At 38.2% G+C, this 72,089-nt stretch overlaps 3 protein-coding genes across 3 annotated transcripts; 1 reads left to right on the top strand and 2 right to left on the bottom strand.

The window, feature by feature from the left end:
- The first annotated feature begins 4,294 nt into the window (after nucleotides 1-4,294).
- Nucleotides 4,295-12,673, top strand: LOC149015416 (DNA-directed RNA polymerases II, IV and V subunit 8B-like). The gene is made up of 5 exons (XM_089155818.1): nucleotides 4,295-4,382; nucleotides 6,708-6,809; nucleotides 8,463-8,620; nucleotides 11,838-11,962; nucleotides 12,106-12,673. Exons 2-5 carry the CDS (start codon nucleotides 6,737-6,739, stop codon nucleotides 12,215-12,217), a joined length of 468 nt encoding a protein of 155 aa, XP_089011944.1. The 5' UTR covers nucleotides 4,295-4,382; nucleotides 6,708-6,736; the 3' UTR covers nucleotides 12,218-12,673.
- A 10,742-nt stretch (nucleotides 12,674-23,415) lies between these two features.
- Nucleotides 23,416-34,830, bottom strand: LOC149015415 (mechanosensitive ion channel protein 6-like). The gene is made up of 5 exons (XM_089155591.1): nucleotides 32,777-34,830; nucleotides 31,670-31,793; nucleotides 24,904-25,197; nucleotides 24,618-24,820; nucleotides 23,416-24,238 (listed from the first exon to the last, which is right to left on the bottom strand). Exons 1-5 carry the CDS (start codon nucleotides 34,642-34,644, stop codon nucleotides 23,950-23,952), a joined length of 2,778 nt encoding a protein of 925 aa, XP_089011717.1. The 5' UTR covers nucleotides 34,645-34,830; the 3' UTR covers nucleotides 23,416-23,949.
- Nucleotides 34,831-43,031: 8,201 nt separating this feature from the next.
- Nucleotides 43,032-52,618, bottom strand: LOC149015414 (mechanosensitive ion channel protein 6-like). Its single transcript, XM_089155803.1, is given in 6 exon segments — nucleotides 43,032-43,590; nucleotides 43,887-44,089; nucleotides 44,182-44,475; nucleotides 49,766-49,889; nucleotides 50,520-52,345; nucleotides 52,348-52,618. Coding segments are annotated over 6 exon segments (2,826 nt in total). The 5' UTR covers nucleotides 52,438-52,618; the 3' UTR covers nucleotides 43,032-43,301.
- Between the last annotated feature and the right edge of the window lie 19,471 nt (nucleotides 52,619-72,089).

The raw sequence follows: 72,089 nt of genomic DNA, 5'->3' as shown, positions 1-72,089 counted from the left end.
TTAACACCTCTATTTTGAGAGAAATTAATTATGTATATAAAATAATAGGTTAAAACACTACTTAAAAAAACCTAGAATTCCATAATGCCCAAAACAGCAAAACGTGACAAACAATTTGAAAATTCACAACCAATCATTTTGAAGAATTTGAAATATTGAACAAGACATTGTAATGTTTTTCATAACTCTAGCGGTGGTTTCGAAAAGGTGAAGAAAGAAGATTTTGGGTTCTCTCCATTGTAATGTTTTCCAACTAATATTAGTAACATAGAATTATATATACTTGGGTTTGAATAATTATTTAACCAAGTATTTAACAAAGGATCTCAATGGATTAGGGTAAATAGTAACACATCATAACTAAGAGTTGAAGAGTTTTAATATATATATCATTGGTGCTATTAAACCATACATTTTATTTTGTTAAACAAGGTTAAAATCAGGTGGATTGGGCTAGGAACAAGCCTAACAGGGTAGGATTTGGGTTTTGGGCTGCTGAAAAATATAGCTCCTAAGCTCTCAATTCTGTTGGGTGGGTCTCAGAGAAGATGAAGGGATAGAAAGAAAGATTTGTAGGTCTCACCTCAGCTTGGTGACAATTCACTTGACGCCAGTATTCTTGGAAGCTCCTCAAACTAAAAGATCACCCGATCCCCAGTACATTTGCAGTTTCATGACTATAATGTTGGGTTTAGTGATAAAAATCACTTTATCTTTTGTTTGAATTTAAAATTGAGTTTCTAGAGGAGTTCTAAAATGGGTTTTGTGCAAAAACGGAATTGAACTTCTAGCTTCTTCTTTTTCTTGTGGTTTTACAAGAAAATGGTTTCTTTTCTTTTGTATTTTTCTCCATTGCAACTCCATTGAAGCTTGAGCTTGGATTGAAAGGTTTTCTTCAAAAGCTTGAGGTGAAAGTGTATTTTCAAGGAGGTTTGAATGATGGTGTGACCGGTTGAGGTAACATTATATTATTCTTAAATCTTGTACTATTTTGAAGATTAAAATAGTGAAATCCTTCCCCGTGGATGTAGGTAATCTCGATTATTCCGGGTTAGTGAACCACATAAAATTCTTGTGTGTTGTTTGCATTTGTTTTTCATTCTTGTGGTATTTGCATAAGATCCTTGGTTTATTTTGTTCATTTGGGTGATTTGTTTAATCATCCGGTTCCTTGGATTGGGTCTTGTCTTCTACATATAAAATCCTGAAACTGTCTGGTTTGAACAAGAACAGCCTCTGCACCCACAGTTTTAGGTTTTGACTATGACCTTAATCTGCATTTCCTGAACTGATGAGCCAACTCCTGGCTTGAACTTGGTGCAGACTTCTCCGGTCATCAGTTACTTCTGGAGGCCACAAAACTACCATGATGTAACCTAGTTATGAGTACCCACTGCTGCTGTTAATAACCAGTACGAGGTGGGAAATTTCATCTCCAACGGTAGCTGTGTGAATTTCACTCAATCTGCCTGAAACATCAAACTATCAAGTCATCATCCATTTCACAAAACCTGAACCCACTGTCCAACTTAACAAAACTATCAGGTCATCGTTTTAATTTCTTTTGTAAAACTGCAATGGGCATCATAAATATAAGAGGCCGAGCTGCCGAGCTGAACGTGCTAAGCCCAATAATTAGAATCCAACCGTTTCTACGAGGCTTCAAACCAATTTCTTTTGGTATACAACTTCATGATCTTCTTTTAAATGTATCTTTTAAGGCTTTGTTTTGCTTTGTGTGTTCTGAAATGGATTCCAACGCATTCAAAATGCTCTCAAATCTGAAGAACGAAGTATGAACAGAGAACAAAACCTCCAAATTGATTACGATTACAGAGAAAGGAATCGTCAAGAGTTAAAAGTTGAGCTTCATTAAATCTCACTAAGATCAAAAGGGTATTCCACTCTATGGCTTCAAAATCTCTGTGATGAGGATGTTATTGCTAGTAATGCCTTTGTTAGACAATAAATTTTTTTTTTCCTACCCAAAAAAAGAAAAGTCGTGTTAGCTTCACATTTCTTTGTTTGAGAAATGCTGATGGTATGAAGGAGGAGGCATCCACCATTAAGAATTTGAACTTTTTCCGGGGAAGGAGATTGGCCACCATACTATCCTTTGAAAGGGGTGACAAGAACACCTGTCTTGCCATTAGAAAGGCTTCCTCTTTGCAAGCTAGTTCTCTGAGTTGGGTTTGACATGAAGCAAGTGCAGGACTGAAATTGTCCAGACCGACCCCAAATGTTTCAGAAGATCCTGCAGTTCTGGAATTTACCCTGTTGGATTAAGGGTTCAATCGAAAATGATGGAAATTACTGATAATTTAATGTCTGCTGTCTGAAACTTTGTTTTTTGTATATTTTTCTTGTTGGATGAATTACCTTTTTTTTTTTTTGGAGGGGGGGGGGGGTAGAAATTTAGATGATTAGAATGAACATATTCTTTGATTATGTAGAACATCCTAATGATTATGAATCTGGTTACCAAATTTAGATTCAGTTTAGCAAGTTTAAGAAAGTAGTCCTATTTGTTGTGGAAAATTGTAAATTTTTAATCGGTTGTGTTTGACTACTCTTCTTGGAGGGAATATCCCAGTGAGTACTGAGAGAGTTATATGATTTAGTTACATGTAATATTCTAATCGAATAGTATTCAATGGATTTATTCTAGTTTGTGGATTTAAATTTAACTAAGCGTGGATCTCCCAGCAACTGAAAAGAGTTAAGAACCTGTTGGTGGAATTGGACTGCCGAGAGTTGATCAATCAAATTGTTCTTATGATTTTGAGGTTCAGCCTGTTGTCTCGGATATTTGTAGGCTTAGAGCCTCTTTCTAATGTTCTGAGTTTTCTTTATCCTAAGGTCTGCAAATTCAGTAGTGAAGCTGCTCTCGGTGTAATCAAGCAGTCACATACATGTTTGAGCCCTAGAAACAACTTTTCTAAAGTTAGGTTTGTCAATATAGATAAAATATGTCAATATGATCTTCCTTCAACACGAGTTGGATCATCTACATTGATGGGCAGAGGTTTGTACTCCTTTCACAGTCTACCTCTGAATTGTGATAAGAATAATCACAGGTGGGCCCCTCAGTGAATTCTATTTCTAATGTATGATAGAAAAGTATGAGAGGAACATAAATCTCTACCCATTACGGTGGAGGATCCGAACCCTTAAATACATGCAACAATGTGGAAAAACTAATCAAAAGTGAGTCCCTTAGTGGGTATTGTTTCTAATGTATTGTAAAGAAGTGTAAGAGGAGTATACACCTATATTGGTACAGGATATAGACTTCGTTAACTATTTGCAATGTGGAAAAGCCTCGTACAATAAAAAAAAAATCCTATTGAAATTGCTAGCTTTTTATATAAAGGACGGAGGACTACTACATTATTTTCACAAGGGAAGTTTGTATAGTAATTTTTTTTTATTTGGGAAAGGTAGCTTGTTAATATGAAGTGGGAATTAAATTACTAATATAGCTGTGCCGAGTGGGTGCGACTCAGGACCTCCCCGTGGGAGAGCGGGTCTTTTAACCGCTTGACTAACCCATCATTAGGGCAATTTTGAGATTTAACAATTGTAATATCTCCCATTCTTTACTCAGTCCGTCAGTCGTGATCATAGTTCATTGTGTCGGCGACATATCGCCGCACGGCGAATGTCGCCAGCGGGGGCACGACATAACCAAATGCGGCGCTCGTCGGCGAAGTCGATAATCGCCGAAAATCGGCGTATTCGCCATTATAACGCCCGTTTGTTTTCGCCGATTTTCGTTCGCTTTTGCCAAAGTGTGTAGGGCCTCTAAAGCACCCCGTATCCGTCGGCACAATTGGGCTGGCCTACTCCTGTTGTTATGTTGTACTTTGTCTCTCTTTCTCTTGTGTTTTGTGTTCTCTTTGCTTTTACTTGTTTTATGATTTTCCAAACTTCCGCTTTTGCCCGCTATAGTTGGCTGTGCCTTATAACTTTGGTTGGTGGTGTTTGGTCAAAATAATCCCCCTGTGTTTTTGGCCTCTTGGTTCCGTCTTTCTGTCTGCCACATACCCTTCGGGGGTTCGTTTCGCCCTTGCCGTCGCGCTTTTGGCGCTGTCGCCCGTGTCGCCGTGTCGCCGTGTCGCCGGTCCGCCGGCGCCGGCGCTGTCGCCTGGTCGGATACGAAAAATTCGAGAGCTATGCCGGAGATATCTGCAGCGCAGTCATTGGCTACCGGATTTGTTTTCTGATTTATTAATTCTTAAATATAAAATATTTTTAATCAAAGAAATCTTATATAAATAGAGACGTAGCAATAATCCTCTCTCGGCTGGTTTAACCTTCTACGTAGCAGAGATCGAGGGTACTCTGATTGGCAGAGTTGGAATACCCAAAAACCTGCCCTGGTTTGTACTCTCTTCGCTCTCCTTTTCTTTCAAACACTTTATTTTGATATCTCTGTATCTATACTTCAAATTCTGTTATTCTTTAAGTAAATGCTTCGTGTATCACCAATGATGTTAAGATGGGAATCCTTAGATATAGTTTTGGAACCGAAGTTTTCTGAAATTCTTGTTTAAAATCCATTCGTCAACCATCGTCTTCGGTGAATAGCTCATCCAGTAGCAACAATACTACGGAAATTTAAGATACAATTTTCCACTCAGAACTTCCTGCAAGTTTTCAATTCAGTCTTGCTGCACAGATTGTAGAGTGGACCTCACTGAATTGTTCTTTCCATATAATAGCACTGAGCTTTCTCTTGTGGCACTTGTCAACTTGAATTACTTCTATTTTCAATCCGTGAGAGAGAATTTTGGGATCCCATACAGAGCCACATATTTTGTTGATTTCGTCAGGAATTTATTGACGTGGAGGAATGCAGAGATCGGAATTGGAGGCTTCTATGGCTTTCGGATATTTTGCAAACGATGTTCAGACGAGGACTCATCTTGACAAACAGAAACTCTTTCAAGGGTTTTGAATTCTTTCTGCGGAGTGGGGGTGGAATCTTTACAGTAGTTGGATTTTTTAATTACTTTGATATATTTGTTTATGTGATTGCTTGGATTACATTAATCAATGGACTCTGCAGGCTGGTAGCCTTGATAGAATAGGTCATTTATTACAGAAAATTATTGCGATTGGGTTTGCTCTCCTGTTATGGCCTACACTTCTTTGTTTAAATTTATACATTTCGAATTTTGGTGGGATTTCAATTCCTGAATTTAAAATGTTCTGCAACATGGTTAAAAGTCACTTCAGTGTCCAAATCCTTGAATTTCCCCCTGAAACTTAATGAGAGTGAATATTTAGTGTTTACACATCTTTGATTCATAGAGCCATTGGGTTGTCCAGTAAAGAAATTGCCTGAGAAGTGCCCTTTTGACACTGTATTGTGCATGGATTCTGTTTGTGGACTTCTCCAGGGTGATAGAAGTGGGCACCAACATTGTATAGACAAGTGAAGGAAATTGTTGCATTTCTTAATAGATATACATGTGCTCTGTGGCTTTTGTAAGATTAAAGGATATGAAATCAACTGAGTGGCTCTAAGAGACATATGGCTGATCCTGGGATTGATAATTATTGCATTGTCCTCGTATGATCATCTTTCCTGTTCAAGTCCAAGTGTCCAACCATTTTGAGCCAACTCTTTACCTGTTAGTCAAAGGTAATCTAGAACTTATTATCATTTTGAAAAAGTGATCGATTGAAATGAACGTGGAATAATTGTTGTTAGAACTGAAGTTGCTACATTCAGTCCTTCTGTTCTTGCTGGATTGTGGAACCATTAGTTCCAGAGGCACATACAAGTACTATATTTAAGTTCCAGTTGCTAATTTGACAACCCAAAGCTCTTGAGCTACATAGACTAACACATTTACATTGGATATGTGATATATTATGTGATTGATTAATATTTAATGTCTTTTATGTTAATAAGTTATTACTTACCTGTCCTGTATACTAGTTATTGTTAGTTGAGTTTTCTCTGGACTGTCTGCATTCTCTTAATTCCAAATTTTAAGTATAAAGTTCAGCACCTTATTTCATATAAAATGGGATATTTTCCCTCTAGGTTTCAGTCAGGCCAAAGTTCTTTTTGTTGTGAGGGACCATCATCAATACCTTCACTACAATTTGTTTCTATGACTCCAATCTTGTGTTTCTTTACATTCTGTTTAGGTTCATATCTCCTGGGTAGAAAACAAAAGAGTTCATAATCATATAACTTCACTGGACAAAATCAACCTTAATTTTTGACTTGTACCATTGGTGTGGAGCATATCTGCTTGTATTAGAGCACAAACTGATGTCAGGCTGTTGTTGGAAAGAGATGATGATGGATGAGCATAAGCTGTATTCTGTTCATGATTTCCACAAGAGAATATGCATAGCTTTTTCTTCACTCTTTTTATTTATTTATCCTTTTTCCTTTTTTTTATTAATTTTTTTTTTGTGGGGTTGGGGGGTGGGGTGGGGGGAAGGGGTGGATTTGCAGTGTTGTTAGCAGTCAGAAGTTTTTGTTATATTTACCTACATGTCTTTGCTATGTATGATATTTCAAACAGATAGTAAAAATGATTGTCATGATAATATCATGATCCCTTGTGCTACAACATTTATTTTTATTTTTAATTTGTAACTTTTTTTCTAATGCTGCTAGGATTAAGGCCTCTGTTATATGCTGCACTTGGCTTATTATTCTTTGCATTGACTTTTTGTAGGTGATTATTGTTTTTAACTTCCCAGAGACATGGTTGAGCTTCTTTTCGAGGATGTTTTTACTGTGACTCGGTTGAATCCGGAGGGTAAAAAGTTTGATAAAGGTATTGCTACCTTCTAGAAACATCTATTGTTTTTTTGTTATTGGTTTACAGTTTTTTTTTTATATATTTATTATTATTATTATCTTTTATTTCTTAAATACAACCCATCCTGGTGGGTTATGGGTCCTAATAAAATCTATAAACCATTAGAGTATCTATCAAGGATTCATTAATACTCTTAGATATCATTAGGGCACAATATAGTTTGTAGGGTTAGGGAAAGAGAGACCTGAAAGAGAAAATTTGAAAATAGAAGTCCAAGGGAGAAAGTTAAGGAATTGAGATTAATGATAACTTAGAAATAAGTTTTTCAATCAAATGTATCTGAATTTTAATTGATAGAAGGATGAATGAAGTTGGGAGGAGGCCAATGTGTTTGAATACGGCAAGGGAGATTGAGATGGTACATTTTACTGTGGAAGAAACTAAAATATTTGTATTACATTGTGTTTGTTTGCTTTGAAAGCATAAGGCCTCTATTGATGGGACTTGATAGAGATTGATAAGTTTGGTTAATCGAGAGCCAGGAAAGATTGTATAAATAATTAAAGAATTAAATGGAAGTGTGAAAATTTACGACTAGGAACGAAGGGATCTAGTGTAGTAAATGGTTAAATGTAATTAGTTGCAGCTTAGAAGAACAGGCATGCCACAGAATTCAAATCTGAAACCTTATCTAACCAAAATCTCTCTTTACAAATCCCTTTGTATACCTTAATTCATAGTCCTACTGCTACATTAATGCATGAGATTAACCTCTAAGCAAAGATTACTAAGTATTTTGGAAATTCTCAACTGTAGTATTGAAACAAAGTGTATGCAACTCTTTGATAAGCCTAATTTTAAACTTACAAAATGTGGCATCCATTCCCCATTCCTAGAACCACTAGTGCTTGATCCAAGTGACCTTTGTTTTTTCAAAATAAACTACTTCTGACCAAACATGATCATGCAATTAGTTGAAGTGAGGAAATTGTCTGACCCTAATTAACTCAGTAATTCATAATAATGATTTTGGACAACAGAATTTGCAAAGCAGTAATCTCATGAAGCCATGAACTTAACAGCATTTCTGGAAGTCTTGTTTCCTATCTGCAGTTTGAAATTGAATCCAGTGAATACTTTTGAATTAGCAGATGTAGCTTTGAATGGATTATAATAATGCAGAGTTATCATGGTGGTTAGGCAACCCAAGGCATTGGAAGGGGTGTGGGTGAAGGAGACACCAACAAAGTGACCAAGGATCCAAGCCAACCAAGGGTCTAGATGTCTAGGTGATCTTAACAACTATATTCCATGTTTCCTCAACCCAAATAAATGGGACAAAATTTGAAGATTAGGTTGGGTTGTGGGCTCCTATGGTGAATATGAGCTTCTAACTCCCTTTTTAAAGGGACTTCTAAGTCTTCAAGCAGGCTATCTAATTCACTTTTACTCATTTTGGAGGTGCTAGGAGATTCTTCATTGTTGTTCTTTACTTCTTTATGGGGTCCATGGGTGCTGCCTTGCATGCTAGGATATTTGAATACAAATTCCCACTCAGTTTTATGCACTGAAGTGCTCCATCCATTATGGGCCTAATTTTTATGTTTCAAGACTGCACTGGTTTATTATACTTCTTAATGCTGAACCTTTGGAATATATTTTTTGTAGTTTCTCGCGTTGAAGCTCGGAGTGAGCAGTTCGATATGTACATGGAGTTAGATGTGAACACAGAAATATATCCTCTTAACGTTGGGGAAAATTTTATAATGGTATTAGCTGAAACTTTAAGCTTGGATGGAACTCCTAACACTGGCTCTTCTGCTCAGGTAATGTATCACCTATACTGTTTGAGATATTCATGTTGAAGAAATATTTTGCTAATGCTTTCATCCTTAAAGAATTAGTTTAGTGTGGTGATGTAGTCTTCCCAGACCACCGAGATTGATCAGTCTGGATTCTTAAAAGCTAAATGATAATTTGAGTGTTGAGCAGCTCTTTTCTATTCTTCCAACTGAAACAGTTGAAGCTCTAGTGGTAGTCTGTGCCTAGTCATTTAGTTCATGCTGAAAGACTGCAAAAGTTTGTTCAGGCTTGAGTTTTCTGGGCCTTGAATTCATTTTGTGTTTGGGAATTCTATAATCTGTGGGTTCAGGTCATAAATGGATTCAATCAAGCAGAGCCTGTAAAGAATCTCCAGGCTTTGCTTGATTAAATCCATTTATGACCTGAACTTCACATTACCTAGCTAAATAGCACTAGATAATAAAATGATATCATCCTTAAGTGTGTGATTATAATGAGTTCTTGAACCCAACATGACTGCTCTGTTTGGTTGGAAAATTAACTTCTTACAGGGTTTCCTACAATAGTTCTCTGAGCAAGACTTTGGTTCTGTGCAAATATTTCATTACTATATGTTTCAATGCAACGTATATGGATCTGCTGGTCTCAGGGTACAAGTGCCCCTCCCCCTCCACCAAAGCAATAAGATAAAATAAAAATGATGGTGAGTATTTTTCATTGACGCTTCAAAATGTGACACATTCTAACGGGATGGTGGCAAACAGTTACCTATGTCGATTGCCTTCACAGGAGTGAGGGTTTAGGAAGATGGTGGATTAAAATACTGGCAATCAAGGTTCAAGTCTTTTTGTTTCAAGCAAACTTTAAAATGAAGACTTTTGGGTTTTAATTGAAATTCAACCAAAACTATGTATGTTTTGGTTGGCCATTTCGAGTGTCCATTTCAGTGGTCAAAACATATTTTGGCCCAATGGACCATGCCTGGTGTACTTGGTTTGTATCAGAACACATAAAATTCGATGAGAACAACTAAAATATGCATCAGAAATGGAAAAGAAAAAAGAATCATATTTTGCATGTTGTCAAATAATCACAAGTAGCCTAGTACATGGCACAATTAAGGCTATAACACCACTACAAAACTGTTCCTTGCAGATGTATTGCAGTGGTCTCAAATGCTTTCTTCCCCTAAGAAATATAGGTGATTTACTAAAAGATACAAAGTATGGGTTTCTGGTTATGTAGTTTTTCCCTTTCAAAGATGAAACCACTAGAAACTGATTGAAATAGTGTTTGGGCTGTTATTTGCACCAAGATGAAAACCTTACATTCCTTCTGAATCATACCCAATTTCATTTTGGTCTTCACAAAATCAAAATATTTCAAGAAATTTTGATAGTTTCAACTGAGATCTTGAACTATGCTGATAGTGTCATGGATCTGTATTCTGATTATAGGGTGAGCCTAACCTTGGGCTATAACATATGGCAACATTTCAACTTCAAATTAGTATTTCTGAGGCTGGGGAACTTTTTGTGTTTCTGTTAATTTGAAATACTCATGAGCATGGGGGAGCAAAGAGCTAGAAACCAAGAGATCAAACAATGGAGGAAGAACAAGTCTGAAATAAGTTAGAGAGGATGAAGAAAGATGGAAGAAGAAGAAGAGGAGATGACAAGAGATGGGTTAGGAGGAAAAAGAATCGTCGGCAAGAGTGTATTATTACCTGTAACATTACATAAATTACTTCTATCTCCAGAGGGGGTTCAAGCCTTCAAGGTAAAGTAATCAAAATAAACATATGACTAAGCCACCCCTATTCTTTGACTTGAGTTTTATTGAATAAAAGATGGATTTTTCTTATGTTGACAGAAATATACTAGGAAGTCAACAAATATACTAGGAATCTCCTCGTGAAGTAGATGAGTGATGCCAGCTGGTCAATATACCATTAGAGGTCGTTATTAAACTAAGTGCTGATGACAGAGATGATTTGGAAGACTAAGTCATGTACAGGCAACTCATAGGTAGCCGAATTTTTCCGAGTATGACTCAGCCTAACATTGTGTATGTGTAGTGAATAAATTAGTAGAGTAGCAAAAGAAGCCTCATTTAGAATCAATGGTTTATAGTTTATGCTATGTGATGTGAAAGGAATTCCTGATACTTGTATCCTATACAGTAAAGGAGAAATAAGCAAGCTATTTGGCTATTGTCATGCTAGTGCCTGCTAATGCGGATGACTCAAGCACAAGAGGATGCAAATCAATAGCTATGGTGGAACAGGAAAAGACATGGTTAATGCAGTTGATGAAACATCTATACCAGCTAGTGAACTATTCAGTATTACCATAGTTTATCAATCCTTCTTCCGTACAATTGTTAGAAGATCCTAGAAACAAACATGTGGAAGTACACCACCATTTTCATTTGAGAAAAGGTCTTGAATGTTAAAGTACCTTGTAGCCAGTGAAAAAGGAAAGCAACTCAACAACTTATGTACCGAAGCATTTTTCTTTACGAGCTTTTCAAATACATAGACGAACTAGGTATTACAAGCAGGCCTGGAAGGAGTTGATATTGATGGTAGAAGGTCACCAATGGTGGTCATGTAGTTCGGCCACCATTGAAGATTTCCAACCATGAGTACCAACTGCCTACAAGGTGGGCACTGTTATTGAAAATGCTCATTGAGAATATCATGTTGAAAAACCCTATAGAAGGGGATCCTCTTTAGTGTAAATCCTATTTCCCATGCATGTCATTCTGTTTTTCATCAGTTTGAGATTCATTACAATGTTTAGAGATTTTACACCCATTCTTTTGTAGGACATGCAAAAAATGGTAAAATTTCACCTGAACTTTGTGTTGAATCATAATGTTTGGTACCTCAACCCTAAGACCGCAGTGGAGCCAACCTCTTTCTTCTTCTTCTTCTTCTTCTTTTTTCTATTAACTGAGAAAACAGGGGCAAGGCAGGGGGTGGGTTGTTGGGCTGGGGGCATGTTTTGGTGAACTCATCATTTTACCCACCCCAATTTGTGGTAAATTTTCCTAGCTGAGATGTGTATAATCAAAATTTTATTGATTGGATCCAGAGATGGGATTGTTCCAGCTGACCCTGATCTGTTTGGTGTGAGGTAGCCAATTCTGTCTGATGATTTGATGTGTATTCCTTCAGGATTGGTTTTTCCTTGAAACCAGAAGCACTCACTGTGTTCTGAACCATGGTTTGTGCAGGGAAATAGAAAGTCGCTGGCAGACAAATTTGAATATGTCATGCATGGGAGGTTGTACAACATCTCAGAGAATGGCCCTAAGCCTGGCAATAAGGAATGCTCTCGAGATTTTGCTAATATTAAAGTGTATGTAGCATATTTCCTCATGCATTTATTTGTTTTTGTTTTTTTTTTTTTTTTCATATTCTCTTAGACCTATCTATGGTTATTGATTCTTTGTCAAGTAAATCTTAAAGATTTGTCTTCTCACCGACTTATTTTGGTTTCAGTGAGATTTATGTTTCATATGGTGGCCTTCAGATGATGCTAAAGGGCGATGCTTCCAACTTTGCTAAATTTAAGATGGACCAAAGGGTGTTTCTCCTTATTAGAAAAGTTTGAAATTCTCAATGTATTTGCTGCTTTGAATCTATAACATAGCCACAGACACATTTGCTTATCATATATGACACTAGAAACTTAATACATGCCATTTCTGTTATTTAGGAGAGCTAGCTGTCACGGCCTTAGTTATTGACTAAGCCAACCGTGCCGGCACTTAGCACTTTCTTGCACTAAGTCAGCCTAAAACCCAGCTAGAGAGAGTAGAAGAAAGCTTAGAGCTCAAAGAGAACCTTGAGAGAACTTGTATTGCTCACTTGTTTGATGCTTTGTACAAATGAGTCCCTCCCCTATTTATAGGTGAGGTAGGATGCAATGAATGGTTGTGATTTGTACAAGTGTCTAGAATCTAATGGTTAGGAATATTCTAGTGGGTCTAGATATTTCTAGGGATATTTCTAGAGACAAGATACTTTATGGATGTAGATTCCTCTAGAATCTCCCTCCCTTCTAGAATGTGGGCTAGTGTGCCCATTAGTGTTATTTCTAAGTTGGGCTGCCCATGTGTGGCTCATGAATATTATACCATTGGGCCTATGATAAATTGGATCTTGTCATTCTAATTGGGCCGTGTCATTCTCCCCCACCTATTCCGTCGACGTCCTCGTCGTGTTTTCATCGTGGAACCTCCTTATATGTTCTTGGAGCTCACAATGCGTATTCTGTTCCCAACTTGCTTCACTCTCGGGCAATCCCTTCCACTTCACCAAATACTCTCGACTCGGAGGCACCCCGCGTTTGCGTATTACTCGGTCCGCCATTATATCTCGCCTCCTTGTCATGGGATGTCGTTACACTCGTAGATGCCCTTGTAGAGTCCCACGACTAGGATCCTCCGCATCTTCTTGGTAAGGCTTCAACATACTTGCATGGAAGGCGGGATGGATCTTGAGCTTTGGTGGGAGGTCTAGTTGGTAAGAAACCTTACCCGCCTTCTTCATGATCTTGAACGGGCCTTCATACCGCGAATGGTTTGCACCTTTCGGGACTTGAATTGTTGGGGTAGTAACTTCACCATGACCATATCCCCGGTTTCGAAGTTTGCGGGTCGTCTATCCTTGTCGGCCCACTTCTTCATCTTCTTTGTGGCTTTGTCTAAGTATGACTTAGCCACGTCCAACCTTTTTCGCCTTGGCTGTAGGCTTCGGGCAACTCTGGGGGCATCACGTCCTTGAACTCCTCTAGAGTTCTCTTGACCTCCTTCGGTCCGGCTGCCTTGGGGACATCCTCCTTGTCTTCCAAGAGTGCTGCCAAATGTGTGACTTGCCCTCTTCGGCTCCCTTCTTCAATTGCATGGCCGAAAGAAGCTTCGGCCCCTCCTTGTCCCGTGTATCGTTGGGACCATCAGGTGCTCCTTCCTCCATAATGCACACCTTGTTTAAGAATGGCATGGGTACGACCTTGACCCGTGTCAAGAATTCCATGCCAAGCACCAAGTCAAAGTCGTCCATTGTCACGACCGACAAGTCCACGGTGCCTTTCCAAGCCCCAATCGTCATCTCGACTCCCTTGGCAACTCCCTCAATAGGGCGTGCCTTCGAGTTGACTGCTTTAAGGCTCCCTCTTTCCTTGCTCATCTTGAGCCCCAACGCTTTGCCTCCTCCGTCGAGACAAAGTTGTGTGTTGCTCCGTATCAACCATGGCCCTTACCACCTTGCGGTTGATCGCGCCTCCACGTACATCAACCCCTTTGGCAATGTAGGAGCTTTGTCCTTGGCCTTAATGGCACCAGCTGCTGCACGATCCCACGTGCGCCTCCTCTTCACCATTATCTTCGAGTAGTGCACTTAGGGCCTTCCGTTTTGGGCAATCCCTAGCCCAATGTGGTCCATCACAAAGGAAGCACTTGTCTTTGGGCTGGAATTTCTTCTTCTTTTCTTGCTTGCCACCCTCCTTGTTTGAAGAGAACTTGTTTATGCCTTCCTTGTGTGGTCGGTCTTCGACCCCTTCTCTCCCCCACCTTTGCCATTATTGCTCTTCTTGGCCTTAGACTCGTCCCTTCGAAACTCTATTAAGGACTCCGCCGCCGCTATAGCCGTAGCAAGATCTTGTACACCTCGACGTTGTAGCTCTTGAGGCCCAATTTTGGAGCCCATCCATGAAGTCGAAGAGAGTTCCTCTTCGGTCATACTCGGGACCTCCAACATGAGTGTTGAGAACTCCTTCACGTAGTCTCGAATCGACCCGTGTGCTTTGCCTCTTGATGTTCTTTCGGGCCAAGAATGCAACATTCTCCGGATAAAATTGTTTCTTAAGCTCTTTCTTGAAGTCTTCCCATGTGTCTATGGTGCACGTACCTTTTTGCATGTCATTGTACCTTCGTCTCCACCATAGAGCTGCGGTCTCGGTGAGGTAGGTTGCCGGTCTTGATCTTGGTAGACTCGTCCTCCATCGACGTAGCTTCAAAATACCGCTCCATGTGCCATGGGAAGTTGTCAACCTCCCGGCATCTCTCGTTCCCTCGAATGCCTTAGGCTTTGGCACCTCCACCCTTGGTGCTTCCGCCCACCTCCCACCGGTCGTGGTTCTCCCGCCGTTGCTACCTCTCTCTCAATTCCCGCACCGAGCTTCCACCGTGGCGATCCTTTCCACTACTTGGGTGCGAAGGGCCTCAAGCTGTTGTTGTTGTTTGTGCTCCATGGTGTTGAGAGCACCCAATAGGAACTCCTTGAGCTCGTCCATCCGGCCATCGAGCTCATCGGTCCTTTGCTCCCCAACGTCAGGCGTTCCCTTGCCTCGGCCATCGCCAACTCCACCCGCGTTAGACGTGGCTCCATAGTTGCACTAACTTCCGAACTTCTCCTTGCCCTTGCGCCTATCCTTGGTGGTGTGGGTCTCCCTCCCACGGTTTAGCTCCTCTTGTGCACCATTGAACGTCTCGGACTCGCTTGTCATCGTGTTTTCCCACACGCTTGACCACCCAACCGAGCTTTGATACCACAAATGTCACGGCCCACTTTCTTGCACTAAGTCGGCCTAAACCCGGAGAGAGTAGAAGAGCTTAGAGCTCAAAGAGAACCTTGAGAGAACTTGTATTGCTCACTTGTTTGATGCTTTGTACAATGAGTCCCTCCCTATTTATGGTGGGTGGATGCAATGATGGTTGTGATTTGTACAAGTGTCTAGAATCTAATGATTAGGAATATTCTAGTGGGTCTAGATATTTCTAGGGATATTTCTAGAGACAAGTACTTCATGGTGTAGATTCCTCTATTTTCTCCTTCTTTTTTGTGGGGGGGGGGGGGGGGGGTGTTGGTGTTTTTTTTTTGTTGGGGGGTGGGTGTGGGGGGCCGTGGATTTTTTACCTTGGGGGCTGTGGAAAATTGGTTTTTGGTTTTTTTATTGGGGGGGGTTATGGCACTCGTAGATGATTGTATTAATGGATAAAACTTATGGGCAAATTATCTATTTTGTCTTTTAGAATCTTGTTAAATATTTAATGATGGGTCTTGCAGAAATGTCTTTGGATGGATTCTATTTATAGACTTCCTTCTTCAGGAAAACCAAAGTTCTCTGGACTCAAAACTTGTTTCATTTTCCTTGATTACGGTGTGGGGTATTATCATCAGGATAATGGATAGCCTTGTGATATTTTATGATGGAAGCCAGCATCTTGATTTTGCACATAGTCCAATACTGGCCATGAATTGTTTTTTTCTTCCTTCTTTTGGTAATAAACTAGCCATGAAATGTAGACACCAGAAACAATGAATTCTTTGGAGTGCAAGTGAAGGAAGAGTGAGATGGTGAGGAATGTCTTTAGATGTTAAATTTGAACAAGTGAGGGATGTCCAAATCTTATGCAAACCAACAAATGTTGAAGTAGAAGCTCCGAGCTGTCCACAGAAACTTGATCCATGAAAAGATTCTCAAATGACCAAAAATTGACGATTTTGGGAAGTTCCTAATAAAGCTTTCAGTTGTGTTAATCCAGTTTTCTAATCCAGTTTGCGCGTGCCTTCTGCTTTTCTCCTGGGAAAATTGAAAGGTCGGCTCATAAGGCTTGTCATCAGCACGTCTGTCAAGGACTCAAGATGGTAAACGACGAGTTTCTTGACCAACCAGAAGCATTCAAAGGGCTCGCTGGGGAAGAATTCAAATATCTAAGCATGATAAGACATCCTTGTTTTAGTTCTAAGCCTTGCTTGTGTTTCTTTCAAATTTGTGCACAAATTAAGTAATAGAGATGTTCACCTTTTAGCAAAGGGAGCTTAAACCCCTTTCTGTTCTACATACTCTTATCCAACAAATATTTAATCACCTACTATTGTTAACAAAATCTTAGTCTTCCGTTGCAACCCCCCACCCTCCAAAAGAAAAAAAAGAAAAAAGAAAAAAAATAGCATTTTAGTTTGTATTTGTTTAAATGGATCAAACTAGGAGAATTTGAATCAAACCTTGTTGGTCCGGTTAGTGAAACCTAACTGAAGCTTGTATAAGTTTATTTAAGGTGTCGGGTCTACTTCTTAGTAGACTTGTAAATGGATAACTGAAATCTGCCTCCGAATTCGCATTCGTATTCATCTAAGGTTGTCTGTATCTGAAAATTTTCTTACCGAAAAATATTTGCGTTCGTTGTTAAGCAACCGATTTAAATTCGGATAATTGTTTATCGGATCGCATAATATCCGGATAAAAATTTATCCGAATGGAGTAAAGTATTCAACTCTTTTTTTTTTCCTCTAAAAGAGATGATAATTAGATTCAGAAACCAGTAATCGGTAACTGGATAATCGAAAGTTGAAAATTTTCCAGTTAGAGTAAAATATTAAACACTTTTCTCTACAAAAGGGTTGATAATCGGATATGGAAATTGGTAATCGGCAACCGGAAAATGTGATATTGAAAATGAAAAAAAAATAACAATCACCAATTAATATCGGATAGTTTATCGGATATCCGATAAAGTTTCTAATTCAAGTTCGGATGCCTTCTCTAAATTTCTGCCAGATTTGAATTAGCATAGAGGTTTTGCAAATTGGATTCAGATTTGGATACTGGTATATCCAAGCCGAATCCAGTATCCGAATCTGAACCGATCCCGTTTACTTCTTAGGGTTGAAACCAGATTGAAGAAGCATGGGCTGAACCAGACCGTTGAAATTGGATTAAACCCAAAAAAATAAAATAAGTGAGTTGTTATCGGGTGGCTCAGCGATGGCCTTTACACCTTCTGATCTCCCTAAGCCCCTTCACGATTTAGTGCAACCGCTTAAGGTTTCACTTATTATCGTATGTAAGACCTATTATTTTTATTTACCAGTAATATAATATATCATCTCTCTTTGAGCTAAAAAAAAAAATCACACATGATAATTTTATGAGTATGACACTAATAACAAACTTTTCTGACTTCTGCTTTTGGTCTATTTTGATCTAGTTTTTCTATTATCCATTTAAAATTTAGGATACTATAGTGTTTAGTCTAAGTCACTTTTGGGTTTTCATGTAAATGTAAGGACATTGACTGAAATTCAATATGTTTTTTATGTTACAATTAGCCTAATCTTAAGAATACATAAGTGTCCAAAATTAAAATTTATTTCCTGTATATATACATATTTATATTAACATTTATGCCCCCAAAATAGTGGTTTCTATTTGGAAACGCCACTAAATTATTAAATATCAATTAATTTACCCCAAATGGTAGTCGCTATCATAGGTCATTTTAAAAAACAAACCCCTATCTAATAATTAGTTTAGTGAGAGCATTGCTCTATCATGGAAATTTAGGAGATGACCAATCGAATATAGCATTGAGGTCAAAAAGACTTTTCTTTTTTCTATTTCTTTTTCTTTCTCTTTCTTTCTTTTTGTTGTTTTCAAGTCGATTGACAAAGAAAAAGTGCCTAGGGAAAAACAAAACAAGAAAAGATCAACTTCACTTGTTTCCTATGCTCATTCTTTTTTTTTTTTTTGGTAATTAAACTTCTATTGAGAAAGACGGGAACAACACACTGGGCTTAACTCCGTCGAGTCAAGGAACCAGGGATTGGAAAGTGGCCAAAACGTCCTCCCCGAAACAGACGTGGCCTTCCTAGCCAGGCGGTCAGCCGCACTGTTACCTAACCTGGGAACATAAGAAAACTTACAATCCACAATGGACAAACCCAACTGGATAATGTCCGATACAACCTCTCTTGCTACTACGGCTGTTGGCATACCTCCATTAATGGAATTTATGAGTTCCAAGCTATCAGACTCAGCAATAATGTAGTCAATTCCTTCACCAATGGCCAATATAAGACCTTCTCTCATTGCTAAGGCCTCCCCCAGCAAAACGTCACCAAATCGGACTGGGTCAGAAACTGCAATGCGAACCTCTCCCGTATGGGTTCTAATGACAAATCCAATGCCTGAACCATTAGAGTTAAGACTCGCATCTGAATTTAGCTTGAAGTAAGGTTCCATGGGTGTCCTCCATTTGGGTCTCTGATCCACTTTCCGCTTCTGGACCACTTCACTCGGGCTTGAGGTGAGGATGAGTTGTTTGGCCTCGAAGGAAAGTCTCCCATTCCTTCACCGCTCTACATGCCGTCACATCGGGCTGCATTGATGACCCATCAAACATAAACCTGTTTCGATCCTTCCAGATATTCCAGCACAAATATGATGCCAAGCCCGCTAACTCCTTGGAGCTCTTTTTCTCCTTGCTAAGAAATTTCCAGCTTTCAATAAATCGATGGAGCTTTGGTTCATTTGGGGGATGGTAACCAAGCGGGGAGGCGTGCCACGCTGCTCTAGCAAAATCACATTCAAACAAAATGTGATCAATAGATTCAAGGGCTCCACCACAACGCTGGCAACTGGGGTCAATGTTGATCTGTCTACGAACCAAATTTTCAGTAGATGAGACACCGCCCGCACATGCTCTCCACATAAAACTTCTCACCTTTGGTTCTGAGTCACAACTCCAGATGTTTCTCCAAGTTTCTTTGCATACCTCGTCTGTCCTGCTCACAAGAGTGCTATCCATCCGATTCTTAAGCATATGGTATGCTGATTTCGAAGTAAACACCCCATTTCTTGTCTCTCCCCAAATCTGACTATCCTCTTTAGGAAACACACTTAATGGTATACTTAAGATAGCATCCACATCTTCTTGATGAAACATGGACCTGATCAAGTCCTCCTTCCAACATCTTGTGTTAGCATCTATTAAATCAGCCACCCAAGTATATGAATCCGATTGATATTCTAAATGCTTTATCCGCTTCTCAGAGTGCGATGGTATCCATTTATCCCTCCAAATATGAATTTTATCTCCTTTCCCGACCACCCATACCAAACCTTCCATCAGATATTTCCTTCCTTCCAATATCCCTTTCCATGCCCAAGAAGCATTGGCATTCTTCTTTGCTTCCAGAAAGGAGCTATTTGGGAAATAAAGACTCTTAAAGAATTCAGCCCAAAAAGAGGTGGGGTTGCTCCACAGTCTCCAAGCAAGCTTGGTTAGAAGAGCTTTATTCTGTATAGTTGGGTCTCTGAAACCGAGGCCACCTTTTTCCTTAGATCTGCAGAGTTTATCCCAAGCTATCCAACACATTTTGTTCTTCTCTCCTTCCCCATTCCAAAAGAAGTGTGTGACTGCTTGTTTAATCTTCTCATGGTGAGAGCTTGGTAGTTTGAAATGTGAAGCTGCATATGAATTTAAGGAGAGGGCCACAGACTTTATCAATACTTCTTTCCCAGCATGTGATAGTAGCTTACCCTTCCACCCTTGGATTGCCTTGCATGTTTTCTCCCTTAGTTCTTTAAAAAGATCAGCCTTTGAAGTCCCGAACTGAACTGGCAAACCAAGATATTTCTTCGGTCCATCGCCATATTTTATCTTTAGTATCCGGGAGAACCATCTTTTTATTTTTGAAGGCGTATTTGGACTAAATGTAAGGCAAGACTTCTCCAAGTTGATACTTTGCCCACTTGCTTTAAGAGAGAAGTCCGGACAAGCTTTGAGGTTGTAGATCTCCTCCACTTTCACTTGGGCGAAAGATAAGTTGGTATTCATCTGCAAATAGAAGATGAGAGAGAGGTTTTGACCTGTTTCTAACCTTCATTCCTTTCACTAACCCAGCTTGTTCAGCTTCGAGAAGTATAGCTGAAAGTGCTTGAGAACAGAGGACAAAAATTGCTGGAGATAACGGGTCTCCTTGTCTGATGCCTCTAGATGGGATAATTCTTTCCTGGGGAGATCCATTAATCAACACCTGATAAGAAACTGACGTAACAAGACCCATAGTCAACATGACCCATTTCTCACAAAAACCCAAGGCTTGCATTAACTTTTGAATGAATGGCCACTCCATTCTATCATATGCTTTTCGCATGTCCAACTTTATTGCCATAAACCTCTTCCTCCCTTTTTTTTGTGCTTGATGTAGTGGAATGCCTCATGAGCTATTAGAACGTTGTCTGAAATTAGGCGGTTGGGGATGAAGGCTGATTGAGGATAAGAAATGATAGAGTCCAGGTACACCTTAAGCCTCGATGCCATTACTTTGCTAATAACCTTTGTGACAACATTACAAAGTGAGATTGGCCTAAAGTGGTCCACTTGTTCAGGTTGGTCCACTTTAGGGATTAAACAAACAAAAGTAACATTTGCAACAATAGGTAAACTAGCAGTACTAAAATATTCAGCAACAAAATGGCAAAGGTCAGATTTCACCAGTTTCCATAGCCTCTGGAAGAACCCTGGAGGTAGACCATCTGGACCGGGACTCTTTAGTGGAGCCATCCCCCATAAAGCTTCCTTGATCTCGGCCTCATCAGGACTCTTACATAAGTGGTCATTCATCACTTCATCAACACGACTTGTAATTGCTGTCATGACCAAATTCAAAGCTTCCTCGTCCACCTGTTCAGATTTGAAAATATCACCATATCTTCTTTGCACTTCCTCCCTAATTTCCTTTGAAGACTGTAACCACTCCCCAGACTCCAATTTGAGCTTAACAATCTTATTAGATTTACGTCTCTGAATAGTAGAAGAGTGAAAGAAACGTGTATTCCTATCCCCTTCCTATGCTCATTCCAATCTAAAGCTTTTTGGTTCTCTGAACCATGACAAGGATGTATTGGTTTCCCTCTTATATTTTATACACCTTTCTCCATAATTTGTAAAGGGAATCGAAATGTCCAAACTCATTTTTTTCCTCCGTCAAGTGAGTGATACCATTTCCTGCGTTGAGTGAGTGTTTAATATCCTAGTTTCACCTATCTCCATCTCCTCTCTGATTTTCTTTCAGTCCACCATGCAAAGGTCCTCTCCTTTTGCCTGCTAGTAGTTTTGATCCAGGAGAACCCTCCAAACCCCCAGAAGAGGAAGATGATGGTTATGTCTCGTACGATGACACTTCGAAGGAACAAATAATAGAGGTGGACCCCTTCTTAAGCTGGTGGAAACATAAACATATGTCTCATGGAAAGAGAAACAAGGAGGCTCGACTAAAGGTAGATATGATATGGAGGACTTCAAAGATGATGGATGAATGTGGTTTCCTAGACTTGGGATCTCAAGGTCCTAGCTTTACTTGGAACAACAAAAGAAGGGGAGAGGAGATAACATTTGAATTAGATTGGATAGGGCCTTAGCTAGTGTATGATGGAGAACTCAATTTGGAGAGGAAATAGTAGTTGTGCATCCCATGATAGGATCTAATCACCTTCTTTTGGTGGTGGACACTATGGGTGGGAGAAGCTCACGCACAGGCCCTTTAGATTCTAATCAATGTGGTTCCTACACAAAAAATGTAGAAGTAAAGCAGCTCAAGCATGAGAAATCGAAGGAAGTAGTTGTTTTTCTCATACATTACTTATCAAAAGCCAACAAGTTAGGATGATGTTCACTGAATGGAACAAATCCACATTCGGCCATGTGCAAACTACAATTGCTAATCTGCTCAAAGAGTTAGGTGTAGGCATGAAAACCCAACTCAAGAGACTGAAGAGAAGGAAAAGAGATTATGGGAACTACTCAAGGTGGAATTAAGGAATGTGGAGGATAAATGGGCACAAAAAGCCCATGAACTTTGGCTAAATTCAGGATATAAGAACACAAAGTTCTTTCAGGAGTCATAGCAAGGTCTCAAAACTGAAGTTAAGTTCTGAGGAGTGTTCTCAGATAGATGAAGAAATCTATAAGGAGGTGTTGAATAGGTATAGAAACATATACAGAATTGAAGGTATTGATGAAGCTACTCTTAATGTAGTCCCTTCCACAATTCAGCCCAAAGTGATAGAGGAAGACAATATTATGCTGATGAAGTTGCCAAGTTAGGAAGAAATCAAAGAGGCTATATCTTCTATGTTTCCCCTCAAATCTCCTGGATCGGATGGGCTTCCCCCATTTTGTCACCATTATTGGGACCTGGTAGAGGAAGATGTTTTTAAGTTTGTGACTGATTTATTTATTACTGGTAGCATGCCTAGAGAAATTAATTCCACTTTTGTTTGTGTATTCCTAGATATAACCAACCTGAATCTATTGATCAATTTAGGCTGACTTGTTTATGTAATGTAACACTAAAAATAGGCACAAAACTTATTGCCACCAGACTGAAAGGTATTCTTGATAAGGTGGTTAGTCAGTCCCAATTAGGCTTTGTCCTAAATAGAAGCATTTCAGACAATGTTCTACTGGCTCGTGAGTTCTTCCATTAAATTAAGAGAAGAAAAAAAAGGTGAAAAATAAACTAATGGCTTTAAAATTATATATGAACAGGGCAATATGATCATTTAGAGTGGAGTTTTGTGGAGGGTACTCTGTTAAAGTTGGACTTTTGTGAACAATGGATGGGGTTAGTCATGTCATGTTTGAAGTTAGTTTCATGCCAAATTCAGGTTAACAGTTCAGCTAGAGGGTCTATTCAACCTTCCAGGGCATCAGGTAGCAGGATCCTATCTCCATTGCCATCTTTGTTCTCTATGCCAAAGCTTTTAGCTCAGTTCTCTCAGCTACTCAATAAGAAAATCTAATTTTAGGGATCAGAATTAGAAGCAAGAGTGATCCTATATCCCACTTATTTTTTGTTGATGACACTATTCTTTTCTCTGAGGTATGTTTACAGGAGTTCCATAATATTAAATCCTGCTAGATCTATTGTACAACAAGTGGACTGCAAATTAACTAGTATAAGTCATCTTTCTATTTCAACTCCAATATAGCTCCCAGATTTAAAAGATGGTTGTCTAAGGTTCTAAGAATTCCATGGTGGCCCTCCGAAGTACTTGGGGTTGCCTTCATAATTTAAAGCCTTCAAGAGAGAAGTCTTCAGGAAAATTCTTTTTGTTGCTTCCCCGATCCTCATTTTTTTAAGCTTTTCTAAAATAATTAACTCCTACAATGCAAGGCTATAGTTCCATATAGCATTTGATCCTTTAATCACCTGCATAGACAAAATAATGAATGGTAATAAAATCCACCACTACATTTTGAAAAAGTTCTCTACAGGATGATATCAAAGAGTCCAAAGCAGGGGACCATGGTATTGGGAATACACAAGTATCAACTCATCTGAAATAAATGGGAGGGATGTCGGATATATTAGAAAGAAAGAAAAAAAAAACCCTTCAGAAGGCAAGGCAAGCAGATATCCGAATACCCTCTGATCCTCATCACTGACCCAAAAGTGCTTTCAGCCTAATCTCTCGTCGTCGTTGGATATCACAGACATGGCATCTCAAGAGGATCAACATTAGCTAAGCTGTTTCTTCAAGATTAGTTTGCTTCAGTGAGAACAAGCAGTCCAGTTAGATGGAAGGCGTGTTGAAGTTACAGCAGGCATATTCCGGAGATTGATATCAAGAGGAAGCATGCGGTATTCGATCTCAAGCTCCTTGAGAATCTTCATAATCTCCTCTACCAAGCGATCCCTCCTTACAAATCTTTCCCCCATGTCCTGAAAATTCATTCGTTGGGATAACCAAACTGATATCTTCAGTCTATTCATGTCTTCGACATCCCTTAACACAACCAATGCACCAGGAGCCCAATGGTCCTCCTTAATCTCAGTATACCTGAAAGGATAGGCAGACAACACAAATAGTATCAGGATCAGGAATTACCTCCATACAATGATTCCTATCCTAGGAGGCAAAAATACATTTGGTCTACAAGCAAACTAAGGTATCTCACCATTTCCACTCCTAGATGATTCCTACAATTTGACGTATGCAACTTTTGAGGTCATATTTGCAAAAGAAACCAATCAAAACTAGGAGACTAACATACAATCTTATGGAATCAAAACTCTACCACCGCAACTAATGCTTTGTTGCGTTGGTCAAGTACTCGCTTGCATTACCTTCAAAATGACAATCAATCTGAAGTGGAGAAATTGCAAAGACAAGAAGCACACACTAAGGGAGAAAGAGAGGAAACAGTTTTTGGACATGCCTTATTATTCTTTGTTTCATTGTAGCGACCTTCTCAAGTGGCGTGGAGACATGGATGCAGAAATCAATGGAATCTCCCATGTCCGGACTACGGTAGTAGTTACTGATGGGCAAGGTAGCAAGAACATTGTTCGGGTATGTGATCTTCAGGTTGTCAAACCTTAAAAATACCGTGGACAGGATGTTCATCTCCTCTACTATCATCTGTAAGCCACAAAGTTAGAAGTTAGGGTCCTAATATCTCTACACACATGCATACACAATCATAGGTAAGTTTAGTATGCTACCTGAACTCCCTCTATTTCGCAACGATCACCAACATCAAATGGATGTATTGCAAATAAGAAAATGATTGCTTCAAATGTAGTCTTGCAAGTGTTCCCAAAGATGAATACCACAAGTAAGAGTTGCGAGCTAATTAAGACAAGGAAATGAGTTGTGGCAATTCCCAATATAAGTAGCCAGGCAATGATAATGATTATTCCCACTACGGCATTTAATATATGATGAAGCTTGTTTACAGCTGTTTTTGTATCGTCCAAGGTCAAAGCAAGGGCTCTTCTTTCTCTGAATGCATTAACCTGAAGTTCCAAGGATGTAACACATTACCAAACTTATCATAAACAAAGCAAAAAAGTAGGAAACAAATCCTCCACACACAAACACAAAAAGTGGAGATGTATCAAAGTTCTAAACTCTGTATTTATCACTTGCCTCCACATACACACCAGGAGACAAGAAAGTGTTGTAACTTCCAACAGGACAGAGCTCTAACAAGCTAGTGGGAGCTGAGACAGTGATAAGGGAACAAAGTGACTAAATATCTAACTCTTTGAGTTGAGATTTTAACAATTCTAGATGAGATGGATAGATCTGAAATGCATTGCTTCACCTTTGAAGCAAAAAACCGGCTTCTTGTATATGTCCAAAGAAAATGTTGAAACCTGCAGGCTATGTTTAAAGACTGCTACAAATTTGGTCAGGCATTAGTTATGAATGATTATACCTCTAATATTAATCCCTTGATGCTTAGAGCAAGATGATAGGATCATTGGCATATGAGGACAACAGGGAAGAGGATGCAATTCACACATTCCTTATAAAGTGAAGTTTAGTAGGGAAGAGAATACCAGTAACATCCAAAGTGGAAAATTGAGGATCTGCAAGAGGCACAAAGTTTTGAAACCTGAATCTTGATGGAGACAGAATTATGACAATTTAACTGCCAAGGAAGCTATTAGAAAGCTGAAACTGCATACTGAAAAGCCTTTCAGACTGTACGTTGCTGCCTGGTCCAACGGCATAATAACATCCTACTCCAATTGTAGCCCTAGATTGAAAGCGATCAACTTAGAAGCCAACAAACAAGGACCTTGTATCAACCAGCAAAGTTCAGGTAGGTTAGAATAGGGTTGTGGGGTCCACTTAAAGGTTAGGATTTGATAACGGTAGGGTTTGGTTTGTACTATCCTTAAGAGTTATGACCAGTAGCTAATGGGGAGCCTACCAGTGAAGGCTTGGGGGTACAAGGATAAGGTTCGAATGACAAATTTGGGAGTCTCAACAAAATTAAGATTTTCCTGGGCTTTGAACCTGTAAAAAAGCAACATTCTGGGGGTTTGGCTGGTCATTGCAACCAAATTTGATACTTTTGTCCTGAGTGTGAGGATTAGGTGATCAAACAATGTGAAATTGGATGGTTGAATCTAAAGTAACTTCGGTTTTTATGGAATCAGCAGGTTAGGGATGGATTTCTGTTTGGGATGGTTAGATGAAATGTAAAACAGGTTTTTTGGAATAAACAGGCTAGGGATGTATTTGGTGTCAATAGTTTCTGCTGGTCAGACATGGAACAGCTTTGAAGAAGGTCAAGGGGCTGGAACAGGTTTATCCTAGATGAAAATTGATGGTGAAATTGGGCTGTGTGTAGGTTTTATTGAGCTACTGTATCCACAAATAAAAATAAGGAAGGAGAAGCTTAGGGTTTGGGATTAGAAGGTTTAGTAGTAGAAACTGGGGGAAGGGGGCATGCAAATAATGCTGGTTAGTCAATTGAAGCAGGACCACAGCAATTGGATGTTTCATGAAGATTAAATCCAATATGATCCTTGAACATGTTCATCAAATTAATGAAGAGGAAGTTGAATAACGAAATGTAGGGCTTCACACCATCAAGGAATCAACTGGTCTCACCAATCCCACCTGAGTTTAGGTCACACACTACACTGAGAGCTCACAAAGGACAAAAACAAGACAGCAATAGCTTGCACAAAATAAATTTTAAGTTTCTGAGTTGCAGTACTTGGCCTATTACAACTGACATAAAGGCTCAAACATAGATTCTTAAATTAAAAGGAAAGGCTTAAATCCTTGACCTAATTGTTAATTCATACTGACCAGGAAACTGAAGTAACTTAAAAAGAAGTCCTAATCCAGCCCCACCAAAAAGCAGTTAAAAAGAAGCTACTTAAAAAAGGATTTTCTCTAAGCCAAAAAGAGAATATCTTAACACAATTTACATTGAACCACCAGTTCAAACCAATGCAACTGATTGATTTCAGAACACCTAATTTCTTATCCAACCTATAGTTTAGTCCCATATAAATGGCAAACCATAGGATAAAAGGCCTAAGATGAATATAACCCAGCTCTACACTTAAACCAAATAAAACAACCAGTTTAGGTGATGGGTCCACATCACCTGTTCATTGCAATGTACGGTTTGCATTGGGACACCATAAAGATAATTCTTAGTGTGATATAACGAGGGTGATATAACTCTCTTTAACGTACGCCATTCCTATATTTTGGAGATTTGCGTGACTAAAGACAAAGAAGCTTACTACAGATAACCATACATAGATGATTACCATAAAAACTTTACAAGTGATGCAGATTCAAACACCTACATCTGCAAGTCCAAGAAGCAGCGTATATAACTTGGTCAGTGTCTTCGGTTGTGTCATGATTTAACCTAATTCAATTGGTTTGATTAAGGCATGTTTAAGTTCTCATGACATCAGTAATAAATTTAAATTTTAAGCAATCCTTTTTAACACCTCAATGCACAGGATAGCTATGAGCTGTTTCAAAGTGTTAGTCCAGGTAGCTAAGAGTTGTTTTAAAGTTGTCGGTCAAGTTAGCCAGGTAATTCTGTTCTAAGTTAGGTAGTGTTTGATATAATTTTCATTTTTTATTTTTACCCAAATAAATATTTATGGTAATATGGTACAATTTAAATAGCTTATTTCTATTTCAGAAGGGTTGAAAAATACAAAAACCAAAAACAGGTTGAGACCTGTTTTTCATTTTTCTATGAAAATCAATTTCAACTGTCTTTTGCGGGGGATTTTAAAAGACATGTGCTTATAATGAATATAAGGGAGGCTAAAATGGTAAATTTGTACTCTTTTATAATCTTCTCTTAAAACCCTAAAAAATATTTCCTCTTTGTTTCTCCATAAAAACCTTTGATGAGTGCATTGTTCCAATTCCTTGTTTCTTTTAAGTTTAATCGTTCTCAAAAGTGAGAAATAGGTAAAGAAGAGGAAGAACAGAACTACTCCCCAAAAGCTCCACAAGTTCAACTACGCCATCAATGTTTAGCATCATCAAAGAATAATTGGTATACATATAAACCATGCTATCTCAGGCCAGTGATCGTCACACTATAGTAGGTGAAACAGCAAAAACCCATTAGCAGCAGCCGAGGGAAGAACCAGTTGACACCTGTGAGCAGTGGAGGAAAAGTGGCATATCGACAAGGATGACAAGGTAGACGTGGTCTTCGGATTATGCATTTCTTCACGATTAGGGTCTTTTTTTCATTTTTTCTTTCTCCCTATGATCATTATGGCTGGCGTTCTATAACTCTCCCATTAGGACAATTCAAGGCACCTTGCCGTGTTTCTCCCTCACACCGAATTGTGTGAAATGAGGATTTCCCTCTAGTGAGGGGGTTTGGATATTTCCCAGCAAATATGCACATTTCATCTCAATTTCTAGTGCTTCCTAGTAGGCTCCTCAGGCTCTATTCTCTGAAGCATGGTGTTGAGTGCTGGACTATTAAAAAGAACTATATAGATAAACTTAATGTAGCAAAATGAGGATGCTAAGATGGATGAGTAACAAAACTAGGAAGGCAAAGATAAGGAATTATCATATTAGAGTTGGTCTAGGAGTAGATCCGATAAGTGCTAAGCTACGAGAAAGTCATTTGAGGTGGCACGACCATGCTTAAGGAAGGCTAGTAAATGCCCCTGTATGGAGAAGTGATATAATCCATATTGAAGGAATTAAAAGAGCTAGGGGCAGACCTAAGGTAACCTTAAAAAAAGTGGTGAGAAAGGATATACATAACTTAGGCCTTGTAACCAGCATTGACTCAAACAGAGGTGATTGGAAGGCAAGAATCCATGTAGCCGACCCCATTTAGTTGGGACATGGCTTTTTGTTGTTGTTGTTGTTGTTGTTTCCATGTCTTCGATGGGGGTGACTGAGGTTTCTAATTATGAAATCCTAGAACTCTGATTAGGTTTGAGTTGAAGTTCGTGTTCTTTAACAAAAGAGCAAATAACTCAGCTATATGCTCAATTGTCGAGAGGCTCAGTTGTTTTTTCATAGGGATTCACAGCTGAAAGCTATTCTGAATTCCGCCCTAGAATATTGTCAATTCAACTATACAACCTCTAAAATAGATTTTTTTTTCTAGTTAAATTTTACAAACATGATTCCTATTCCTATAGGAACATATTTTTGACAAACCAAGACCATTTGTTGGGGTTTTACCTACTGCATTTGCAGACAATTTGCAGAAAACTATGGAGCAAGAGCAGCGGGACCAGTTGTACCAATGCCCATCTAGAAGAGTTATCTACCCTCTCAAGTTTCAGATGGTTTTGTTCATTTCCTACTCCCATGTTTAGTCTTGGTATTTTCGATTGTTGGTCAAGCATTTTAGTTGCAAGATTGCTCTACTGCACCATAGTGTTTAGGTACTTTTGGATGCTGATTTCACAATTCAGTTTAGGTGGTTTGTATGATGTTTCATGATCCATCTTCATTGATTTGTTGCTGTTCTTCACTATCCTGTATTTATGTTTGGTTGCTGTTTCTTCTTAGTTTGTCTTGCTCTGCTTTCCATTCTAGTTTCAATATTTTAATTTTCTGTTTCACCATATTAATTTCAATAGATTTGCCCTCTGTTTCATGATTTCTCTCTGTTTGATTTTGCTGCCTTGCCATTCACATCAGTAGGTTTAGTTGTTGTCTCATATTCTTACTTTGTTAATTTCTTTGCTGTCCCTTTAGTTTTATTCTGACTGAAGCTCTTTAACCCATTCGAATAGCACTAATGCTAAGCTGCTCCATCTTTCATTCCACCATCATAAGTACCTCCATTTTTCGTCCATAATTTCATTACAGCATTACGGTACCCCTGCTTGAATCATCAAAGAATACCTCCATTTTTGGTCCATAATTTCATCACAGTACCCCTGTCCTTCAATCCAAACATCAGACCATGCAACCTATTGAAACCCTAAGGCCTCTTAAGTCTAGTTCCATGCTCACTGTAACTTTCTGCAGATTCAGATCACCCACTCCCCACCATGGTAACAACATATTGCTGAAATTTGCCAAAATTTGGTTGTTTCGGCAAGTAGCGAAATTTTTTCAAGACTGAAACTGAAACCGGCATTGTTCAGTGAAATATTGGCGATATTTCTCTAAAATCGGCAATATCTTGCTGAAATCAGTGAAATATTACCCGATTTTACAATTTCTCACGAAATATTATAATATTTTTTTAAATCTACTTCACATCATATTTATTGTGCACGTCATTTTATGGTGACTTCTACGAGGGTGGGTCGCTCGGAGACCTTTGGCCCTATGGGGTCAATCGGCAGAAGGGAAGTAGTGTAATTAGTGGAACCCGCTAGCTTCCATCACTTCATTTTGAGTCCTTTGACTTTTTCTCACATGGTGGGTAATTAGTACACTTTTTGAAACTCAAACCCAACTTTAAATCTCCACCATTGGATCTTTTTTGCAGATCCCTAGATGTCATTGGGTCACTTAAAAAGATAATCAGCGGAAATGCCATTACTTGACCTGACAACTTAGAGGGCGAATTTCCTCCGATATTTCGCGAAATTCACCATTTCTCTTGTTTCGGCAGACGGCGAAATGGCGAACTTCGCCGAAAAATCGCACTATGCTCCCCACCATCAGAATAAGTTGAATCTTGGACACAACCTTCCTCTCCATCCTCCTTGCACTTGATCCTAACTACAGCCCTAAACCCTAAGCCATTACAAAGTTCCATTAAACTCACAAATTACTTCTGCACACTAAAACCACAATATATACTTCCCACATTGTTTTAGCCTTAAATTGGACTTAAAATCTCCTTAACGGGTTAAGCACTCAAACGAAGTTGCCCTTCATTCCCACCTTCAAATCCCTAAATTACCCTAATTCCCCTAATTGACTTGGTTCTTTTCTATGTTTCCTGGCAGCATTGGTTCTTCGGCACATCAATAGGAAGAAGGAAAATGCCTATGTTTTCCAGCATCCCATCAACTTGGGCACATTAGTGAAGAGAAGGTGTGACTATCTGATGTATCTATAGGCTGGGAGGAAAATAGAGATGGATAACCAACAGAACAAAGGTTAACATTTCCCACCAGATACAATGCAAATTTGGGAGGACGTTGAAGATGCAGAGAATGATGAATTGCTCCAAGGACTCCACCAACAAAAATTGCCCAACATGGCTTTGATTTGGTGCCAACTGCAGCATTACCATATCCAGATGCCTATTGGGTTTCTGGTTGGTGGGGTATAAAATCTGCTACGCATCTATTACATAAGAAAAGCACTGCTGAACTCGAGAGTAAGAATAACATAGCAACATACTTGAGCTACTATAGTTATATTTTCCATTTTTGAGTATTTTGACAAAAAAGACATAAAAAGAACATGCACTTTCAAATTTTGGCATGCTGCTTGAATAATAGTTGTTGCTGGCATGAAAGATGATTTACTTACCACCCAGTTCTTGAGAGCAAACTTGCTAATTCGCTTGTTATCTTTTGCTCCTTCAAACAGGCTCATCGTTTTAACAGCTTCATCTTCTCTCATGAAACGCAGAAGGTCCTCAAGATGAATGTACCTATAACAATAAAAAACATTAAGCCATGCCTTGGCAAGTTCAATAGCCATTAGTCACCAACATATTGTATAATTTGCACTATTTCCAACAGAGAAGAACTAGATGCATCCGCCCATGATCTCATCAGATTAGATACTTTATATCAAAATTAAGCTGACAATTAGATTATTCTAACTATCAAGTCTACTGGAATTTTTAAACCTTTCACGGATATTAATCATAAACCAATAGAATAAGTTTGATTGTTCATGTCCCAGCATTGGCAATATCCTTATAGAATATCTGTTTTAGAGCCAATGCAATTTAGGTGTGAACCAAGTCTACATACTTGATGCATCACACAAAAGCCTGACATGAAACCAAACCTCTATTAGAAGTAACCTTATAATACTATTTTCCCCTACACTTTTTTTTGGGTATTTTTACAAGAAAAATAGATATTCTGAAATTCAGCATAAAATAGGACTGCTAAACAACGTTATGTACCCAAAAAAAAACCCAAAGCCTTGACACTCATATAACTAACCAAAATGGGGGGATAAAATATGTTGAATAAAAGGACCTGAAAAGTAGTGAAACAATAATTCTATTGACAAAGCACATACAATCTACAAGTTTTAGGTCCTCGTTCCCCTAGAGGTCATTTAACCTTATAAATACACAAGTATCAAGTCTTTTACCTAAGCGTGCAACTAGTTTTCCTACAGATAATAATCAAACCAACACCCCCCTTGTTTATTTTTTAAGGTGGGAAAGGTTTGGGTGGGGGGCTGAGGGAGTTGCAGAAAAGGAAGCAAATTGAACACCAGATAAATAAAACAGCTTGTTGGACCTACAGCAAGAATGGGAATTCAATAGTAGAAATCATTTAAGTAAACAAGTCCTGCTTCTAAAATTCATGTAGTGAAACATATGCAATTTAGCAATAATAACATGGAGTAAAATTGTAAATGAAAGTTGAGGAGATGGAATGAAAGACTTACTTAGACCTCGGCTTAGCTACATTCCGAAAGATCTTCTTTGCAACAATTTTTGCCTCGAATTCACTTTTGATCTGGGTATTTGCCTCCTCTGGTTGATTTGAATCTAATATCCGCTCATCTAGTGTAGTAATGGTTCCACGTCGGATAATATTCATCAACCTCTTCATGTTCCATGCTGAGATATTCTTTTGGTTCAATTTATGCAGGTGATCAATTGTTATACCCTCATCTTGTTGCCTGCTAAGTGACCCAGATAACTTAGGGCTCTTGGTGAGTCTTGGACTCTTTTGTAATCCACTCCCTATCACTCTCCCAGCCGAGGGGAGAGCAGCTTCTCTAAGTTCTGCTGGCATGGTTGCTCCTGCATTCTGCAATTGCCTAATCTCAGCCATACATTTTTCATGTTCTTCAAGTGTGTGGTTAAGTTCAATCAAAGGGGGCCCTGAGAGTGTTTCAATCACATATTGATTGAACAACGAATCCTGAATCCTATCAAAATAGGCATTCACATGGAAAGATGATGCAAGGACCTTAACAAGGAGAGTCTTTACCAACCATATCGCCGTACTCACGAGGAGACAAACCAAGATTTTCGTGACATATGATAAGATATTGGTATGGCTATCGGTCCTCACCTTCTTATCCAACATAGAATACCAAACGATCAAAACCAGACCCAACCAAATACAGTTCTGAACAGCCTTCCTCACCCCATAGACAAAATACAGGACCCTCTTGCGCAACATGAAATTCCGCTCAATGAAGAAGACAGCAATCCGAATTGCCCAACCTGAGACCAAACGTCCACATATAAGAACCAGAACCAAAACCTCCCATTTCCACAGATGGAAACCCCCAATAAGCCTTTTTTGTAAGACGGGTACTGAAAGACTAGCAATAAAGGCTCCGATTATCAAAATGAGACTTATCCATTCAAGCAGCGTCACTGCACTGAGCTTCGCCTTTCTGAATTCCTCAGGGATGTCCTCTAAGAAAGGATCTTCCTCCTCCTCTTCCATCATGCCTGATTTGCCAATCTTCAATATCCCTGACTTCGTTGTATTTCTAGCAGACGTATTTTTAGCAGACTTTCGTTCTGGTTCCTGCACAGGGTCCATCAACCTCGACTTTGTTTTAATCCTCAACAAGCCCGAAGTCGGTCGGAATGCAGCATTCGAAGTACATCTCACAACTCCACTTCTTCCACTACCACCACCTTCATGATTGTCTAGATGAGGACTTCGTGGTGGTTTTTGATTGCTACGCTGCTTCTCCTCGTCTGATGAATCTTCATCCTGCTTTTGTTGTTGAACTGACTCAGAGGAGATCTCGACGTGACTCCTGGAAGCTTCTTGGAAAGAAACTTTCAGCTCTTTTGGACTCTCCGAAACAGGTTGTAACTTTCCATACTGTTCACCCTGAAGCTCCTCCATCTCCAAATCCATATCCAGCGCCATCTCCCCAGAAGCCTTCTGTTTATGCAAAAACTGCCCAATCAATTTCGACGGAGGATCCTCACCGCTCCCAGAACTCTGCGGAAAGAAGAAACCATCAGCGCCGCCACCATTTTTCCCGGCATTGCCACCATCTTTCCTGAAATCGTAACTAGATTCCCTCCAAATCGTACTCTCCTCTGTCTCAACTCCTCGCACTGCATTGCCATTCTTGCTCTCACCATCCTTCCCATCGTCGATCTTGACGACGAACTCACTCTGTTGAGCATCGTCGGCGGAATCGGCAGTTCGATCTTGGTGATTACGAAGTGGAAGCATGGGTTCCTTTTCTAAAGGCGATTCAGACTCTGTTCCTCCCGGAGTTCTTCTTCTGTAAGAACTGTGTGAGTTGAAAGATCTTCTGAGTGAGTCCATGAATGGAAGCTTTAAAGAGAGAGATCAAATAAAGCAAGAAAGACTAATTTTTGACCAAAACGATTAAACAAATCAAGCGTTCTCTCTAGCAGGACCGCCACCAAGAAAGAACTAAGACGACGTCGGGATTTTCATTTTTCTTCGGTGAAGATTTTAAATATATTTCACGGTCTCTGCGGATGGAAAGACGCGTGTCGTGAATCCGCTATTATTAAAAGAACCTTCAAACCAGCCGATTGAGAGGACTGGAAACAACTCATCCTTTGTAAGTTACTAATTTTTGGTAAGATTTTTTTCTTCTTAAATAATACTTTTCAGGAAAAATTGTTTAATATATTTCTGTTGCTTCACACCTGCAAAAAAACAGCCGTAGTTTTTGAAAATTTAAATCTTTTACTCCACAATTTCGTAATTTCAAAGTTTCTTTTTTTCACCAGATATAAGGGCTTGAATGATCTGTGCTAAGTAAGAGGAGTTTTGTAAGAAAAGTTTTAATAATAACACCAATGCAGGGTTGGTGAAGTGGTAAAGATCTATATTTTTCAGTGGAGAGGTTATAGCCTATAGGTTCGACCCTTGCATATGGCATTACATTTCCAGTATTAAAAAAGCACTAGTACCAAAAAATAATAATTATAATAATAAGGATAGATGATTTAAATTAACTTTTAAGGCTTTTATATTCAAATTACCTTTTAGGGCTTTTATTTGACTCTATTTTTTGGTGTAGATTAATCTGAACATAAAAGGTAGTTTTCTTTTTCTTTTTCTTCACTTTAAGAAAATTTCATCTCGAGGGATTCCTGTTATTTTGTTGGGTCTTTCTCCTTCCCCTCTCAAAAAATTTTTTTTTCTTCAAATTTTTTTTTTTTTTTTTTCTTTTTTCTCACCAAATTTTCTTTTTTTTTTTTTTACCATTCCTTTTTTTTTTTTTTTTTTTTTCTTTTTTTTTTTTTGGTGGTCAAATTGATATTGGTAAGAAAATGAATGTATTGTTCTTCTTTTAAGGAAAGTTAGAAACTCTATTGAAGGATCCCTATCATCTTGTAGGGGAGTCTGCGTAATTTTCTAGGGAAGATTTTTTTATGGCAGCTTAGTGAGTTATAAAATGTATCTATATAGAATACTCTAATTCAAAGATTAAGGTAAATCTAACATGTGTTCTTAAATTAGAATATTACACATGGTTGAATCCTATTTTGGTGAATACTCATAGAGAACTTCTCCAAATAGAATCCAAAACTCTTCTTTATAATCAATTCCAAGAGAATTTTCCACAAAGAGGAATACTCTCTTAAATTCTTGAGTAAGACTAAGAATATGTTTAGGAGTTGAGGAATTCAAAAAAGGAAAGAAAACACTCAAAGGTTAATGGGGAAAGGATCTCATTCTAACTAGTTTCTTCTTTTCTTTTTTTTTCTTATTTTTTGACAAGGAAGATTCTATTGAAGATCTTGTTACATGTTGATGGAAAGAAATATAATCTCAACCATCCTTTTATGGAAATGAAGTGTTGTTGCAAAGCTAATGATCTAGAAAAGTTTATGCAAAGAAGTGTTGAATTCATACCTCAAATCTACAAAGCTCAAAACATATGACTCTGATGGGTAGGATGGTTCCACTCCCATGAATCTACAGGCTTGGCGGAGACTCTGCCCTCCGTGACCATAACAAATTCAAGACCCAAATTAAACAAGAATTATGATAGGATACGTAGAGTGACTATGTTTTTATATCTATTCTCTAATCTCTACTCCTACTAGAAAATGGATTGAAAAAATAGAATTTCTCTCACCAAAAAAAGAATGGAAAGTTCAAACAAAGGACAGCATGAGAGGCTGAGAACGAATTGAGAAGCTTGTTTGAGGAATGTGGGAAAGCACTGAATCAAAGTGACTTTAATATGTTTTGCCAAAAAAGGTTAGGTTTAGTTTTATTATATGTAGCACGCGTCATCATCATGATCATGGAACTGGATTTTCATTAACGAACCACTACAGACTACACTCCACGTTCCGGCTGGCCAACTAGGTTACGTGATTGGAACGACTACACTACACTAGAACCTCAGAACGGTGGAGTGGCTTTATTTTTTATAAAAGAAGACTTAGAAGAGAGAGAGAGAGAGAGAGCATATAAAAGAAGCAAAACATATTCTGTTTGTAGCTTTGTAGTGACTGGTTATTTAAGTCATAAGCCACATGTAAGCATCAAGACAAGTGTGGATTTCTCATTATTCAAATTTGATGTAATGCTGACATCTGTTTAGTAAATTTATTAATTATTAAAGAGAAAATTTTAAAAAATTTGTACTATATATTAAATGTTGAAAAATATTACAAATACTAAAAGAAGGATGACTCATTGAACTTTTACTAAGAGATGTCAGTCATTATGGCGAGGAGTATTACAAATACTAAAAGAAGGATGACTCATGCATTGACCTTTCATTAAGAGATGTTAGTCATTATTTAGTGAATAATTTTAAAGTATATTAAATTAAAAGTCCTCTCTTTCATTGGAGCCATTAGTTTATTAGAGAAAGACGACAAATATATCCTTAAATCAAATTATTTTGTATCTTAAAATAAAATTTTGGGAAAAAAAATAGAGAAGAATTTTGTTCATGAGCTCACTTAAAGTGAGTGGGCCTAAACTCTTGCCTGCTCACTTAAGTGGAAGAAATTCTAATATTCTTGCTTTTTTTTTTTTTTTTTTTTTGACAAAGTTGAAATTATATTAAGCTCTCAAGCCGAAGATCTGAGGAAAGCAAAGAAGGGTTTACAATGCAAACTGGTGGGGATAAACACCAGGTCCTATTAAGCTGAAAGACCCTAGAGCCCCTGGAAGATAGTCTGGCTGAGCATTTAAGGATCTACTAATAAAACTAAATCTAATAAAAGAAAAAGCAGTTGAGAACTTTAAAATATCCAAAATATGCCCGTTTTTCACTCTATGAGAATTCTAACATACCCATTTATTAACTTTCAAAGGTTTGATATTAGTTTATAAAACTATAGTGTTCAATTGACTAAAATACTTTTGTATTCAAAAAAAGAATATGTTGATTCTCTCCCAATTGGTTGGATCTTAGGTGCAATAATTTACTTCACAGGCGGAGTCTCTGGTTCAAGTCCAGGATGGCTCAGCTGCGCCAGGGAAAACAATAGAAGAAGCATCTGACTCCGCCAAATCCCAGGGCTCAACCCTGGACAAGCGGTGGAAACTAGCAAGCTGGAGTACGGTAGGGCCAGAGGGAATTCCGGTGGAGCGGTGAAATGCGTAGATATCGGAAAAAACACCAATGACGAAAGCATTTTGCTAGGCCGATACTAACACTGAGAGACAAAAATCGGCCTTAGTGATCCAACAATGCAGAGTGGAAGGGTCGTCGCTCAACGGATAAACGTTACTCTAGGGATAATAGGTTGATCTTCCCCAAGAGTTCACATCGATGGGAAGGTTTGGCACCTTGATGTTGGGGTAAAATGATTAAAATACTATTTCCCTCATTTAAGTGATCCAAACTCTTAAGTGAGTAAGGGCTTATTTGGTTACATGAATCCAGAGATTTCAAATCTTTGGATTCATGAATACATAATTTATAATCATTTAGTTGTGAGAATTTTTGGATTCATGAAATCTAGAGATTTCACCACTACTAGAAAGCACTACACATTTACACATTCACAAAAATTATAGATGAATCTACAGATTTCATTCCATAGATTTAGGTTAATTAAATAATTAATTTTATGAATTAGGACTCCTTAGAGTTGAAATCTACAGAATTATATAACCAAATAAACCTTAAAAAAATTAATTTTTTATTTCTTATACATCACTAGAAATCCATCACTTGGCAAGTCGCACTTATAGGAAAAAATCATCTGCTATGCACAGCAGTGTACCGCCACCTTGTAACATGTGTTTTATTCTAAATAAATGGCTGAGATTAAATGATTGGTTTTTTTTCTTATACATCGCTAGAAATCCATCCCTTGGCAACCACCACCTCTCCTGAAGACTGCCGCACTTATCTAAGTCATCTCAAAAAAAATCAGTTGAAATGTAGTGGCAATAAAACAGGCGACAATTGCTTTGCTACCTGAAACGGCTAGACGGTTAGCGTGTTCCAATGAAACATTAAGTGATTATTAAAAGACCAGCTTTTTTTATAATTGAAGACAAGTTGAGCGACTTTATAACTAACTAGTGTCGTCGACATGAACATATGGAATGTTGATTTGATTTGATATTTCATATTTCACGCATTATATATGGCGGTGGTAACGGCACGCATCATCGTGTACGTGCTTTGCTACTATTCATCTCTCTTTCTCTCTCACACTCACAAGTCATAATAAGACTCATAAGACTCATAAACCAGTTGGATTTTGTTAAACGTCAACCTCATCCACTCTGTCCCATGCGACTCCTCCTAACTAAATTGGAACTTTTGGATGTCTTGTTCTTTCCATTTTTTGGCTCAACTGGGGAAGAAGATAGATAGTCATGCTGGGATTGAATTTCTCTTGTAAATGAACCTCACCCACAAGTGTCAACATTTCTATGATTTAGTTTTAACTTACTTAGCTTGATTCATGGGGTGATGGGGGTTCTTCCATTTCATTTTTTTATACATTTTCTTTTTTAAGGTCATGTGAGTGCATCATCATCATCATCATCATCCGCCCTCAATTCACAATTCACAACCATGCTTTTGACATTGGATTCACTTGTAGCTTTCAACCAATTTTTTGTCCCATCTGAGCCGTTAGGGCTGGAATCGTACACCTAAGATATAGCCACAACAAAACAAAGGCTCTTCCCTCTCAAGAGAAACATGCTAGACTTGTGCCGTGCATGTAATATATTTTGGTCCACTCATTTATCAAAAGTGTAAAAATACATTTTTTCGAAAATGAACGGTCAAAATCTCAATCTCGACCATTCGTAATTACACAGTTTCAAAGTAATTTTCCATCCGAAAAAAACTCAAAAGGCGACCACATTTTGGCGTTAGCTTCAATGCAGCGTTGGAGCCATTGGATCTCAAAAGAAGAAACCAAGGCTCAAATTGAGAGTAGCATGCAACAGCATGTGAACAAATTGGGGCCCACATCTTGAATATTCCTTCCTTGAAGACAGACAGAGAAGAAAATTCACGTACGCTTAGGCTTTGCTTCAGAGTGGAACAGCTTTATTCATATGAAAGTTTGGCATTCAATTCAACCACTCGGTTTGTGATTTGAAATTTTGAATTCAGCTGAGAGCCGTAGATCTTGAAATGATAACATAATTAAGGTTAATCCCCTGCTGCATAAACTTAATTTGCCAATAGTTCTCGTAACTATTTTCCGAGTAGCTCTCACATTGTGATGCATAACGTTTCGAGATCCAACAATCAAGGTTTAAAGTATCCTATGATACTAGTCGATACCTATCTATATTTGACGCAACCGATACAATATATCTCGATACGTCTCTTAAATACATAATTGATACGATGTTCGAAAATGGTACTTTAAACTTTACCAACAATTACGATTTTCCCATCCTTCAATGTCAGAGGATGATATAAAACACTTTCCCATCCTCTATTTTCTACCATTACTTTTTGTCCCAATTATAATTATGATTTCCTACCCTCAATTTTCTGCCTATCAGCCTAGAACGATCAAAAGCAACCCACTAAAGCGACCTGAATCATACTAGACGAAGAAAAAGAAACATAAAGAGACTTCTTTTTCTTATTTTATTTGGTAGTACATAAAGAGAGTTGATCTGTAGAGCTACAAGGTCATAATCATTTTCTTCCAGTGATTTAATATAGCTCATTCTTCCCACGTGAGGTGTCTCTTGGTGTTCTGAAATTGTGTTCTTTGAACTATATAACAACAATTATTTTTTCCAGAAAATTTAACTATAATCTTGGAATTTTTACATGTCCGTGCGGTGGCATTTTCACTTTTTCAGATCCATTCTTGTAATCAGAGCAATTGAACCTGCAAAATACAACATCTCGCAATTCGAGTCCTGTGAAAACACTCGTGCAGTAGCAAACAAGAGTTCACCGCGTCTGCTGGGAAACCGCGTAAAACTATTAAATACCATGCAAGAGAGGGCGCCAGATGACTTTTGAATCCTCTTTGCCACAAAAGTTTTTTTTTTTTTTTTTTTGTAAATTCTATTTTATATAGAAGAAGAGAGATTACATAAGCCCAGCTCCTGGGACATTAAGTCCAGGAGCCAGGGAGAGCTCACAGGCCAAACACATTTGGAACCAGAGGACAGACCACGATAGGCCAAAGCATCAGCAGCTAAATTCATCGACCTAGAAATCCATGAAAAGGAGACCCGGGAAGGGGGAACAAGATAAAATCTCATCAACAAGAGGGGAAATAGAATAGGAATCAAATCTACCTTGCCGCAGATCAAAGATTGCAACCAAGCAGTCCGACTCCAACATGACGAATCGAAAACCAGCTTGCATCGCAAAAAGAAGACCTTCCTTGATAGCAATAAGCTCCCCCTCATGCCTCAACATTAAGGGTAAAAGTTGATTATTCTGTAAAAGGGTAGAATATAATGAAAAACTTAATGCTGGGCGTAGCCCCACATTATGGTGAATCAGGATAAAATCTGTGTCTTTTTCTTTCTTGTTTTCTATTCAATTATGTGTTATGTGTGATTTTGATTGCCCTAATTCTAACAGTTACAAATAAACCCTTCAGTGATGGGCCCGCTTGAGAACTGAAAATAGCCCACCAGGTTTCTTCTCATCATCTCCAACCTGTTCAACAAAATTAACAACATATGAAGATTTCCAACTAAGCATTTCCTTGGTCCTTTTGGTACTACAAACCTCCTTGGCTATTTGCTGTTTTTTTTTTTTTTTTTTTTTTGGGCTTAGATATTGCTACTAGAATGTTGCCAAGATCATTACGTATAACCTAGCCCAACACCAAGCCCAAGCCCACTTGAGTATTCTTGGATTTGAAAAAGGCATCTGAATTTAACTTTTTTTTTTTTTTTGGGGTAAAAGCATCTGAATTTATTAGTTAAAAGTACCATTTTGCATATCTCCATTCTCCAATGACTGGGATGCAAATCTGCAATAATACCATATTCACCCTAAACCCTAAAACTCAACCCATGTGAAAATCCGATTTTTTAGACCAAAAAAAAAAAAAACCGATTTCAAACCCCGATTTGGAATCGCTATGATCCCCTCTCTCTTTCAACTTCTTGTTCATCTTCTTCTTCCATGTTGCAAAAATCGACTTAATCTTTATCAAAAAAAAAAAATCAACTTACTGAGTCTGAAAACTAAAAATGAAAACAAAATCATTTCAATGTAAAACACAGGTGGGTTGGGTTGAACCTGGAGAATTCTTATGTGAATCGATGTTCAAACAAGGGGCTATAATGCCAATGCTTCACATCAAATACTGCAAATCTATTTACTCACAAGCTTAGCGTGGTTATTTTAAAGATGTCTTTGTGAGAAGATTTAACTAATATACATTTTAATGTTTTTCATTTTCATTCAACAAAAATACAGTTAAATTACCATTTTAAAGTTTTTTTCCCTCCCTTCTCCGATACTTTTTTTTAAAGTTTTTCTGAAATAATTAACTCAGGTAATATTCTCTCTTCAATATATAAAAAGCTATGTTCAAAATAATAATAATGAACTCCAACAATTTTCTTATTGTTGGTGCAGATTTTGCCGTGATCTCTAGACCGTGAATCTAACACCGAACCAAGCATATCTGAACCGATCTGAATCTATCTTCATTGGATTGAATCGAGCTCTCATTTCCTATGAAACAATGAACTTGTTAGAAACGGAGCCGATCATCTTGATCGGCGTCGCATCTTCGACGATTGTGTTAGATGATAGTTCAGGTAGGGTTTCAGAGCTCTTTTAGAGCTTTAATGGAGACAAACAAGAATCAAAATGAGAGTTCCAGTGAATTAGAGTGTGTTACCCCTTGAATGAGAGATTCGTCCCCCTTTTATAGATTTTCCTACCTGATCTCCTTTTGACTATGACCGTTAGATCATAATAACAAGTTGAATGGTCATGATCAGACCTTTATTTTGACTTTTTGGGTAGACCCACTGATGATTTCATATTATCGGTTTAAACCAGTCAAATCGCCTTAAAATCGAAACGAACCGGCCTGAACCAGAACTGGGATATTTTAGTCACAACACTTATCAATCCTTATGTTTTTTTGAGTTTCATTAGAAAATTTTTATTTTTTATTTTTCAGCTCATGCATACAAGGCTTTGATTCTATATAGCTTTTGATCTTTTTACAAGTTTAACTCACCTGCACAGACAAAAGTTATGAAGAGTAATAAAACCACAACTGCATTTTGAAAAAGTTCTCTACAAGATGATATCAAAAGTCCAAAGCAGGGGACCATGGTATGGGGAATACACACAAGCATCATCAGCTCATCTGACATAAATGGGTCAAAAAACCCTTCAGAAGGCAGGGCAAGCAGATATCCAAATACCCTCTGATCCTCATCACTGACTCAAATGCTTTCAGCCTAATCTCTCCTCCTTGGGTATATCAGGGCATGTCATCTCAAGAGGATCAACATTAGCTAAACCATTTCTTCAAGATTAGTTTGCTTCAGTGTGAACAAGCAGTCCAGTTAGAAGGAAGGCGGGTTAAATTTCCAGCAGGCATATTCCGAACATTGATATCAAGAGGGAGCATGCGGTATTCGATCTCAAGCTCCTTGAGAATCTTCACAATCTCCTCTACCAAGCGTTCCCTCCTTGCAAATCTTTCCCCCATGTCCTGAAAATTCATTCGGTGCGCCAACCATACTGATATCTTCAATTTGTTCATGTCTTCGATATCCCTTAGCACAACCATTGCACCAGGAGCCCAATGATCCTCCTTAATCTCAGTATACCTAAAAGGATAAGAAGACAACACAACTAGTATCAGATCAAGATTTACCTCCATACAATGATTCCTATCCTTGGGGAAAAAGAAAAAATTGGTCTAGAAGCTCACTAAGGTATCTCAATATTTCCATTCCCAGATGATTCCTACCATTTGATGCATGCAACTTTTGAGGCATATTTGCAAAAGAAACCAATAAAACTAGGAGATTGACATATAATCTCATGGAATCAAAACTCTATCACCCCAAACCATGCCTTCAATCTGAAGTGGAGAAATGAAGGAAGCAATTTCTATACATACCTTATTATTCTCTGTTTCATTGTAGCAACCTTCTCTAGTGGGGTGGAGACATGGATGCAGAAATCAATGGCATCTCCCATGTGTGGACTGCGATAGTAATTACTGATGGGCAAAGTAGCAAGAACATTATTTGGGTATGTGATCTTTAGGTTGTCATACCTTAGAAATACAGTGGACAAGATGTTCATCTCCTCTACTACCAGCTGCAAGACATAAAATTAGAAGTTAAGGTCCTAAGATCTCTACACACATTTGAACACATTTATACACAAACATAGTAAGTTTGTTATGCTACCTGAACTTCTTCTATTTCGCAACGATCACCAACATCAAATGGGTGTATTCCAAATAAGAAGATGATTGCTTCAAATGTAGTCTTGCAAGTGTTCCCAAATATGAATACCACAAGTAGAAGTTGCGAGCTAATTAAGACAAGGAAATGAGTTGTGGCGATTCCCAATATAAGTAGCCCAACAATGATAATGACTGCTCCCACTATAATGTTTATTATATGATGAAGCTTTTTTACAGTTGTTTTTGTATCATCCAAGGTCAAAGCAAGGGCTCTCCTTTCTCTGAAAGCATTAACCTGAAAGTTCCAAGATGTAACACATTACCAAACTTATCATGAACAAAGCAAAAAAAAAAGTCGAGATATATCAAAGTTCTAAACTCTCTACTCATCACTTGCATCCACATACACACCAAGAGATCATGAGAAAGTGTTGTAACTTCCAACAGAATAGAGCTCTGATGAGCTAGTGGAGATGAGACAGTGATAAGGGAACAAACTGACTAAATATCTAACTCTTGAATTGAGACAGTAACAATTCTAGGTGAGATGGATAAATCTGAAATGGTGACATTGGATGAGTGAATCTAAATTAATTTGGGTTTTTATGGAATCAGCAGGTTAGGGATGGATTTGGAGTTCAGAGATTTGGACAGTAAGATCAAAAGTAAATTAGGTTTTATGGAAAAAACAGGTTAGGGATGTATTTGGTGTCAAGAGTTTCTGCTGGTCAGACGTGGAACAGCTTTGAAGAAGGTCAAGGTGCTGGAACGGGCTTTTCCTTGATGAAAATTGATGGTGAAATTGCTCTCTGCATAGGTTTAATTTGAGCTACTGTATCCAAAAATAAAATAAGGAAGAAGAAACTTAAGAGTTTGGGATTAGAAGGTTTAGAAGCAGGAACTAGGGGAAGGGGGTATGCAATTATAATGGTGGTTCGTCAATTGAAGCTGGACCGCAGCAGTTGGATGTTTCATGAAGATTAAATCCAATATGATGATCCTTGAACATGTTCATCAAATTAATGAATAGAAAGTTTGAATAACGATCTGTTCGGCGTCACACCATCAAGGAATCAACTGGTCTCACCAATCCCAGCTTGACTTTAGTACTGTGCAATTAATGCTCAATGCTGTGCTGCGAACAGTCTTGATCGTCCGTTTCACAAAAGTGTAAAAACCCACTTTGCAATTTTCAGTTTGCTTTGGGCCACTATAAAGATAATTCTTTGTGAGATAGAACTGTCTATAATGCATGCCATTCTTATATTTTAGAGATTTGCATGAGCAAAGATGAAGAAGCTTATTACAGATAAGTATACACAGAAAATTACCCCAAAATCTATAAAGGTGATGCAGACCTACATCTGCAAGTCCAAGAAGCTGCCTATATACTTGGTCGATGTCTCAATTACTTCAGTTATATCATTGTTTAACCTAATTCACTTGGCTTGATTAAGGCCTGTTTAAGTTCCCGTGGCATTAGTAATTTATTTAAAATTTGAAGTAATCCTTTTTAACTAGGGGTGTAAATGGATAATCGAAATTCGCTTCCGAATTCACATCCACTTCAGTTTAGGGGGATTCGATCCGATTACTAATAATATGCGGATATAGTATTGCTATTTTCTCATCGGTTATAATTTGTTCGATAAAATTTTCTGATTAAGTTAATTATTGAATTTGTTTTCTTATTTTTATAGACCTTTTAGTTGAGATCTGAGATTATTTTTCTAGATTCTCTACTAAAATAAATATCAAAATTATTAAATTATTAAATTTCAAACTTAACTTTTACAAATAAAATGATAAAAATGTCAATAGGGTAATTAAAATTTTGTATTCAATCTGTATTTACACGCATTTAGAAAAATATATTTAAAAAAATAATTATCCGATTATCATCCAAATCCGACTGAATCCGTCCAAAGACCAATAAGATATTATCCGATGTGAATATGATATTACTACTATCCAATTTGAATCTCATCATTTACACCCCTTACTTCCTATGATGGTTATGAGCAGTTTCAAAGTAGGTAGCCAAAAGTTGTTTTAAAGTCATCGGTCAAGTTAGTAAGTCAGGTCCTAATTCTGATGAAGTTAGGTAGTGTTTGGTACCGTTTTTGTTTTTTTGTAAAAGGGTTCTACAGTGTCTAATGAAAATCTAATTTTTAGCTTGTGGGTGCAATTTGCTCTAATGAATACAGGGGAGGTTAAAAGGGTAAATTCGTCCTCTTTGTTTCTCCGTAAAAAGCTTTGATCGTGTGCATCGTTCCAGTTCCTTGTCGCTTTTGAGAAGAGAAATGGGTAAAGGAGTGGAACTGTGGAAGAACAGTACTTCTGTACTACCCCTCAAAAGCTCCCCACGAGTTCGTTAAGGTCCTTCATCGATGTTTAGCATCATCGAAGAAAAACTGGTATTCATAAAAACCGTGGTATCTCAGGCCATTGATCGTCACAGTAGTAGGTGAAAGAACAAAGACCCACTAGCAGCGGCGGAGGGAAGAAGCAGTTGTCACCTGTGAGAGGTAGAAGAAGAGTGGCGTATCGACAAGGTCGATGGGGGCAGACGTGGTGTGTGGCATCATGCATTTCTTCATGGTTTATGGTTGGTGTTTTCTTTCTTCCCACGATCAGGACAATTCAAGGCACCTTGTGATTGGTTTATTCCTCTCACGAAATTGTGTGAAATGAGGATTTCCCTCTCATAAGGGGATTTGGCTATTTCCCAGCAAACAGAGCACGATTTCATCTCAATTTCTACTTCTTCCTAGTAGGTTCCTCAGGCTCTATTTTCTGAGGCATGGATGAATAAAAAAACCATTTGGGTTTTTGTATTTCTTCCAGATCTTCGTTGGTGGTAAGTGGTTACTGAGGTTTCTAATTACGAAACCCAAGAACCCTGATTAGGTTTGAGTTGATGTTCGTGTTCTTTAACAAAAAGAGCAAATCGTTCAGCTATACAAAATAATCTTCTTTTTTTAAGGATTCACATTCTGCCCTAGAATATTTTAAATTCAACTATACAAGCCTCTAAAATAGAATATTTTTTCCAGTTTGATTACAACATAATTCCTATTCCTGTTCCTATAGGAGTGTGTTTGAGAGAGAGCAAGACCACTTGTTGGGGTTTTACCTACTGCGTTTGCAGGAAACTATGGAGCAAGAGCATATCTAGGAGGGTGGTCTACCCTCTCCAGTTTCAGATGGTTTTGTTCATTTGCTACTCCACCATGTTTAGTCTTGGTATTTTCGATTGTTGGTCCAGCATTTTAATTGCAAGTTTTGCTCTGCTGTTTCACCATGTAGTTTGGGTACTTTTGGTTGCTGATTACACAATTTAGTATAGGTAGTTTGTTTGATGTTTCATGATCCATCTTCATTGATTTGTTGCTATTCTACTAACTTATATTTGTTGCTTAGCTTCTGTTTTTTCTTAATTTATTTTGCTGTGCTTTCTGTTCTAGTTTAAATATTTTCATTTTCTGTTTCACCATATTAATTTCGATAGATTTCTCCTCTACTTCTTGATTTTCTTTCTCTTTAGTTTTGCTGCCTCGCCATTCACATTGGTAGCTTCATTTACTGTTGCATCTCTTGTCCGTTGTTGCTCATCTCATCTTTTATTTTTTTTAATATTAGCTGGGTGCGTCACATTTCAGGTTAGCATTTTGGTTTGTTGTTTCTCTATATTAGACTAGGTAATTTGTTGTTTACACCTTTTTGTTGTTTTTACTAACATAGGTTGCTGCTGATCCCAGTGGAGATATACAGGATCATTGAGAACATTAAGGATTATTTATCATCCTAGTAGTAATTTTCAGTGGCTTCAAATATAAAGTTCTGTGTGGTTTATGGATTTTTAATAGGTATTTGAGGAGTTTCAACACAAGTTTTAAAACCTAAATAAAATCATGTTTTGGAAAGATACGCCAAACTTATTTTCTAGTTTGAAATCTATTCCATTTATTGGTTACCAAACGGATATTTGCATTTTGACTCAAAATGATTCAGTACAAAAATTAAAACTATGCCAAACACTGCCTTAGTCAGACTGTTTGAAGTCAGTCATTCTATTCGATTCTGTTTTAAGTTAGAGCTGAGTCCTAGCAGTCTGACTTCTTACTGTAAGGCTGAGTAGCTATACTTATACTCTAGTCAATGAGATGAATGAAGCAGTTCACTTTGTTGTTAATTTGTCTGAGCAAACTCTCGTGTGATTTGTCTTCTTGTGTGGAGAAGAGCTGCTGGTGACTGAAGTCCAGTTCTTCTGGTAGTTCAAAGTTTAGGAGGAAGCCCTTAGTGCTGGTGTTTGGAATCGTAGTTCCTCTCTCTGACAGTGAAAGCAGTTTTCATCAAGGTCTGGCATTACAAGACTGCTTCCTGGGAAGCCTGCTGCCTTGTAGGGGCTACCTTGATCCCCATCCCCCTTCTTCTCCCCTTTAGTTTTATTTTGACTGACACTCTTTAACCCGTTCGAATAGCCCTAATTCTAAGCTTCTCCATCTTTCATTCCACCATCATAAGTACCTCCATTTTAGTCCATAATTTCATTACAGATTTACAATACCCCTGCTTGAATCATCAAAGAATACCTCCATTTTTGGGCCATAATTTCATCACAGTACCCCTCCCCTTCAATCCCAACATGAGACCGGTCAACCCATTGAAACCCTAAAGCCTCTTAACTCTAGTTCCATGCTGTAACTTTCTGCAGATTCAGCTCGCCCACTTTCCACCATTGGAATAAGTTGAACCTTGGACACAACCTTTCTCTCCATCCTCCTTGCACTTGATCCTAACTACAGCCCTAAACCCTAAGCCATTACAAAGATCCATTGAACTCACAAATTACTTATTCACCCTAATAAAACCAGAATATATACTTACCACCATTGTTTTAGCCTTAAATTGGACTTAAACTCCTCCTTAACAGGTCAACCACTGAAACAAAGTTGCCCTTCATTCTCACCTTCAAAACCCTAGATTACCTTAAATTCCCCTAAGTGAGTTGGTTCTTTTCTAAGTTTCCTGACAGCATTGGTCCTTGACTGACCGACGGACCCATCAATAAGAAGAAGGAAAATGCCTATGTTTTCTAGCATCCCATCAACTTGGGCACATCAGTGAAGAGAAGGTGTGACTGTCTGAAGTCCATGCAGACTGGAAGGAAAATAGAGAGAGATAACCAACAGAAGGAAGGTTAACATTTCTCACCAGATATACTGCAAATTTGGGAGAATATTGAAGATGCAGTGAATGATGCATTGCTCCAAGGGTTTTACCAACAAAAATTGCCCAACATGGATTTGATTTGGTGCCAACTGCAGCATTACCAAATCCGGATGCCTATTGGGTTTCTAGTTGTGGAGTAATAAAATCTGAGATGCATCTATTACATATGAAAAACACTGCTGAACTTGTGAGTAAGAATAACATAGCAACATACTTGAGCTACTATAGTTTCATTTTCCCCTTTCTTTTGAGTATTTTGACAAAAAGACATAAAAAGAAACATGCACTCGAAAGTTTTGGCAGGCTGCTTGAATAATAGTTGTTGCTGGCATGAAAGATGATTTACTTACCACCCAGTTCTTGAGAGCAGACTTGCTAATTCGCTTGCTATCTGTTGCTCCTTCAAACAAGCTCAACGTTTTAAAAGCTTCATCTTCTCTCATGAAACACAGAAGGTCCTCAAGATGGATGTACCTATAGCAATACAAAAAAACATTATGCCTTGGCAAGTTCAATAGCCATTAGTCATTAACTTGCACTATTGTCCAACAGAGAAGAACTAGATGCATCCGCCATGGGTCATCTGATTATAGACACTTGATATCAAAATTAAGCTGACAATAAGATTATTCTAACTATCTAAGTCTATTGGAATTCTTCAAAACCTTTCACGAATATTAATCACAGTCAAAGAGAATAAGTTTGAGTGTTCATTTCACAACATTGACAATATTCATATAAAATATCTGTTTTAGAGCCAATGCAATTTAGGAATGAACAAAGTCAAAATACTTCATGCCTTACACAAAAGCCTGAAATGAAACCCAAACCTCTCAGAATTAATCTTGTAATATTACTTTCCCCTGGAATTTGGGCTTTTTTTTTTTTGTGGGGGGGGGGGGGGGGGGGGGGGGAGGGTAGCAGAAAAGGAAGCAAACTAAAAGTATGTTGGACCTACAGCTAGAATGGGAATTCAAAAGTAGAAAACATTATGTAAGACTAGTTCTACTTGTAAAATTCACGTAGAAAAACATATGCAGATTAACAAAAACAATGTGAGTAAAATTGTAAATGAAAGTTGAGGAGATGGAATGAAAGACTTACTTAGACCTCGGCTTAGCTACATTCTTGAAGATCTCTTTTGCAACTGCTTTTGCCTCCAATTCACTATTGATCTGGGTACCTGCCTTCTCATGATGATTTGAATCTATGGGCTCATGTAGTGTAGTAATGGTGCCACGTCGGATGATATGCATCAACCTCTTCATGTGCCAGGCTGAGATATTCTTTTGGTTCAATTTATGCAAGAGATCAATTGTTATTCCCTCATCTCGTCGCCTGCTGAGTGACCCAGAAATCTCAGGGCTCTTGGTGACTCTTGGACTCTTCTGTAATCCACTACCTATTACTCTCCCAGACGAGGGGAGAGCAGCTTCTGCAAGTTCTGCTGGCATGGTTGCTCCTGCATTCTGCAATTGCCGAATCTCAGCGATACATTTTTCATTTTCTTCACCTGTGTAGTTGTCGAATTCAATCAAAGGAGTCCCCGAGAGTGCCTCAATCACATATTGACTGAACAGTGAATCCTGAATCCTATCAAAATAGGCATTCACATGGAAAGATGATGCAAGGATCTTAACAACAAGAGTCTTTACCAACCATATAGCTGTACTCACCAGGAGACAAACCAAGAATTTCGTGACATATGATAAGATACTGGTGTGTCTATCAGTCCTCACCTTCTTATCCAACAAAGAATACCAAACGATCAAAACCAGACCCAACCAAATACAGTTCTGAACAGCCTTCCTCACCACGTAGACAAAATACAGAACCCTCTTGCGCAACGTGAAGTTACGCTCAATGAAGAAGACAGCAATTCGAATTGCCCAACCTGAGACCAAACGTCCACAGACAAGAACCAGAACCAGAACCTCCCATTTCCACAGATGGAAACCGCCAATAAGCTTCTTTTGTAACAGAGGTACTGTTAGACTAGCAATAAAGGCTGCGATTATCAAAAAGAGAATTATCCATTCAATCAGAATCACTGCACTGAGCTTCGTATTTCTGAATTCCTCAGGGATGTCATCGAAGCAAGGATCTTCCTCCTCCTCTTCTATCGTGCCTGAATTGCCAACTTTCAATAGCCCTGACTTGGCTGAATTTTTAGCAGATTTTCGTTCTAGTTCCTCGACATGCACAGGGTCGATCAGCCTCGACTTTGTTTTGTTTCTCAAGAAGTCCGAATTCAGAGTTGGTCTGAATGCAGCATTTGAAGTACATCTTACAACTCCATTTCTTCCTCTACTACCATCTTCATGACCGTCTAGACTAGGACTTCGTTGTGGTTTTGGTTTTTGATTGCTATGAAGCTTCTCCTCATCTGACGAATCATCGTCATCCTGCTTTTGTAGAACTGACTCAGGGGAGATCTCCACGTGATTCTTCCTGGAAGCTTCTTGATAAGAAACTCTGAGCTCTTTTGGACTCTCTGAAACAGGTTGTAAATTTCCATACTGCTCACTCTGAAGCTCTTCCATCTCCAAATCCATATCCAGCAACGTCTCCCCAGAAGCTTTCTGTTTATGTAAAAACTGCCCAATCAATCTCGATGGAGGATCCTCCACGCTTCCTGAACGCTGCGGAAAGAAGAAACCATCGGCACCGCCACCATTTTTTCCGGCATTGCCTCCATCTCTGCCCATCACAGCACTGTCTTTCATGAAATCATAACTAGATTCCCTCCAAATCCTACTCTCCGCCGTCTCAACTCCTCGCACTAAATTGTTGTTCTTGCTCTCACTGTCCTTCCCATCGTCGATCTTGACGACGAACTCATCCCGGTGATCATCGTCGCCGGAATCGGAAGTTCGATCTTGGTGATTACGAACTGGAAGCATGGGGAATCGGTAGTTCGATCTTGGTGATTACCAACTGCAAGAATGGGTTCCTTTTCTCCGGGAAATCTTCTTCTTCTGTAAGAGCTGTGTGGCTTGAATGATCTTCTCAGTGAGTCCATGAATGAAAGCTTTAAAGATCAACAAAGCAAGATTGGTTTTTGACTAGAACAACTAAGCAAATTGGCCGTACTCCACTAACAAACAACTGATAAGAGTAAGACGTTGTGGAGATTTATCTTCGGTGAAGATTAAAAAATAAAAACACGCGTGTCGTGAATCACCTATTAAAAAACACTTAAAACCAGCCTATAGGAGGGGATTAAGAAACAAGTCAACAACTCATCCTCGGTTAAGATTTTTTTTTAGTCATACTTTTCCGTGAAGATTGTTAAATAAAGATGAGCTTTCAGACCTGCAAGAGGCTGTCGTGTTTTGTAAGGCTTTCTATTTGACTAAATTTTCGATAATGCCACTATTGTTTTTTTCACAGAAAAAAAAAAGGGTATAGATTGACATGAAGATAAAAGCGAGTTTTTTTTTTCTTCAGAAAATTTCAGTTCTACGCTTCTACTCCATCTGGAGTGTCTCCTCTATTTTGTAAAATCTGGATTTTCTCTGTCCGTATGGAGATGAGTTTGGAAAGCCAAACTTTTCAGGTCCAATGGTTGGATTCTTGATATGTATTTAATTTGAAAACAAAAATTGTTTTAGTGGATTGTTTAATAGCTCTGTGTGCTTTCAGACCTGCAAGGGCCACTCATACTGATACTCATACTTCTTAGGCATTTTATTTGACTAAAATTTGGATAGTCACTACTATTTTTTGTGTTTCTTTATTATTTTTACCATTGGTAGCGGTGGTGTCGGTAAAAAAAGGAATGTAGTGTTCTCCTTTTAGCCAGCATTTGGTTGGTAGATTTTATAGAATATTGATTTGACTTGCAATCTAAGTACAACAGAATCCAGTTCTTTGGAATCAAGTTTGCAATAAAAAACTTGTTTGAGTTTGAGAATTAAATTTACTTGAAAAACTGTTTGGTTACTTTGAGTTTAGAACTTGAATTTTATTGAAAAAATTGTTTGGTTAACGTGTTTGATATGGATGAACCATAGCAGATCGGTTTGGTCCGATGAAGAACGAACCTACCAGATCAAACCTTGGTCGGATCATGAACGAACATACATACTCAACACTCTTCGAAATTGTAACCTACTTCTCTAAAGTTAGGGACGAGAATCTGGCCAAGTCAGGAAGCTTGAATTACTCTTAGAGTCCAAGTTGGACTCACAGACAAGTAATATTCTCCCAACGAATAAGACTACACTACTGCTTTGGAGAAGTTAGGAACCACAATAGAGTTCTAGTCAAACTCTGTCATGGCTAAGGGAATCTCCTAAGATCTATAAATACCGAGACCATCATCATTAATAGGTACACATTCTAAAGTAACTTCCTCCAGCGTTGAGAGATTTGCAACTTGCTTTCTTCTTAAAGTTGTGAGCTTCCACTGACTTGATCGCCGGAGATATTACTCGATCAACCCGTTCGAGCACGTGTTTTACAGGTCAGTTCACTTGCACGTTGAACAAGTTTTAGGAGCAACAGTTTTTGGTGCCGTCTGTGGGAAGTATGATCAAAAAAGCCATCATGCAAACCGTATTAGGGATGCTAATTGGAGATAACCCGAACGACTAGGATGGAACGGAGGTCAATAAGGAGGATGCACCATGAGGAAAGGAAAAACCCTTCCTCGTAATGATGTCTTCGCAAGTTCATCCAACCATTTTGCAACGATCGATCAATTTAATGAATTACAGAGACAACTTCTAGAGATGAAGGAGTTAATTAGGGCTTGCATCCGTCAACAAGTAGTTCCACTGGGAGCCACCCAACAAGGAAATCCTATAAATCTCGATGGAAGGTAGGTTGATAAAGCATCGAAATAGCGAGATGGACGAGAACCCCCGCCCAATCTATTTTCATGACCTTCTTAGAGCGATCAGGAAAAAGGAAAAGGGAGGTCGGTGAGCAATCCCAACCAACACGTGGGGCATCACTAATGGAAGTAGCATCCGAATGGTTTCTAGGACTGATGAATGGGTCGATTTTGGATTTCAACTAGCTTTTTCAAGTCTTCCTGTAATGCTTCCAAAGAGGTATAAGTACAAAGATGAGAGAGGACACCCTATTCTCAATTAAACACAATTGTTTGGAATCAACCAGAAGGGACTTCCTTTGAAGGTTTAACAATCTAAGTATTCAAATTGAAATTTGGGCAAAATGATAACTTTTCACGCACTTTATCAATGACTTAACCATGATCGTTTGCTTGAGAATCTCATGTTAGATATGCTCGAAAACTATACGGACTTGCCTGATCGATGCCACAAGTAGGCTGAGATATTAGAAACAATTGAATCTAGGAAGAAGGAGCCTACTACAGAGACAAAAGCAAATAAAGATAAGCTTCAACGAACAGGAGTTTGACTGTGATCTCCAATAGAGGTGGTTGGCCAAAGCCAAAAAAAAAATCCTCAAAAGGAATGTTCATCCCTTTGAATACTAGTCAACCAGAGATGCTAATGCACATCAAGAGCTAGAGCTTACTCAAGTGGCCAAGCAAGCTACAATCCCAATATGAGGAGCATGACAAAAGTAAGTACTATGAATTTCATAAAGACCATGGTCATTGGACTAACAATTGCAGGTAGTTGAAGGTGGAGATTGAAAAACTCATCTTTGAAGGGCATCTGAAGAAATACCTTCAAATGAAACAAGAAACTCCTCGATCACTCATCGGAGAAAGAAGAAAAAAGCAAAGTAGCAAAGACACAAAAGCTTTGGAGCTCTGTTCGCACGAAGAAGAAGGAGAAATGTAGAAGACGAAGGCAAATTGGGGATTTTATACCCCCAGTAAGATTCCAATCCTAAGGCATACAGAATAAGTAGATCTAAAGGCTCATATTTAATGACTTTAGAGATTATGTGAAATGCCCATCTAAGGATCTTGAGGAAACCCAATCCGATAGTTGAGATTTCTTCTCAAAACGATCCTAATCTAACGAAATCACAAAAGGCCATGATCAATGGTCTAAAATTTGCGCCTTTTGGAATTCCAGCAAGTGCTTAATCAATGGCTATGATATTTTATAGCTGGATGGCCAAGACTTAGTGACTCTTCAAATGTGACTCTCCCGACGAATAAGATACTACTCTTGCTTTGGAGAAGTTGGGAACCAAAATATAGTTCCAGTCGAACTCAGTCACAGGTACGCATTCTAAAGTTACTTCCTTTAGCATTGAGAGATCTGCAACTTGTTTTCTTCTTAGCTGTGTTTCCACTGGCTTGATCGTCAGAGACATTGCTTGAACAACGCGGTCGAACAGGTGTTTTGTAGGTCGGCTTGCTTGCACGCCGAACAGGTTCTTGGAGCAACAGTGTGGATTGGACTTCAATCATCTAAAATAACTTTTTAGTACTCTTGATTTCGGATTTAAGAGTCTAATAGTCCAACTTTCACTAAATGCATGACTACGCATTAAAATATAATTTTTTTAAAAAGGACACTAAGATATAAATTTTATTTTATATAAAATGAACTAAAATATATTATCCCACAATCTTAAGTTTAAAAACACTAACCATGAACCGAATTGTGTGAGGAATAATGATTGGCCCGGGGGAGTGCTACAACCAGGAAAGAAAATGAAGGGAGAAATTAAATACTTAGAATCTTATCCATTTATAAAATTTAAAAGTGTGAAGCAATTTGGTGGTGGGGATGAGTTATGGCAGTTGAAATACACCTTCTGATTGGTTGAATAGGTAAAATAAGCATGTCCAATCAACAATTGCCCCAAAATAGTTGGAAATTTCTTAATTGCACTTGCAGATCCTGTACCAGCCAGATTATCAGTTGATTTTCTAAGCATCTCTTCGTGTGTGCGTTTATATCAGTATCCTTCAGTGACAACATAAATTATCAAAAGAAAGAATACTCGTCAAGTTTACATTTGCAGAAAGAAATCACCAAACTTGTTGAATCCTTTGTGGCCCTTAGTATCTTTTCTTAGTTCCTGTTCTGCTACATTTATTTGATTTGCTCCCTTAGTTGTTATTGCTAACTCGTATCCATTTTATTCAGTGCCCCTCCGTCCTGTCTGCTCCTTCCTTCACAATTCACATGTAGTTGAATAATTTAGCACCAATAACACAGGCGACAAGTGCTACGTGACACCCGTACACAGCTAGCGCGTCCCAATAAGTATTTTGGTTGAAGCATTAAAACTTAAAAGACAAGCTGAGCGTGCAGGCGGAGTGAAATGTCGGCATCAGCCGGGAACAGATGGAATCATATGGTCATATGGTGGTGGTGGTGACGGCACGCATCATCACGTACGTGTCTTGCTACCGTTCATCTCTCTCTCTTGATTTGATATTTCATGAATTATTATATAGTGGTGGTGACTGGTGACGGCCCGCATCATCACGTACGTGTCTCGCTTCTCTCTCTCTCTCTCAAGTCATAAGACATTAAGACTCATACCCAGGTGGATTTTGTTTTGGGGTTGCAGGTGGATTTTGTTTTACGTCAATCTCATCCGCTCTGTTCCATTCAAACTCTCTCTCTCTCTCTCTTTCAAGTCATAACTACGTGGATTTTGTTTAACTTCAACCTCACCCGCTCCGTCCATTCCATACAAATATGCTACTTCATCTCTCTCTCTCTCTCTCCAAGGCAGAATCCAGGTGGCTTTTGTTCACGTTAACCTCACAGTTTGGATGTGTTTTGGGTCGATTGGGTTACTGTTGGGATTGAATTCTCTTGTAAACCTCATCCACAAGTGTTATGCCAAGTGACTCCAGGACTCCCGTACGTACCCTTCTGAATTGGAGTCAACCAGATTCAGATTATTCGTCTGGTTCCTTACCTTAACACGGAGACTTGTCAGTCATTGTTAGACAATGTCAATCAGTTATCCATTTATCGGTAGACACTTGCCAAAAATGGACTTCCCGATCATTAGTTGTCAACATGGATTGTTATTAGATATAAAGCACTCCTCGTACAATTGTATACGTGTCAGAATATTAAATTCAACATTTAATACACCTTACCTAGGTTTCAAAAAAAGTAAAGATATTTAGGTCGCATCTCATCTTTCTTTTTCCAAAAAGTTTCTTTTGAGGTGTGATTTTTCTATCGGATCTTAATCAATGGTATGATCCAATTTTTGAACTGTTTGTCCTTGATATCTAGGGTCTCTGTATGTTCTTCTTCATAGGTCAAATATACACTCAGACCTTCAAGCTCTAGCTAAAGGAGATGTTCTGGGTTTACTAAGCATTGTCTCAGTGTAGAAACACAGAACAACACATTATGCACACCAGCTAAAGAAGGAGGAAGAGCTAATCTATATGCAACTTCTGTCACACCCCACCCAGCTAGTTCCAGACACACTCGAATACCTGTGGGGGTGATAATACTGGAGAATCAAGTTCACGACCAATCCATAACAATACAATACCACATAGCATAATCAAAGATCAAAGGAATTAAAATATCTAATGTTATTACAATCTTCTTCAAATCATAATCAAGTTTATGAATCTAAAATCAAAGTATAGAAGGAAGAAATGTTTAACAGCGGAAGTTTAAATATTGTTATAAAGTGAAGTTAAGAGTTTAAGTAACGCCATTGTCTAACAAAAAAAATAAAGAATGTAACTAATCATGACTAACGAAGCTACTTTCTCCAATGATATCTCCAAAGCCTTAAAAGGGTTGAATTCCATAAGAGCAGTCCAAGCAGGAACACGAATCTTCATGTGAATCTTCATGTGTCTCTGTGTCCTCTTCCGCCAGTCCCTCATAAGACTCTTCTAGCAACAAACTCTCCCCAAGTAAAAGGAGACCTAATAACCTACAGTAGAATCTAAGAGAAAATATATATAAAAGAATGAGCTTTATAAAACTCAGCGAGATCAACATATTCATATATCGTGCAACCGTCATCACATTGATAAACAATATATATAAATAAATAATGAAATAATTAATATGCACATATGTTCCTAAATTCTAACAAATGTAGTCTTTATAGCAGACACACATTAAGTTACAACACAAGCCCCTCCTCTGGGTAGTCTCCTCACTCTTCCTCATTGCACTCAAGCCATCTTTTGGGTTCCCGTGGTTATGGGATTAGGTCACATCATACTGTGGCTGGGGATTAAGTCACCATTTGGTTTGAGCACTGGCGCATATTCAGGAATAACTCTAACCAAATACAAAGTCAACTATGTCTCATGCTACATGTGATCTTAATACTTTCTCTTATGGCTAATGCCCTTTTGCTCCGCGTATCATTCTCACCTAGAGATGTTGTTTCCCATGAAAATCGCACATCATCCTGGACTAACATCTTGTAACCCTATAGCTATCCACATATGCATAGGCAAATTCCCTCATGGCTTCCCCACAGAAATCATACATCAAGATGAAAGTACCACAAGTCCAACACTATACATATGCAACCTTCCCAATTGCATGATGATAGTGGGCCTGAGCCTCCCCACGAAAATCACACATCGTGCTAGATAAATATAGGAACTAGCCACTGTCGATCATAGGTCATTCGACTTCAATGCCCATGTCGAATGGGTAGTAGCACTCATCGAGGTTTACTAGCCACTATACCTAGACACGTATTGACCATGTACCTAGTGAATCTAATTGAATGCATAGGCATCAAGAGTAATGGGTAAACCCATAACCCCGGGTTAGTATATGTGTGTGTGTGTGTGTATATATATATATACACCACACATCATATTTTCAAACATAAATTGAATGAATTGGATAGTAACATAAGTATAAAACATCAATTTACCTATCCGTATGAAGTCCCTCAATAGTTCATAGTAATGTAATATAACATTTGCAATCATAAGAACTAGAATCAAATCAAATACGACACATGATAATGTCTTTCTTCACCTGTCAACGACAAATTAGTCTCTGAATGTCCAACAAATCCACAATCAAGAGTGCAAACTATCCACAAGAACCCTATAAAACATAAAGACTCAATTAGGTTAAGTCGAAAAACCAAACCAAGCATCAACAAACCCAACTTTTACTCCCGGATAGGGGGCAGCAAGTCAAGCCTACCACGGCCGGTTGACCGCCCCGGGGCAGCAAGTCAAGCCTACCACGGCCGGTCGACCGCCCCCTAGGTTGTGACCAAATTGCTTTAGTTTGAGCTCATTTCGAAATCAAACCGATTGAGTGTTTTTGGGACTTCAATGGAACAATAGTATTGTCCCAAAAACACCTTCTAATCATCCTAGCTAATTGGTCCCAAATCAAAAATCCCCAAATTGGTTCTCAAATATTCATTCCCGGGCATCTTAAAGAGGATGAATCGGTGTTAAAATGAAAAGATAGCATGATTCATCGCTTAATGGGATTGGGAAACATGAAAGGGAACAAAAACAAACATTCATTATAACCTAACTTCCAGAACTACCATTATTGCAAAATCCATCAAAATACCATGAAAAATAGTTGGAATAAAGGGTTTCTATTGTCCTCTTACCTCAACACGTGATTATCCTCACAAATCGCGCTTCACACCGCCTCACATGCGAAAATCCCCCAAGTTCCAAGCTCTTCTCCTCTCCCATGCTCTCAGCCTCCCACTAGCATAAACAATTCGTTTATAAGGTGAGAAAACCATAAAATAAGGTTTCTTGACTCAATTGCTGAAAATGCCATTTTATGGGCAGGGGGCAGTTGGTCAAACTGAGCACTCGACCCAATCAACCAGCCCTGTATCTTTCACATGTGAAAGCCGATTTTGACGGGCTTCAGAAGGTAGGTTCCTCTAAACAAGATTGAATAATCAGTAAAATTTACCTTGGCATTGGAGTTCTCTAGCATAGGTTTTCATGCATGCCAAATCTCCTTTTTATACCTTTCAGACAAACTCACTCTCTCCTCTTGAAGTCCATTAAACTAGCTGGGTCTTCTTCTATTTCATCCAAGTCCAAAGGTTCAATTTTCAAACTCCCAGGCTCAACTCGAATGGTCCAGAGTTGCCTTCTACTAGAACTCCGGGTTCATGGACTTGAAATGATGGGTTATCATGTTGGGATTTTAGGGGGTTTTAAACAATTGGCCCAACCTTCTCAATAATCTCAAAGGGTCCAATATACTTAGAGCTGATATTTCTTTTAATGTAAAATCTTATATCATCCTTCATTGGTGAAACCTTCAAGAAAGCCCGTTCACCAACTTGAAATTCCAAATATGTCCTTTGGTCTGCGTAGGACTTCAATCTGAACTGTGTAGTCTTGGTTCTTTTTCTTATCACATCAACCATAGCACTATTGATCTCAATCAACTTTGGACCTAGGACACGTCTTTCTCCAACTTTACCCAATATAGAGGAGTTCTGCAAGTACGTCCATACAAAGCTTTAATTGGAGTCATTCCAATCGTTGGCTAGTAATTGTTATTGTATGCAAATTCTACCAATGTAAGGTGATCATCCTAGTTACCACTCATGTCCACAAAACAGGCTGGAGCATCTCTTCTAGTATCCGAATGGTCCTTTCTAAATATCTATCCATCCGAGGATGATGAGTAGTACTCAAATTTAACTGGGTCCCTAGTGCTTTTTGTTGGTTGTTCCAGAATTGAGAGGTAAATTTTGAATCTCTATCAGATACAATGCTGACTGGCACACTATGCAATCTCACAGCATTATCCACATATAATCTTGCCAATCTGTCCATAGTATAAGTGATCATCATCAGTATGAAATGAGCTTATTTTATCAATCTATCCACTACTACCCAAATCATATCATTTTCTTGCTTGTGTGAGGAAAACTTGTGTCAAAATCTATAGCAATGTCTTCCTACTACCAATTAGGTTTCGGAAGTGGTTGTAGGAGACTTGATGATGGTTGTCTAACATCTTTCACTCACTAACAAGTACTACAGTTGGCAACAAAATCTTCAGCGCATCAGTTTTCATTCGATGCCACCAAAAATGTTCTCTTAGATCCTGATACATCTTCGTACTACTAGGATGAATCGGAAAATGAACTAATGAGCTTCACTCAGGATCTCCTTTCTGAGCTCTTCCACTTCTGACTCACAAATCCTTCCTTTGAACATCAAAGCATTATCAAAGGCTAGGGAGAAATTCGGTATTTTCTATGAAACTAAAGAAATCATCTCAATCTTCTTCTTCAACTCTGGATCGGTAAACAACAATTCTATAATTATGTCCCTCAAGTTTGGCTAAATTGATATAGCTGCTAGGATCAATAGCTTTAGAACCTTTTGGCAAATCTCTAATGCATATTCAATTATAAAATACAACAATGGCTTACTTAAAGATGTCAAATCTATAGTTTGTCGGTTGCTCTTTCTACTAAAAGCATCAACAACCACATTTACCTTCCTGGGTGACATTGAATATCGTAGTCATAATCCTTCACCAATTCCAACCATCTACACTGCCTCATATTCAATTCCTTCTAGGTGAAGAAATATTTCAAACTTTTGTGACAGTGTATATTGCTATTCTTTCACCATAAAAGTAATGAAGCCATATCTTCAGAGTAAACACTACCGCTTCAAGTTCCAAAGCTTGTGTAGGGTAGTTATGTTCATACTCTTTCAGTTGTATAGAAGCATATGCCACTACTACCTTGTCATATTGCATTAGGACACACCTTAAACCAATCTTAGATGCATTTGTATACACTATCAAACCTCCAAAATTATTTTGTATAATTGACACTAGAGCATTAGTCAGCCTCTTCTTGAGTTCATGAAAACTTTTTTCATAAGCTTCGTTCCACACGAATTAACTCCTTTCCTGGTAAGCTTTATCATAGGAGACGATAATCTTGAGAAATTCTCAACGAAATGCCAATAATATCCAACCATACCCGGAAACTTTTGATCTCTATGACCATCTTGGGTCTATCCCAATCTGCCACAGCCTTGACCTTCTCTGGATCAACTCTAATCCCTTCAGCTTATACTATATGTCCCAAGGATACCACTTTAGACAACCAAAACTCACACTTGCTGAATTTTGCATACAACTTCTCTCTCAATTGCTGTAAAGCAAAATGCAAGTGTTTGACATGTTTATATTTGTCCTTTGAATAGATAAGGATGTCATCAATAAACACGATGATGGATTTATCTAACATGTTCTGAAATACTTAGTTCATTAAATCCATGAATGTTGCAGGTGCATTAGTAAGACCAATCAACATTACTCTAAACTCATAATATCCATATCTATCCTAAATGCCATCTTACAAGTATCAATGGTCTTCACTCTCAGCTAGTGATATCCAAATCTCAGATCTATCTTGAAAAACATTGTTGCACATTTCAACTGATCAAACAAGTCATCAATTCTAGGAAGAGGATACTTGTTATTGATAGTTAGCTCGTTCAACTCACGGTAATCTATGCACAGTCGCATACTACCATCTTTCTTCTTTACAAAAAAAACTGGAGCACCCTATTGTGAAACATTGGGTTGGATGAACCCCTTATCAAGTAACTCATTTAGCTGACCTTGCAATTTTTTCAACTCTATCAATGTCATTCTATATGGATCTTTCAACATTGAAGCTTGCTCCTGGAATTAAGTCAATGGTTAACTCCAATTTCCTTTCAGGAGACAAACTCGACAAATCTTCTAGAAACACATTCGCTAAATCTCTGATTATCTCAATATCCATTATCTGCTTCCCACCATTTGAAACATCTACAGAAGAAGTAATGCAACCTCTCTAGTCAATGCTTTGACTCTTTGCTAAATAGTATTCATTTTATTCATTGCCCATCCTTTCTGCTTCTTCGTATGTACTTGAATAATTCAAGAGTGATTTTTATTTCCCATATACTAGAAGTTGTTTAAGATCATGAATATGAATTCAACTGGGCAAATAGTAATAAGAAAGTATCTTTAAAGATCTTCTGATGAATGCTCAATGAGTTATAAGATGCAAACATGTAGAATACTCTAATTCAAAGACTAAGGTAAATCTAACATGTGTTGTTGAATTGGAATATTACATTTGACTAAATCCTAAGTCATTGGATACTCATTTAGAGATTCCCTAGTTTCTTTTTTTCTTCTTTCTTATTTTCTTATTTTCTGGTAAGAAAAATTTTACTGGAGAATTTCTTCTTATGTCTTGATTGAAAACTATAGTCTCAACCAGCTAATGACCTAGAAAAGTTTATACGAGGAAGTGTACAGTTCATACCTCAATCTACAATGCTCAATATACAAATCTGATAGGTGAGATGATCATTCCACTCCGATGAATCACAAAATACGACTATTCCATGATGTCAATGCTTGATCCCTCAATGGCCACCTATGAAGCTTGGAGACTCTACTCTGCCTTCCGTGACAAATAACAAATTCAAGACCCAAAACGAAAATTATGATAGGATGGTGAGTGACTATGTTTTTCTCTCTTTTTGGATTGAAAACATTTTCATTTCAAGTCATGGAAAAAATATAATTTTTCTCACGAAACAAAAGAAGAATTGAAACAATTTCTTCCCTTATTACCAGCTCGACATGCCGACAGAAACTTCTAGACACCATGAGAGGCTAAGAGCACATTAAGAAGCTTGTTAATCAATGACCACAATTAATGCTTATGCCGTGCTTTCAGACGAATGGTCCACTTGCGCATTGAGGCAAAATCGCAAGTTGAGCTTGAACGAGTGTGTGGAAATGACAAAGTGAAATGTCGACAAGAGATGGAAATGGAATGTTGTGTGTGTCCTAATTTGATTTGATATTTTTCCGAATTATATGGTGGTGGTGATGGCACGCATCATCACGGACGTGCTTTGCTACTAGCCTCTCTATTATTTTGTCTCTGGATTTTCATAACGTCAACCTCACCCTCTCTGGTCCATGCAATTCCTACCTAAATTGGAATTCTCCTGTAACCCTCATCCACCAAGTGTCAACATTTCTCTTTCTCTGGTTTATTTTTGGCTTGCATGATTGATGGGCTTCATCATTTCATTTTATACATTTTCCTATATAGTGGGTCATGTCATGTGAATGCATCTATCCTCCGCCCTCAGTTCACAAGAATCACAACTCTTCTGCTGGTTAGTGGTTACCGAAAAAACAAACAAATCACAACAATGCTTAGACCACCAAGATCTGACCAGAACAAAAGAACAGCTTTTTCCTCACGGGAGAAGGCTGCAAAGCTTATCAGATTTTGGCGTCATTTTTTCTTCTTCTTTCCTTTTTTCTTTCTTCTTTGTTGAGATATTGGCGTTAGGATAAATAAATAATGTAGCTTTGAAGCACTTTGATCATACATAGGAGTCAAAAGAAGAGAGCTATATGTCATGAAAAGATAACAGGAGGTTATATAATTCCCTGCATAAACTTAATTTGCCTATATTTTGCTTGTCGTTGTATCTTCCGAGTTGCTATCAGATTCTGACGCGTAATATTTTTAAAATCCAACAATTGAATTCTTCTCATTACAATCATTGGATTAAAGAAATACCCATTAATGTCAAGATCATTTAAAAGACTTTCCTATCATCCATTTTCTACCATTACTTTTTATTCCAATTATAAGTATAATTATAACTCCTACCCTCAGTTTTCTACCTACTAGCCTAGAACGATCAAAAGGTACTCACTCAGACAACCAGAATCATACTAGACGAAGAAAAAGGTGCATCGGGAGAGGTTTTTTTCTTCTTATTTTGGTAGAACATCAGGAGAGTTGATTTGTAGAGCCACAAGGCCATAGAAACTGATTTAAGATAGTCCATTCTTCCCGTATGAAAGTGTCTCTTGGTGTTCTAAAATTGTATTCCTTGAACCATGTAGCAACAATTTTTATTCTTTTAGACAATATAATGATAATCTTGGAATTTTGTATGGCCGTGTGGGGGCAATTTTTCAGATCCACCAACTGTGATGTTTTCCATTCTTATCATCACAACTAAGCAAACAAAAGTTCATAGCGTTGGTCAACAAAGAATAAAGAGTTATTTTACAGGATGCACACTTTAGTGGGGCTTAAACTCTGCATATCACACTTTAGTGCTCTAAATTACAAATTCACACTTCTATAATTACAGGTTGCACACTCTTAACATTCCATCCAAGATTTTATTAACTCATAAGTGAAATACTCATATTGGCCTCATAAAGTCAAAAGACAAAACTATCCCATTGCAAAATAGCTAAACCTGTTAGGGTCAGGTCGGGCCGGGTTTCCGCCCTTGAGCCAACCCGACTCTATGTGAGTTCATTTAATTTAAAAAATTTAGAATAACTTTAAAATTTGAAAGTTTGAGTCTTAGACAAGTGACAATCTTGACAATCTAAATAACATTCAGTATGCCTTTTGAGTACCATTGCTTTTTGGTGATAACAATCTAAAGAATCCTTCTACCATAAATATCCCTAATCCTGTTGCTCTTCTTATCTCTTCATCTTTTTGACTCCATCCCCCCCCCCCCCCCCCCCCCCCCCTTCACAGGGACCCCCTTTTAATCTTGTTTCGGCCATATACTGACTGTTTTTCTCGGGGGCCCTGGAAGAAACTACAGTGACTAAGTTTTTAAACCACTTCTCCAAGGTTGACCACGGTTTTTTTTGTTTTTTGTTTGTTGTTTTTGCGTTGCCTTGCATAGTTTCAACTGGAGTTAGACTCTATTCCAATCTTGGAATTAGGTGACATTTATTGAACCAAAATAAACATTCCCTAGCTCAGATTATTCATTGGCATTTCTAGTGGAAAAATCACAATAGGTTTCTCCTTTTTCTCGGATATATTTCATTCTATGACCTCAACCATCCTTCTCTCTCAGAGCTCCTTTGTGGGAAACCGCGCAGCAACTAAAACTTGGAAGAAGCGCAGTGGTAGTGGTGTCAAGTGTTGGCACATTGTTCCGCTGAAGAACAAGTTGGCGTTGCCGTTGTATTGCTAAATCTGTCGGGGGTGAGAGCGCCCCCCCCCCCCCCCCCCCCGGTTCCCCTGTGCGTGGGTGGGTTTTGTGTTTTTAAACCCTTGCCCGGGTTTGTGTGCTCTTGGGTCCCGGTGTCAATTTGTTCCTAGACCGCTAAAACCGAACTACACCGAACTGTTATAGCCTGAACCGAACCTTAATGGGCTGAGGGGGGCAGAGCCTGCACCAACTCGAAACCAAACCGCAATCCGTTGTAACCCATTTTATAGTTTAAATCAAATATTGTTTAAATCACCATATCACCACTAGGTAGTTGGTATAAACAATCAAAAAAATTGAGCATGAATTCAAAGATCAAATAATCATTTTATTACTTGTATGCAACAATCAGAAGGATTAAGTATGAATGTCCAACTATATGTATAAAAGTTGTTTAAATTGAGTAAATACTTATCCAATCTATAGGTATTTCTTTTGCATATCTAACTAAATACCCACAAAAAAAAAAAAAAAAAAAAAAGGATTTCATATAGGGGGGAAAAATCTACATTCTCACAAAATAATAACCTAATTTCAAGACAATAAAATCATAGCACAAGATGGAATTTAAAAGGGTTATTAGTTTGAAATTTTATCTTTCGAGGACCATCCAATGGAGCCTCAGGAATGAGCTTGAAGTCTTTATGTTACTACTTACTATATGGGTTCTTGATTTCTATAGGGTGGGTGGGTTTTCTATAATGTGGAATGACATTTAATTTTTTTAATGAAATTTGACCATTAGCAATTCGGTTTTGCATGGAATTTTGGCTTTTGTTGCAAGATACTCAATCATTTTATTTTATTTTTTTTTCTTGCATAACATAAACCATTAGCCCAAACTATTAGTCAACTTGAATCTAAATTGTTGGCCCAAACCGTTAGTCAGCTCAAACCTAAATTGGACCAAACCGAAACTAGGCCCGAAAACGTTATTTTGTTAACTAGCCGTGTTTGGGTTGGGTGTTTTTCAATCTGAAACCATTAATTCTAGCCTGAAACTGCTCTAAACTACAGCATTAACACCCCTAGACTTGGGCTTTACTTTTAGTCTTCAAGGATAAAATTAGGGTTCAATGTTGGGCTGACTCAACTCGCCTGTTGAATCCCCTAATATAAAGCTATCATCTTGGGGGTGGGGGGGGGGGAGAGCGATAATCTTGAATTTAGTGGCGATAAAACAACTGCGTAGAAATGACGATTTTATAATTAGCATCGACATACTAAGCAAAAATTGGTTTAAGATAACACTTCCATTACATCTTTGCAATGCAACCACCTCCTGTCTTCATATGGATAAGGAGACTAAAAATTGGTTTTTTTATTCATTTACAATAATTTGTTATTTTATATGAAAAGAGAGAAATCTTGAACTTTTCAAAAAAAACCAACCAAAATCTAATAATGTCTTAAGACAGGTTTTAAGGTGGATAATGGATCCACAACTCTTACCATCAATAAATGACCCTGCAGACCCACTTAAGAAATTGCTAGAAGACCATACTCAATATATACTCAACACTAATTCTCTATGTTGCTTTGTACAAGGATATATAACAAACGGATAAGAAATGCAGGATGGAGCATGGTATTCATAGGGATGGACATATTCAATATCTTAATTATGGAAGCATAGCAAATACAAACAAAACTAAGGTAATTTTGGTGGCAATCCGAATAGGATTGAACAAAGCAAGACAAGTGGTATTACAAATCAAAGACCATTTGGTACAATTAGGCCCAACATTTTGACTTTTTTACCTAAATCTAATAAACATTGGCATGTTAGCCTTATTAATATCTTGGTTGTGGTTGTGGTTGTGGTTGTGGTTGTGGTTGCGGAGTTAACTAGTGTGGGTTTCAATCTATCATACTCCAGGAGAAATTTGTTAGTACGGTTAAGGTGGCATCTAATACTAAGTCTCATATCAATGAAATCTCAAAACCCCACGTGTCAATTCAAGCATTGTCTCTACCTTTTTATTATTAAAAAAGAGAAAAAAAAATGGAGGTGGTGACGGCAGACACGGCAGGCATCATCAAGTACGCGTTTTGCTCATATTCATCTCTCTCTCTCATTCAGAACTCAGAAGTCATAACCAGGCGGATTTTGGTATCGTCAACCTCACTCACTCTGTGCCGTATAATTAATTCTTACCTAAATTGGAATGTCTTTTGGCTCAACTGGGAAGATACAAGATAGTGCTGGAATTGAATTCTCTTGTAAACGTCATCGACAAGTGTCAACGTTTCAATAGTTTAGTTTTAGCTCGCATGATTGATGGGTTCTTCACTTCATTAATTTTGCTAGTGGCTCATGTCATCAATGCACCATTATTATCCAACAATTGAAGAATCCTTCTAATTACAATCATTGGATTAAAGAAATACCCATTCCCAATGTCTCAGTCATTTAAAAAACTTTCCTATCCTCTGTGTTCTACACTTCTACAGTTCTACTTCTACTATTACTTTTTGTCCCAATTACAATTATAAGCCCTACTTACCCTCAGTTGTCTACCTACTAGCCTAGCCTAGAACGACCAAAAGGTACTCACTCAGACGACCAAAATCATGCTAAAGGTACATCAGGAGAGTTCTTTTTCTTAGTTCGGTAGAGCATCTGGAGAGTTGATTTGTAGAGCTACATGCCTACATGCAAGTGCCTTTTGGTGTTCTTAAATTGCTTTTTCCGTATAACAACAATGTTTTTCTTTTAGAATATATAATGATAATCTTGAAGTTTTGTATGGCCGTGTGGGGGCATTTTTCAGATCCAACAACTATGATCTTTCCCATTTTTATAATCACAGCAATTGAATCTGCAAAATACTAAATGTTACAATTAGAATACTGTGAAAAATACTCATACAGCAGCAAATTAACGAAAGTTCATAGCATTGATTAACAAAGAATTAAGAGTTTTTACCAGGTTAATCACTTTAGTGGGGCTTATACTCTGGGTTTAATAGAACCAGTTCTCCAGAGAACGGCCGGAGGAAGGTTCTAATAGATGATGAAGGTTTTAATAGAACCAGTTCTCCTCTCTTGCTGTTTGATCCACAATACCAAAGGTAAGGCATGTGATGGAACTGAGTTGATAAAACTCGCAATGACCAACTCGGTTTCTGAGTCTTTGAAATCTGTAAGGATCTGGGTATCGAGTGTTGGGAGATGAAGCATCACACTCAGAAGGGCTGCGGTGGAAGGAAAGTAGAGGTAACTAGGAAGGAACTCCGAATTCTTTAGCTACGTCCATCATGCAGGTGCATAAAAGATCTATGACTAACCCAGTCAGTCTTGACTGAGTTTGAGAATCGGACTTGAAGAAGAGTTGGTTGATGGTATCTCTGACGAAAGGTTTGTGGTTTTTTTATGAAGAGAGACATATGATTCCTTCGGGGGTCTTAGCCATTTCAGGCGAGGGAAATTCTGACTCGGGCAAGGTGATGAAACGGATGGAAGTGGTATAAGAAGTGCCAAGTCATTTAATGATAGCGTTTAATTATGCTGGGTGAATCAGGAGCTTTGATGATAAGAACAGTGATAGAAAAGCGATCGTCTTTAGCAACCAGAAGCTTTGCTAGCTCTGTTAATGAAACTATGTGACCTAAAGCTGGGGTTGGAACAAACACCAGCGATCGATGTTTTCTTGATCAGCATTGAAAATCACAGGAAAAACACATGAGCAAACTGGCCCGTATTGTATATATCATACAAGATTTTGTATCAATTTTATCAAAGAAACATGTCTACCCATACAAGATTTTAGTTTCTATTTTGTGCTGAATTGGGAAAAATGGTACAAAGGCTAAAAAAAATTCATTCTATGTCAAATTAGGTAAATTGGCACAAAATCATTGTCGTACAACCCCTTTAGTGGCGATAAAACAATTGTGTAGAAACGACAACTTTTTAACTACCATCGACGTAAGCTTGAACAAATGGCGGTGATGACGGCACGCATCATCACGTAAGAGTTTTGCTACTATTCATCTCTCTCTCTCTCACTCAGAACTCAAAAGTCATAACCAGGAGGATTTTACTAACGTTAACCCCACTCCCTCTATGCGGACCAATATTAGGTCCATTTCTGACAAATAATTGAACCATCCATTTCCTTGCACATGTGTGACATGTGTCTCAATATCATATTGATGGTTGAAATCCATTTATCAGTCACATCAATCAGTTTTTGTGAGGAAATGAATAGTCCATTTTTGACAAGAAAATAGACCTGATAAACGCTCTTCCGTATAATTCTTACTTGAATTGGAATGTCTTTTGGCTCAACTGGGAAGATAGTGCTGGAATTGAATTTCTTATAAACATCATCCACAGGTGTCAACATTTCTTGATGGAGTTCTTCACTTCATCTTCCCAGTGGGTCATGCGACCATCATATCATTATCCAACAGTTGATCTTTAATAACATTATTGGATTAAAAAAATACCCATTCCCAACGTCTAGATCATGAGAGCTTTCCTTCCTCTGGGTCTATCATTAACTTTTTGCCCAATTGTAATTATACGGGGGGGGGGAGGGGGGGGGGTTTTCATCTTCGTAGTTGGTCATGTGAATGCTACCAGGTCATATCAATTATTCAAGATGGCCGGGCGATCCTTTTGGTGTTCTTAAATTGCTTTCCCCGAACTATGTAACACCAATGTATTTCTTTAGAAAATATAACGATAATCATGTAGTTTTGTATGGTCGTGTGGGGGCATTTTTCAGATCCAACAACTGTGATCTTTACCATTCTTAATAATCACAGCAATTGAATCTGCAAAATACTTGATGTCACAAGTCGAACGTGTGAAAAATACTCACACACCAACAAACAAAAGTTCATAGCAATGGTCAACAAAGAATTAGCAGTTTTTACCTCAAAAATGAAGAAGCTTCAGAATTTGAAAACTAAATAACATGATATTTCAAACATATCTTCACGAATCAGATCGGGAAACTGAGACTGAGAAATGCGCAAAATTCAACCCCGTATCAAATAGATCGATCTTCGCAACTCCTCGAATGTGAAACACCGTTGTGGGAGAAGTAAAAGCAGAGAAGTTAATGAGACAAGACCGACGCACAAGAGAAATCTATCGGGTAAGGCGGTGGGATTGGAACCTGAAATCCTGATTTTAATCTACCTTCACCTCCTACTTACGATTATTAATTCGTTAGGGTATGAGATAATGGTGGAATTTTTTCTGTTTTTAACTTTAACTCTTGCTTTCGTTGAGAATTTCAGGGTTTGTACATTACAGAAACTAATTTTCGCTCTAAACTTTTGTTGTTAAATGATGGATACTACAAATTAAGGGTTTGAACACGATCGAATCTTGTAGAATTCGTAGAGTTTCTTGATCAATTTTAATAGCCAAACAAACAGATCTCACATATACTACGGATTCACAGAGAAGCAATAGCGATGAAGGCTACCCTTTTAGATCTCTGAGAGATTTTTTCCGAACAGGGGATGGTGGGCAGAGAGATTTTCTGACAAGGGACAAAAGGATTTTTCCAGCAATGGTATAGTGATTTCCAGCAAAGGTGAACAGTTTTGGACCAAGTGTAGGTGGGTAAAGAGAGAATCTCGTCACGCCCAAGGGTTGGGTACGAGAATTTTAAATGGGTAGTTATGTCATTGAACTCTAATAAGGGTAATATAGACATTTCACTCATAAATTAACAGAATCTTAAATGG

The sequence above is a fragment of the Hakea prostrata genome, chromosome 5 (genome assembly GCF_041222555.1).
Source record: "Hakea prostrata isolate BN-2017 chromosome 5, UWA_Hpros_2, whole genome shotgun sequence".
NCBI lineage: Eukaryota > Viridiplantae > Streptophyta > Magnoliopsida > Proteales > Proteaceae > Hakea > Hakea prostrata.
This window is presented reverse-complemented; position numbering and strand designations above follow the sequence as displayed.

What these genes read in the sequence shown, in the direction of transcription:
- LOC149015416 (XM_089155818.1), top strand. Translation starts at nt 6,737, where the DNA reads ATGGTTGAGCTTCTTTTCGAGGATGTTTTTACTGTGACTCGGTTGAAT. An exon ending in ACACTGGCTCTTCTGCTCAG is followed by an intron (nt 8,621 to 11,837) that starts GTAATGTATCAC and finishes TGGTTTGTGCAG; the next exon opens with GGAAATAGAAAGTCGCTGGC. An exon ending in GATTTTGCTAATATTAAAGT is followed by an intron (nt 11,963 to 12,105) that starts GTATGTAGCATA and finishes TTTTGGTTTCAG; the next exon opens with TGAGATTTATGTTTCATATG.
- LOC149015415 (XM_089155591.1), bottom strand. Translation starts at nt 34,644, where the DNA reads ATGGACTCACTCAGAAGATCTTTCAACTCACACAGTTCTTACAGAAGA. An exon ending in GTAGCTAAGCCGAGGTCTAA is followed by an intron (nt 31,794 to 32,776) that starts GTAAGTCTTTCA and finishes TTATTGTTATAG; the next exon opens with GTACATTCATCTTGAGGACC. An exon ending in TTGCTCTCAAGAACTGGGTG is followed by an intron (nt 25,198 to 31,669) that starts GTAAGTAAATCA and finishes TTGGAACTTCAG; the next exon opens with GTTAATGCATTCAGAGAAAG.